General features: G+C 45.4%; 1 protein-coding gene across 1 annotated transcript; it reads left to right on the forward strand.

Annotated features, from left to right (window-relative positions):
* Window positions 1–919: 919 nt before the first annotated feature.
* On the forward strand, window positions 920–38,396 carry LOC136387124 (sex comb on midleg-like protein 1). Its single transcript, XM_066358185.1, has 5 exons — window positions 920–1,008; window positions 25,619–25,723; window positions 26,075–26,663; window positions 28,659–28,810; window positions 38,224–38,396. Exons 1-5 carry the CDS (start codon window positions 958–960, stop codon window positions 38,356–38,358), a joined length of 1,032 nt encoding a protein of 343 aa, XP_066214282.1. The 5' UTR covers window positions 920–957; the 3' UTR covers window positions 38,359–38,396.
* Window positions 38,397–72,089: the final 33,693 nt, after the last annotated feature.

Here is a 72,089-nt window from a genome sequence, read left to right on the forward strand (position 1 = left end):
GTTCTAAGCTGCACTGGGCTGGGTTGCCAGCTTGCAGAGGGCTCCTGCCATGGCCTAGACCTCCAGACATAGGAGGCCCTTAGCTCTCTCCATGAGGAAGGTTGTTACAGGTTCTGAAATGTCTGCAGACCCAAATGGGGCCCAAGCAGCTCCTGCTTCCCTGCCTGGCCTGTTGCTCCCTTCTAGATGCAGGCATTGTGTGTACTTGCCATAGCCGTCCCCACTCTTTTGCCAGGGTATCCCCCGCACTGTACCTCTGCGTACCTGGTGACTGGCTGGGCATTGCCCTTACCAGTAGCTAGCTGTGGAGGCCATCAGTGACTGTGAGTGCTGGAGAAGGGAAAGCCAGCATTTCCAAGCCAAGGGAGAACTCCCAGCTTCCTGGCAACCAAGGCTTAGCCACGCTGACTGGCCCAGAATACTGTATAGCCTCTTTTTAGGACGCTTGGCTGTGTGAGTCACTCAGCCGGCACCTGCCAGCCCCTGTTCTCAGCTGAGGCCCTGTGTGCACCGCAGCCAGACCTGGGGCACCTAGAGACTTGAGTGCCTAGCTTCTGGATGGACTAGGGGTGGGGGAACCCAGGAGAAAGCCAGCCATCAGCTTGGTGTTGCAGGAAAGGGAGCAGACTGTGTGCTATTTAGCTATGAACAGTGCTGAGCCGGCTCTACCCTCCAAGGCGATTTTCCATCCTGTGCAAATGGGGTGTTTCTGAGTCTCTACCCCCTGTTCCCACCAACATCCCCCCCACAGCCTGCAGCTGGGTATCCTTGTTGGCTGAGATGAGCGATGCCACCATCACTCGGGCCCCGTGGGCATGGCTTCCACCTTCAGCCTCCCGCCTGTCCTCCCTGTCTCACCACAGGCTTTTCTCACTTGGCCTTCACGTTCGGCATTGAGAGCCAAATCAGCCAGTTGAACATCAACCGGATGCTGGTGCCACCCACAATGCTCACTCCATGCTGCAGAAGGGGCTGCAGTATGTGGAGGCCGAGATCAGCATTATTGAGGTACCTGCACCCCTCCCTCAGGCAGAGCAGAGACTCAGCCTCTCACTCTCCCCCATATCCCAGGGACCTGCAGGGCCAGGCAGACGGGTTCAGTCTGCCCGCCAGGCTCTGGGGTCTTCTATGGGGTCAGTAATTTACCAAATGAGGGGTGGGGGTCCTCTGGATTCACAGGGGGCACACTCTGTTTTGCACAGAAAGTGTTTTGCTCATACATAGCTGGCCAGCTGCAGACCGATCATCACAGCATCTCATGTGTCCCCAACTCTGAAAACCTACCCTGCTTGTTAGCTTCAGTGCAGGTGGTCACTGTGCACGTGCACACTGACAGGAGATGGCTCCTCTCTGCTTTCTGCACTGGCCAGTGACACAGGAACCCTGAGAAACCCTGTATGTGTCCCAAGGGAAGCTGTCTTTTGCATCAGGGGAGGAGAGGTGATAACTGTTGTGCTCGAGAACATTCCTAGTGACAGTCTGATTTTTATGCTCGGTGTAGAAAAAGTAAGAAAATAGGACCAGAGTTACAAATTAGAAATGGTGTCAATTTGCCTGTGTCCCCTCTCTCTCTTTTTAGGTTGGGGTTAGTGCATTGTTGGGCCAGTTTTACACCAGTTTGGATTTATAACAGGTCCTGTCACTATGCCCTGTCCACCCCTCCACCCATGCCCTCAGCTTTGCTCTTTGGATTCTCCCAGAAAGGTGCCCAGGACGTCCAGTGACCTTCATGCCCTGTGCGGCACATTCTTCGAGTCCTTGTTACATATTCCATGTTTTCTCTCTCTGTGACTCTGCACATGGCTGTACCCTGGGCTTTCCCTGTATCTGATCATGACTCTCCGACATGGCTGATGCCCTGTGTGCTCAGGGCTCCACATGTCTGAGTGTCCTGCCCTTGAGTGACCCCTTCCACAGGTCTCACCTGCCTGGAGCCCATCTCCTCTCTCTCAGACTTTCCTCTCATCCTGTCTCCTGCCTCCCATTTCCCTCCACTTTCTCTTCAGCTTTAGAGTCACAGGAGCAATGGGTCCTGTGTTCTGTCACGTGGGTTCCTGTGACATATTCCAAAAACCCGCATCTTTGGAAGGCACTTGAAATCCTGCTGATTTATTCCCTGGCCAATGCCACCTCCTCTTTTTTTTACCTTGGATTCCAGGATTTTTCCACAAAACAAACAGGCAATAAAAGGACACGAGACACCTCCTCCCAGACCTCCACCAGCACTCAGTGCTTGTGAGGCTGCAACTCGGTTTCCCCGGCCCCTGGTTTCTGTCCCTTGTGTCTTGCACACCCTTCGTACCTTTCCTGTCTGTGCAGAGGACAATGAGAGACCCTGTCATTTAGCGAGTGAGACATGTGCTTTTAGAGTTTAAACTAGGATGTGTTTTGATGACTGTGGACAGTCCCTGCTCTTTGCAAAGGAGTCACCTATGTAGGATGTGAATATGTGGTGAAGGAAGGTGACGTGAAGGCCGGCATGCTCACCAGCTTGTCAGCGTTGGTTGGATCCGGGAATGGAGGTGGCTTACAGATGCCCTACTCCTTTTTTACACACTTTTTGTTGTAAGATTGCCTCTTTATTCCACATAATTGTGACCACCTGCCAGTCCGGGTGATGGTTCATTTAGTTCCTCTTTAGCTGGGACTTGTATCTTTTCCTCATTCCTAATTTCTCAAGTAACGCAGCCAGGATGCATTTTATCCAGTGAGACAGAGAGGTGTCCTAGCAGTCAGCTCTCCATGGTGCAGGTCTCTCTCTCTCTCTCTCTCTCTCTCTCTCTCTCTCTCTTATCTATCTATCTTTCTATCTCTTTCTCCCCCTCTCTTGTGCAGGCTGGATGTTCCTGAAGATATGTCCTTCCACATGGAGGGGTAGTAGATCCACTCAGGTACTTCCCAAACTTGTGCTGGCATCTGACCAGTTTTCTCAGCCTTGTTGCTCTTCACATTGGGGGCCAGAACATTCTGTGTGAGGGGTGGTGTCTTGTGCATACTGTACAGTGTCAGCAGTGTCCCTGGTCTATACCCACCAGGTAGATGTCAGTAGCATTTCCTCTCCTAGTCGTGATAACCAGAATGGTCTCCAGGCATTGCCAAAGTCCCCTGGCACGGCACAGTCTGCCTCACCCACCAATGGGAGTAATTGAGTTGGGAACAGCACCTTTTTCAATGGCCCCAGATGGGCAGAGCATCACCCCCTGGTGGGCATGCCACATGGATCCTGGTGGACGCATGTGGGAGTCTGACTGCCTCCCTGCTTCTCACTTAAGAAAAATACAAAAAAAAAAGTGTTCAATCCACCAAATAAATGAGTTAAAGATTTTAGTTTGGTCTGGAGCTAAACCAGAACGCAGAGAACCAGGTTTCAGAGATACGGCCCCCACACTTTCCTTCAGAAAATTTTTACGGTCAACACAGCTCATAACCAGTTCTTCTTTAAACGAGAGCATTATTGACATTGACTGGGGGGTATACAGGTTCCCAGAATGTGGAAAGTTTCAGTTCATTGAGATGTTAGGTCCAGGAGTGTCCTGAGCTGTCTCTGGTCACTTCTCTGTCTCCCCAACGTCACAGGTTCAGAAGATCTCAAGATTGGCTTTGTCTTGCAAGGAGAAAGGCCATTTTCTCTTTATTTTTAAACCAGTCTGGGGGGGGGCCTCACCCCAGAGTAACACGTGTACTGTCTGCTGTACTGTATAGCCTGTCTGCTGTCCCCAGCTGGGGCAGTGACTGTCAGGGGATTTTGCAGAAATGGCCATTTCTCCCTCAACTCTTCATTTGCAGAGTGCCAGGAAGACACTTAGATGAGCTCCATTATGAGTTTTTCAGCTTGAAATGGGGGGGTGGGGGTGGGAGATCTACAGACCTGACAACAAAGAGTACCAGGTATCGCATTGACAGACACATGTTGGTTACATGTTGAAACGATAATATTTTGCCCATACTGCAGTGAAACCGTTTCTTTGTTCTTTTCTGTTTTTAGAGGGCTTACTAGAACACAAAATTTTCTGTGTGGCTCACATGGTATTTTCCTTGCACAGTGCTAGTTTGAAAGAAATAGGTGTTCAATGCCTTTCCTTATTTATATTTAACTTTGATTGATTTGAGAGAGAAGCATTGATTTGTTGTTCCACTTATTTATTAATTTCTTGTTGATTTCTGTATGTGCCCTGACTGGAGATTGAACCCATGACCTTGGTGTATGGGGACAACACTCTAACCTACTGAGCTACTCGGCCAGAACCTGACTACCTTTTCTTGCACGATAAATGTGTCTACAGAAAGCTTGGCGAGGAGAGTAGTTACTGATGATTTCTTTTTGATTTGCGGAGTGCAGACAACCATAATTTGGGATGCCCACACAGGGGAGGCCAAGCAGCAGTTTCTGTTCCATTCTAGTGAGTCTGGTTCTAGTTTTGTAATTTGGAAACAGTAATTCAGAGTCTGTTATGAAGTGTCCTGTCGAGTTATTGTGAATGCTCGGAGGACCATGTGCGTGGACTCTTGTTCAGCTGATGAAAACCCATTCACTGTGAGCAGTGCTCTAGGGTTTGCAAGGTCCAGTATCCCCAACACCTGAATGTTAAAAACATAGCAGGGAAGCAGTCACAGGGCTGGTGTGGCCTTGTCTTTTGTCCTGCCATCCCATGGCAGCTCTGTTGGGGGTCCCTGAGACCCTGTCCAGGTTCAGCTGGTCACTGAAGCCAGCCAGGGTGAGGAAAGTCACACAAAGCAAAATCTAGCATGTCCAGGGGTCTCTACTGCAACACTGCCCAGGACAGGCCAATGTGGAGGGTCAGCCGGCAGGGAAGCTCATTGGACAGCTGGTGTCCAGACTGTGATGGAGGTGGTCCTGTTGGCCCTCTCTGCCTGGCTTGTACCCCAATTTCAGAATCCTAGCCAGAACGGAGACTAAACTATGTTGTTTGTACAGCTTTGGTTCGGAAGCCATCCTTACCAGTTAAGGAATGGTGGGAACCTTCTAGCAATGCAAATTCCCAGATGCAGCCCGACAGAGCCGGATCAGTGCACAGATGCATAACAGCTGACCACATCCCTTTGTGTACTGAGGACACAGCTGCCCCTTTAGAACAGATGGGTGCCTCTACAGAGCTTTTTCTCAGTATGGCATATTATTGGAAGTGTATCATCCATCTGCAAGGTAAGCAAGGTGAGAGGTCGGGGTGCACCTGCAGGACTGGTGGCTGGCCAGGGTTGTGCTCTGAATCCTGATCTCGCTTTGAGACCCAGAAGCTCTGAACAGGAGCCGTTGTCCTCACACATGAGGTACATTGGGAGGAAATGGCCTTAATGTAGCTGCACAGAATTGACCAGGAGTATATGTGTGGAGGAGGGGACATGAGCCAACTTATTCAAAAGCCTTTTGTGGTGCGAGCCAACCAGTCAGTTAACAGGAAGGGACATGATCTGATAGGAGCATCCTTATGTCCAAACTGCACCTGGCTAGTCCTCTGTCCACTCAGCCAGCCCTGACAACTGTGTGGGTCCCAGTGCGTACAGCTCTGAGAATGCCCTTCCTAGGGACTCTCATGTGCCACCATTATCATCAATTTCTCCACCTTCAGCACCCCAGCTTTTTCCAGTTTCTGCCATCTCAACAGTGACAGAATGCCCCCTACAGAGACAACCTTATGGGGAAATTGCTTAAAACCAGGCATGCTGGTCCGTGCATCTGTCTGCTCAGTCCCTGTCCCTCTTGCTCCCCAGATGGACTTGACTAGCCTAGCCCGTGATCCTCATCTGTGTCCCCAGGACACAGGACATAGCTCAGGGCCCTATGAGTAGCTGTGATGAGGTATTTGCACCCTCTCACTCTGGGCTCACCCCAGTCACAACCACCGAGCCAGCTGGGAGGTGATGCACCATGTAGTAGGGGTTCCTTTAGCTGATAAGTCAGATGGGTGAGTGTTCTTACTTACAAGCTTCCACCCCTGACTCTAGCTGGCATCAGCATGGACACAGGGACCAGGCAGCTATGTAGAATCTACAAAGAACTGGACAGAAAGGCCATGCAGACAGAAATGACGAGAGTCAGGCTACAGGGTCGGTGCCCTGCAGATTAGACAAGCACAGTCTGCACTGGATACTGCTCACACCTTAATAGGAGACTCTGGAGTGCCCCCTAAAGCACACCCATCTGCCTTCCATCAGACGTGTCTGTGGCTGAGCTCTCTCCACAGGTGCTGTCTCTGCAGCCCATTCCCTTGGGCACTAGCTTGTAACCTAAAGATTTGGGACAGCACATCTTGGCTCTGGGGGGCCCTGTGTTGTTCTGGAGTTTCAAAGGAGGCTGGGAAGGTAAGCATTTTGTGTCTATGCCTTTAGAATGGGGGGTTTGTGCTGTGCCCTCTCCAGAAAAGAAAGCCTCGCATAAAAGGGGCTTTCAGTGCTGGGATCAGACAGACTGTCTACACAGGCAGTTACAACGCAGATGCCACCCAGCAAACTGGCACTTCACACACCAAGTCCCTTTGTGACCAGCTTCCTGTTTAGTAATGTGCAGGCCTGTGCCCTGAATTCATCGGCAGCCATGCAACCCCAAAAGTGCAAACATGGAAGCCACCTGCATAGCTCAGCTAGAGCAAAAGGTCCAACCTCGATTGGAATGTTGACCTTTTCACAGTGTCCACAAAAAATAGCATCCCACTTTTCTGCAGACACCTGGCTGGCCTTCAATTCCAATGCATATTACAGAATTTCTGCCAACAAATATAAATATAAACCTGTATATACAATTTTCAACTGATGGAAAGGAGACCTCTGAGACTGCCACTGCTCAATACAAGCAGGGGACTAAATTCCTCATAAAAGTTGTCCTTTGATGCATAAGGAACATTGTAACGCCACATGGGGACCAAAGGCAGAATTCTTTTTAAGCTCTTTTTTGACATTCTCAGGTGATGCTATAGGAACATTGCAACGCCGCGGGGAGACCAAAGGCTGAATTCCTGATCAAACTGGCCCTTGGATCCCTGTGGCGGTGCAGAAAGATGATTAAAGTGTAGCCCCTCCATGTGCCCTGCTCACCGGCTGCTTCTTCAACTTTGCTGCCTTCTGGCATCAAAAGTCACTTTACTGGGGAGCGTTTCCTGTAAAAGCTGTCATACCTCACAACTGTCTGCAGTGTCCTCACAAGATAGTATTCTGTTTTGATGCAGGCACCTGGCTGGCATGCAACTCCAGTGAACATTACTGTAGTATTTCTGCCTACACACTTGACCACACGCGTGCGCACGCGGGCACACACACACACACAGACACACACACCGATACTTTTATTTTACCAACTGCAGGTAATGTGGAGACCTAGACAGTGATGTGAACGTAAATCTGCTGCAGGGATTCCTGAGTCTGTCACAGCTTAAAACAACATGGTGACAAAGGCTGAATTTCATTTAAGCTGCTCCCTATGATCTCCTGTGTTGCAGTAAGAACACTGCAGTGCCACATCAGGACCAAAGGCTGATTTCTTAAAAATGGGAGCTGATTTTTTGTGACATCTCATGCTGACTGAACAACATTGCAGAACAGTAGCTCCACCTGCCCTGCTAGCCTGCTGCTTGTCCATTATGCAGTCTTCTGGCATCATTAGTAACTTTCCTGGGGAGCATTTGCTGTAAAAGCTGTCACATGGCAGCACTGTATGCAGAGTCCACAGTAAATAGTATCCCGATCACTACAAACACCTGACTGGCCTGCAACTCCACTGTATATTACAGTATTTCTGCCATATATATATATATTCCAAATAATGAAAAGTTGAAAAGCTAGGTAATGATGTGAGCATAAATCAATTCCACGGATTTGGAGACTGTCCCTGCTCAACACAACATGGGGGCTAAACTCTGAATTACTATGAAAGCTGCTATTTGGTGCCCTCTTGTGGTGTAATGGGAACATTGCAGCGTCCCATCGGGACCAAAGACTCAATTCTTACTAATGGTAGCTGCTAGCTGCGCCATCTCGTGGTGAATGAGCAACATTGCACCATAGCTCCTCCCTGTGCCCTGCTCACCTGCTGCTTCTCCACTTAGCTGTCTTCTGGCATCAATAAGGTTACTTGAGAGGAAAAATTTGCAGAAACTGCTGTTCAGACAGAATCCGAGCAAGAGTGGGGGATTGGCTACAACAACATTATAACCTTTACAAAGGATCTGGACCTGGCATTATGTTGCAGCATCTACAGAAAGTTTCCAAATATTTGGTCTAGAACAGCAACTTTCAACATTTTGAGACTCACAGCACACAAACTATTAATATTCTGCAGGACACAGATCTGACCAAAATAAAAATACATACAATTTTGATTTATTCTCACCAGATGGCTATTGTGTTGGTTCATGTCATCCTTTCTTATTTGACTGTCTAAGGAAAAAGAGTTCAGTGCCCCTTACTAAATACATTGGTATTGCATATTTCAAAAATTCCTGTGGCATACTGTTTGAAAATCACTGATCTACAAGGAATATTTATTTGCATTTTTAAGAGCATGCTCATGGACCATTTCTCTAACCACCAAAAGGACCCTCAGGGAAATGTTGTACCATGATGATGACAGTGAGCCTGTGGGACGCTCTCTCCCAACAGCGTGGAGATGGGAAGGCAAGAATATGATTCTAAAGAGTGAGAAATGTAGTGAGAGAATATGGGGTCAGGGCCATGCCACACCCCTCTCACAGCTCTCCCTGGTTTTTTGGAATAGATTCAATCTCATTCAAGCTGCAGGACCCAGTTTCAATATGGATTTTGATTGTCCCAGCAATGGAACTGGGAGTGGAAGAGAGAAACGGTTCTGATGGTGCCAATGTCCTGGCAGGTGTCTTGAATGATTCAGAAAGGTTGTATATAGGAACAAAACCACTGTGCATTTTTGTGGTTTCATGGCCACCTGCCTTCAACTCCAGGAGGTCCCAAAAGACAAGGAAACAACCCCCTTTTCAAGCTAAGACACATCCAAGTTGTATTTTCACAAATGATGCTACATGGTTCACAGAGGGTGGAGGGAGCGGGTTATCAAAAGAATAAATGCAAATGTTCTTTCTGCTCAGAGACATCCCGAAGGGCTGTGTAATCATTCCTAGAACACACTTTCCAAGAACCGGTGAGAGTCCTTTGAAAAATGTGTCAGAATAATTTCTTCATTTGTAAACACCCTATGGGCTACATGGTATAGGATGCATGAGATGAATACAGAGATGAAAGTCACAAGGCATGGTGCTCTTCAAATACACTTGGGGGGCAAGTGACTATCCTCTGTGGAAATAGCCAGCACACCTACTCCCTCCACTAAGTGGGCTGGCTGATAACTGCAGCCTCCTCTTATGTCCCTCAGCCAGCCTGGCCTCTTTCTCTTTTACGCCTCAAGTTCACCCCACCACAGGCCACTGTACCTCTCTTTTCCTCCTGATTATTCTAGTGGCTCAATGCTACACTTCCTCCACGTCTGACTTCAAACATTATCTCATCCCCAAAGAGGCATCCGGGACACCTACCTAAAACATCCTGTGCCCTCCTGACTGTTTTCCTTCATAGGCTTCATAGTACGTGGAATATAACCTAAGCACTTGTGGTTTTTCTCAGTCTCTCAGCAGAATGGAGAGTCTCAGTGTGTGTAGTGCCTCACGGGACACCGGACACACAGAACCAACTGAAGGACAGGTGCTAAGTAGGTAAGTACAGCCCAGTGCGTGGCTTCACATCACTGGACACAGACTGAACTCATGACCGAGGGCCACAGAGACTGGTGAGTAGGAAGAAAGGCAGGAATGGCCCTGGCCGGTTAGCTCAGTGAGAGCATCCTCAGGAAACTCCAAGGTGGTGGGTTCAATCCTAGGCTGAGGCACAGAGGGTATAGGAAAAGGTAATTGTGGAAAAAACAAAGCATTGTGGGAAAGATAAAGATTACAGCTGCTCCGGGAAATTGTGGATATATATTGTATTGTGGGAATGAGAGAAGTGTGATGGAGACAGGTGTGACTCCTGTCTCCATCACACTTCATGGGTGTGAATGGAGAACTGTGACTCACTGGAAGCATATGGGTGGTTGAAAGAGGGAATTCTGATCAGAACAGAGAATTGTGATATAAGGAGCAAATTGGGGAGACAGAAGACACTGTTGTACAGAGAGAGGCAGGCCGCCCACTCCCATCCAATATGTTCTTTATAGGACATGATGCTCAAGATAGTTTCCACGACAGCTTCAGTTCCCCACATGCCCGTGCTTCCTACCTACACATCCCTGTGTGCCGTAAGCCAAATTGTGTACAGCCGAGACCCATATTTATGGCCAGCCCTTCCCCTTGACTACTGCAGGGAAGGACTGCCATCTTCAACGCCTCTCCCACCCTTTGTGGCTCTGCCCACCACTCTGCCTGTATTGGCCCCTCTTCCCCAAAGCACAGTGTTAAAGCTGCCCTTCTGCGCCCTCCTGTGGTGCAATAGGAACACTGCAGCACTGCTGCTCCTTGTGCTCTGCTCACCTGCTGCTGCTCCATACTAATGTTTTCTGACATCATCAGTAACTTTTCCAAAGAAGATTTGCTGTAAAAACTGTCACATGATACAGCTGTCAGCAGTGTCTTCAGAAAATAACATCCTGCTGGCCTGGCTGGCTGGCTCAGTTAGTTAGAACTCCATCCCAAGGCACAGAGGTTCTTTCCCTGCTCAGGGCATGTACAGGAACAGATTGGTCTTCTACTATCACTTTCTCTCTCTCCCTTCCTGTCTTTATAAAATAAAAGTTTTAAATATTTAAAATAAAATACTATCCTGCTTTTCCACAGACACTGGGCTGACCTGCATCAGCAGGAATTATTACAGTATTTTTGCCTACAAATAAACACACATATAATTTTTATCTTGCCAACTGATGGGAAGGTGGAGACCTAGGCAGTGATGTGAGCATGAGTCAACTGCAACTTTCCTGAGACTGTCGCTGCTGAACACAGCGTGGGGACTAAATTCCTAATAAAGCTCCTCTTCTGCGCAATTGGCAGAGCCGTCTGCAGTGTCCACAGTTAATAGTATCCCGCTTCGCTACAGACACCTGGCTGGCCTGCAACTCCAGTGCATATTACATTATTTCTCCCTAAAATATATATATATATATATTTTTTTTTCCACTCTCCCAAATAATGGGAAGGTGGAAAACTAGGCAGTGATGTGAGCTTGAATCAACTCCACAGATTCCTTAGACTGTCCCTGCTGAACACAACAGGGTTAAACGCTGAATTAATTCCTATCAAAGCTGTTCTTTAGCGCCATCTTGTGGTGTAATGGGAACATTGCAGCGCTCCAGCTGGACCAAAGACTCAATTCTTCCAAATGGTTGCTGCTAGCTGCGCCATCTCGTGGTGAATGAGCAACATTGCACCATTGCTGCTCCCTTTGTCCTGCCCACCTGCCGCTTCTCCTCCACTTGGCTGCCTTCTGGTATCAATAAGTTTACCCGGGAGCAACAATTTGTGAAAAGTGCAGTTCATGCAGAATCCAAGCAAGACTGGGAGATCGGCTACAACAACGTTATTACCTTTACGAAGGATTTGGAACTGGCATTATCTACAGGAGTTGCTAAACATTTGGTCTGGAACAGCGAACTTTAACCTTTTGAGACTCATAGCACAAAAACTATTAATATTCAGCAGGACACTGATCTGACAAAAAAAAAAGTATAGGTGAATTTTGATTTATTCTCACCAGATGGCTATTGTTGTGTTGGCTGGTGTCATGCTTTTTTAGTTGACTTTCTAAGGAAAAAGAGTTGCCCCCACTTGCACCCTGCTCCCCACAAGTTAATGCAGAAGGCTTTTCCTCAAAGAACTTTGCCACCTCAGCATCAGCAAAGGTTGTACGTTCCTGGGGCCCCCCTGCAGCTAACAGCAGCTGCTACAGTGTCCGCTGCAGGCTGTACAATGCGCCCATGCAGGCCATCTCTGAGGGCGAGACGGAAAATTCTGATGGGAGCCTTCATGATGACTGATTCTCCCAGAGCTCAACTGAGATGGCCTGTGCCAGGCTGGATGTCAAGAGCCAAAACCTTTAGTCACATGAGGATGGGGAACAGAAGACTAGGGAAAAACACATTGCAGGGTACCATCACTTACTATCAATGAATTCCTAAATATTTGCTGGGGAAACAGAAGGTGAATTGGTCTTTCTTGATTATTTTCCATGTTTTGAAGTAGCTACAATGTCTTTCATACTTTTCTTTAGCTTATTTTGATTCATCCACTGTCATTTCTTTTAATAGTATAGAACTCAAAATGTCTGCTTTTCATGAAACCTAGAAAAAGTTTTCCCAGAGCTGCCTGTTTGGAAAACAAAACCCTTACTGTCATAATTCTTTAGAAGATGAAATTACTCTGGAGGTTTGGTATTTTTTTACATTAAAGTGAACTAAAGCGAAATTTAGAAGAACTACACACTTGTAAATATAAATACCATATTTTTGATAAAAATGTGTAAATAGATTATCAATGATGAGTAGATATAAGCCAATTATCTACCACACGCCAACTGTTTATAGAACACAACAGGAAAAGTGTATAACTGTATTCTGTGAATACCATTTTCATATCAAATACCATATTTAAATGTCCACCAATATGATTTCTGAGTGATAAACCTCATATGTGAATTGTAAACTGGTGAAGTAAAGGAAATCTTGAGTTATATACTGAAATATGATCAATTTAAAATAATAAATTTAGACCTAATCATTTTTTTAGCAAATTGCAGCACCAAAAAAGCTAATAGTAATATTCACATGGCTATGATTTGCCATGTGGTAATTTGGACAGAATGAAAAGCATGCATTAGATTTTTCTAATCGGTACGAGAAATCATCATTCTCAACGCAAAGCCCTGAACAACAGTATTTGATAGTGTCCTTTAAACTTTAAGTTTTCAATGGATTGCTTTAAAGAGAATGAATAGAGAAAACTAGTTAACTTTAGGTTATTTTTTGTATTAGGCTACTGGGACATAAACAGTCAAAATCTGATGACTATAATCTTTAAACTCCTTAAACAGTCTGGCAGTTAGCTCCAGGTTCTTTAATTGACAAAAATGAAACACAAGGATGCCACAGAGCTGTTGATTTATCCGTAAATACCTGCAATGACTTTTCAGTGAAGCTTCTCTCTGTGCTGATGAGACTCGTGCTCCCTAACGATGAACAGAAATGACACTGTCAATAATGTAGTTGGGAAGCAGGTGTGTGTATGGGCATTATTTATATTCGCTGTTAAGCTGGGAATGGGAACAGCTCTGGTTCACAAGGCTACATACAATTGAGTTTTTGTCTGATTTTACTACATCTGCTTGATGGCAAATGGGAGGGGGGGAGGGTGGAAAGGAAATGTGAGGGCAAGTGCTCTGATCAAATGAAGGCAGGGAAACAAGCTGAATTACTTGAAATTACTTGAATTTTCTTGTCTTAAAGCTGAAAAAAATGTAGTTACAAGTTGAAATCTGCAAGTAATTTTTACACCTCTGATTTTAACATGAACTGATCCTAATGTCTGAAATATGTCAGAAATATAAGCAGTTATGTACTTAGACTATGTTTTGAATGGGAGAAGGTAGGAAGTGGCAAGAACTAAGGAGGAATATGGCCTATAAGAGAAGAGACTGCAATCAGAATGCTAGTACATACCAGAGTCACCAACCAATTGATATGCAGCCGGCTTTAGCTTATGCACGTGGTGTTTGGGAAAGCAGGATGTGTGAAAGGGGGTGTGGTTTTGATTTAATTCATGCAAGATGAAGGAGAACAACACCTTAATTGTTCATTGATTGCCTTCTCATATGTGCCTTGACCGTGGGCCTTCAGCAGACTGAGTAACCCCTTGCTCAAGCCAGTGACCTTGGGCTGAAGCTGGTGAGCTTTTGCTCAAACCAGATGAGGCCTCACTCAAGCTGGTGACCTCAGGGTCCCTAACCTGGGTCTTCCACATCCCAGTCCAATGCTCCATCCACTGCACCACTGCCTGGTCAGGCTGATTCTAAATCTTGAATAGAAAACATGAATTGGCTTTAATAAATGTCACCTTTTTATTATTGACAATTTAAGTAATGGTACCATGCATATTTTAAAATACATATTGACTTGAATTGTGAGGCAATAAGATATCTTCTGTATGTAATGATCACAGAACTAACCATTATAATATAGTTTTACTTATTTTGTTTACTCTAAAAGTCTATAGCAGAGTTTCTCTATTTTATAGATTAAAAAAAACAACAAATAAAGATGGATTTTAATTCACTGTGGAAAACAGTATTGAGTAACAAACTGAATTTAAAAACCAAGGAATTCCTTAGTAATCTGGAATATTCTACATGGTTTTCTGGAATATTCTACATAGTTTCTGGAATATTCTACATGGTTTTATTACACAGCTTGTAAGACCAAGATTTAGAGGACTGTCTTCAACATCACTGCCATCTTAAAGCAGGGTTCACACATTAGGTATTGCAAAAAACATCGAACTTTTCTTCTGTTGTTTGCACTGATGCTAAGTGTTTGTTCTTTTGTGTTTATACAACATGTCTATGTTGTGTGCGGGGAATTTTTTTTCTCTTGGATATTTTAAAAAATGTTTTGGCTAAGTAGAGGATGTGGACTAGTTATAGCAAACAAAACTCACTGTTTGCTTTTGCCAAAGGTCAGTGAGTGAGAACATTTGGTAGCTGACTTAGATAATGAGATCAGGGCAAAGATTTAAAACTATGAGGAATGTTACGGTGTAACTATTCTGGTACTAGAACCAGTTCATGCTGGCCCAAAAGACAATGGTTTATAGACTTGCACCCATTTTGCATTTTTGTACTATATGTAAATATGAGCTTTTTAAATTGGTGCAAAAATGGTTTCTTTTGTAAGATGTTTTCAACATTTACATTCAATTCAACCCTTTGCATATTTTAGAGCTGTGCAACACTTTAAATCTTGTATTTATTTTTAGTAAAAATGGTGACAGTTTCATTGTGAACCCCTCTTAAAAAATGTACCAGAAAAGTTTGATTACCTAGGAAGTGTGTACAGAAACTGCAAATAAATGTAACTGCAATTAACTGGTTTCTCTCTTCATTGTTATACAATTGTATTGTTGGGGTTTCACAGACACAAGCGTTTTGAACTGGACATAAAGAGGAACTGCTATGGCAAAAGTATGAGCAAAACAATAACAATAATAATACTGTCTCTGTAATGGGCTCTAATCCAGCTTTGTATTTGAGAGGAAAAAAACACATTTCCAATGTTGGATATGCTTTCCTGTAGCTCCTCTCTGGGCCAGGAAAATATTTCTGGCTTTACTTTGAAATATTCAGCTTTGCTTCTGATAAGTACTCAGACTGTGCCTCCTTCCCAAGATGGGCAGCCTCCAAACACACACACACACACACACACACACACACTATGCCGTTAAATAATGTCAGGTACCCTTTATTACATAGCAAATTCATGTGCCCGATACTGTTCTATGCGCCTTGTGTACTCTAACTCATGTACTCCCAACGTTGTGCCCATTTTGCAGATGGGGAAACTAAGGAACAGAGTGTTACTTCACTTGCCCAAAGCCATAGAGCATTGGTGCTGGGGTTCCAACTCAGAACATCTGGCCCAGGGTCTGTGTTTGTACCCAACTCAGATCGCTAAACGACATCGCTAAGATCCCGCCCCTCCCCATTCAAATTCCAGTACCGAAGAGCTCATCCAGGACCCATGTGTGCTGCACGTCTGTAGCGCGTCATTAGAGGCAAGGGGAATGACATTAAAAAGAAAGCTTCAAAGAACCAACTAGTGACAGCAGGGAGGTCTAAGTGCCCCCATCCCCGAGCCGCCTCCACGAACCCTCCCAGACGCGGGAAATGGCCAGCGCTCATGCGGTATAGCGCGGGGTTCCAAACGCACCAGCCTCCTGGCACCAAACCCTGGGAGGTCGGCATTGCGGTTGCGCAATGGGAAGGAAAGACCCTTTCCCGGCTATACCCCTAGCAACATCCCGCGCCCCAAGGACTGCGCATGCGCCCTCGGGGTTGCTTAGTAACTTGCCGCTTGCGTAGGGAACCTGTGCGTGCGTGGGGCGGCCGGCCGGCGCGTCTCGTGATCCCGCTGGACATCTCGTGAGACTTTGAGCGGTCGGGACTGTCCTCGCCATTGCCGCTGCGGGAGCCGTCGTCGCCAGCGGTTCCCCGTCCTCCAGAGGCCGGTGTAGTGGGGCTTGTTAGCAGAAGAGGTTTGTCAGGCGGCGTTTTTCCCGCCCGTGGAACTTTCCTGTCGGGTGTGGGCGAGAACCCACTGAGCGCTTTTAACGGCTGCGGGGCGGGGTGGGGGGGTCTGAGGTGAGGGAGAGAAAGCACGCGCTTTCCTGGGGGAACACGGTCCCCTTCCCTGTGGGCAGCGCTCCGCAGGGCGGGCCTGACGGGCCGGCCGGGACGCCCAGGCGGTGTGTGATTCGGAGTCAGACTCCCGGTGCCGGCCCTGCGGGCCCCACGCTTCGGGCGGCGGGCGGGCGCTGTGAGCCCCGTGCCCCGGGCTCCTGAGCGGCTGCTGCCCGCTCCCCTCCTCCTCCCTCTCCTGGCTCTGATCAGCAGTGACACAACGTTCTATAGAAACACGGGAAATAATTGTGAAAAGGAATTGATAAAATAGCGAATTGTTTCGTTATAACGTCTTCCGAGGTTGAGATGACGCAGATACGTAAGTGGGAAAGAAAATGACGATGTTGACCCCGTTTGGTTAAGTCCGTCTGTTCTGTTGGGGTCGCTCCCTGTCCTCCCTCCCGGGCTCTCCGGGAATTGCGACTGTTCCGGGTGTTAAACTGGCCTCATGTTTATACACCGTGACTTCTGCAAGCATTCGCACCATGTTTTCTACAGCAAGGGCGACGGCTCAGTTCAGGGCGGAGGGACGGCATACAGTTTAGGCAGCGCTGTCCCCCGTCTGGCCGATTTTGAGGTCTCTGAAATATCCCACAGGTGGTGGAGGTGCTGCTTTGGAGACCTCACGGGGGTTTTGGTGTGTCTGTTTATTCAGTGAGGGAGGAAGGCACAGACAGACTCCCGCATGCGCCTGGGATCTGGGATCCGTCCTGCAAGCCAACTGGGGACGATGCCCATGGGGGGGAGCGGTGGAGGGGGTAGAGGGGAAAAGGAGGTGGGGGGTGTTGCTCTGCTGCTCAGCAACCAAGCTATTTTAGCACCTGAGGCAGAGGCCAGGGAGCCATCCTCAGTGCCCAGGGACAGTGGGATCCAGTAGCGCCATGGCTGCAGGACGGAGAGACAGAGAGAGAAGCGAGAGGGAGGAGTGGAGAAGCAGAAGGAAGCTTCTCCTGTGTGCCCTGACCGGGGATCGAACCCAGGACTTCAACATATCAGGCAGAAGCTGTACCACTGAGCCACCGGCCAGGGCCCCATAGGGGCTTTACAAACTGATTGTTCAGTGTACTGACACACAGTTTTGTTTTAAAAAAATTTTGGAATCGCCTCATTGTAACCTGCCCTCTTTTGCTGTGTATTTCTTGCAGTTGGTTTTTGGGTGAGAGGCGTGTTCATCCTTCACCATTGTGGTAAGTGGAAGGCAAGTGAACACATTTACCTTGGGAGCAGAATCTGCAAGTGACTTTTGGAAAATGTCTAAAAATTGCCTTATAAACACCAGGTGGCTCTTTGTTCTTACGTTATCAAGAATTTTCTATCATAAAATATAAATAGTGTTCATTTTCAGTAAATTCATTTTGCAGGATTTTGAATATACCGAATTATATTAACAAATTTTCAAAATCTAGTCATGGTTGGGCTAAGTAAATGTTGCACAAACTTTATCTTTTGGAAGAAGCAAAAGGGAAATAAAGTTTATGCTGTGCCTGTTATGGACCAGACATGATGCTGAGTGCATACTATGTCATGTGGTCTTCACATCCCTGTGAAGTAGATAGTATCTGAACTTGACAGGTTCACAGATTGAGGGACAGAGAGATTAAATCCCTGCCTAAAGCAAAATAGCAAAATTTGCAATTTGGTCTTCGATTTCAGTATTTCTTAAAGCCCAGTATTTGTACGATGGCTTGGTACTTCAGATTTGTTTACAAGAGATGGTTGTTGTATCTGTGTGTCCAGGTACATAGTGAGTGTGATTTACATGCTATGATCTTGAGGACATTTTGTGCCTGTGCTCCATGATGAATCGTTCTGTTGGGAGAACGTTGTGAATATCCAAATAATAAAGTAATACTAGCTAACCACGGGTGCCCTTGCTCTGCCAGTCATTGTTCTAAGCACTTTACATATACTAATTTAAATTTAATCCTTATAATTACATCAAGTTGGTAGTGTTACATCTGATTTATAGAATTTAAAAAAAAAAAGCACAGAGAAATAAACTAAGTTGTCTGAAATTAGGCAGCTAGTAAGTGGAGGCGCTTGGACCCAAACCCAGGTATTCTGACCCCAAGCCTAAGGTCTTAAATGTTTCTGAAGTTGTCCCTGTGTAACTAGCCAGTGTGTGAAAGTTACCATAAAAGCAGTCAGATGTGAGTGTTCTGGTTCTAGGGAAAGCAGGGGCACTTCCAGGCAGGGTGACATCGCACCTTTGCTTTGTGAAGGTGTGGAACTGGAATGAAGTCGGGGAATTGAATAGGTTCTCCCAGGTGGAGTAATGACAGCCTGTCTCGGGACAGAGGATTTGAAAGGAGGGAGAGGTTCAGAATGCGAGATCAGTTGATTTGCGTGAATGGGCCACAGAGGTAGAAATTGAGTTGGTAGACTAAATGTTTGCTACTTCTGTGTCTAGCTACAGCCAAGATCTGCAGCATTATAACTATCCACTAGAGAATTAATTGTCTGATTGTAAGTATATAACAGTGGTTCGCAAACTTTGTCTATAAAGGGCCAGATAGTCAGTATTTTATGCTTAGATTTGGGGCAGAAGTGGTAAGATGTGACCTCTGAGAGTTGTGGAGGCTTCTGAGTATGCTTTATAAGGACCTTAATACGAGTTTGGATTTTATATTGTCACTGTTATAAAGAAATTCTTTGTGATTTGAATAATAAATAATATGTAAGGCACACGAACTCTGCAGCCAGACTACACCACACTTACTAGCAATGAGACTTGGAAAATTAGCTAAACTTTCTTTGCCTCAGATTTCTCTTAAGGAAAACAGCAGTAATGATACAGCATTTCCTGTAGGGTTGTCGGGAATAACACATCTAGTAGGGCTTAGAACATTGCCTGGCAGAGTAAGCAGGCAATGTTACCTTGTGGTGTATTCCAGATTTTCTATAGTGAATCCATATTTAATGAAAATTACATATATAAATCTATAAAGCAAAAGTGTTCAAAATACAGTAAGAATATGAAATACTATTAGAGTTGGGAAACTTGCACTTGCTATTCTCATTCTGGGAGAGTTCAAGTAGAGGTGCATGATTCAAGTACAGCTGATTTTGTAAGAGCTGAACTTTAGAAGTGACTTGAACATCCATGAGTAGGGACTGGTTAAACAGATCACGAGTATCTGCATGGTAGGAAACAAAGCAGTAGTTAAAATGACAGCGGTATTGTCATTTTTACATACAAACCAGTATGTAAAAATACTGGTTTTGGAAGCCTTCTTCCACTGTGAATTGATCCCCTGCAGGGGTTCCTGTACAAAAGCAGTGAGGATCCTGTTCTCTCCTTTTCAGCATTTACTCTGTAGCCTTTAAATTGTGAAGCATTCACTTCACTCTTGGGAGTGTGTTTGATCCTGATTTTTATTCTTCTGTGTGGGGAATACAGCCCTTCAGATTTTAAAGGTTTATTCTAAATCATGAACGGAAAATTTCTAAAATTCACCCTGTACTCCAGTTCAGTTTGAGTTGGCATTGTGAGAACGTGCATCCTAAGTTTATTAATGCAGCTGTTAGAGTAACTTGTATGCGTTCTTTTCAGGAGTAGGTTTACCAGTCCTAGGTGACCAAGCACTGTCACAAGTAAGCCTTCCAGTGAGTTTCAAACACTTAGGCCCACCTCAGAGAAGTGGAGTTGCTCCTGTTGCACCAAGATGTCTAGCTGCTCCAATGAAGACAACATGGTTTGTATTTCAGATTATTTTAAAAATCTGTTCTTGTTTTTTTCTCGAGCCATATTTCTTTTCTAAATTGAATTTCATTTCACAGTGAAATGCAGAGATCGTAAGCGTACAGTTCATGAGTTTGACAGTGATCTCTAAAGCTGTGTGAACATTCACATACAAGTTCCTTTGTGACCAGATCCTGACACTCCTTTTTGGTACATGCTCAGGAGATGAATTGCTAGGTCACAGGGTTGATGTGATTATAACTTTATGAGAATCTGCCAGTTTTTCAAAGTGGTTGTGGTCTTTTACATTCTGTCCCATTCTGTGTTTCTTGACCTCTGAAGTGGCATAAAAACACACATTTTTAAGCTATATGTAATTTGCCTTAACAGAAAACACATTACTTACGTAAAGATGTGGATATTCCTGCCACCTAAGTGGTATAGGCGATTTTCTTTAACTTCTTCTGTCTTAATGTTTTTCATCCTTGGAGCTAATGTTAACCACCTACAAAGAGATATTTTTCTGACATAATTATTTGAAAGTACTTGGAAAGGCATAAGGGTAACTTCATATATTTTTATAAATTAATCATCAATAGCAGTTCCAAATTATTTTGATAAATCTTTTGATACAGACACGCATAGCTTCAAAGTATATTTATTTTAAAATTCCTCTTATCATTTATAATTCTTAAAGAATTATTAAATAAAATTAATAGTTATTTACTATCTATGTATATAAAACATTTCAAAAACATTTTAAGGTGATTTAGAGATTAATTTATCAAGAAAAAAAAATTAAGGGATTGAGAAATACAGATTGGTAGTTACAAAGTTGTCATGGGAATGCAAAATACAGCATAGGGAATCTAGTCAAGAGTATTGTAATAAGTATGTTTGCTGCCAGGTGGGTTCTGGAAGTATCAAGGGGCCACTTTGTAAAAGTATATCCTTGTCTAACCACTGTGGTGTGCACCTGAAACTAATATCAAACATTATTGAATGTAAACTGGAATTAAAAAATTAAATTAAAAAAAAGTGCTCCTGGGTGGAAAAAGAAAAGCCTTGGCTAAAAAAAGAAATTATGTTGTCTGACCAGGGAGTAACACAGTGGGTAGACCTGGGAGCCCAGGTTCGAAACCCCGAGGTCACTGGCTTAAGTGTGGGCTCATTTGGCTTCTTCGCTTGAGTGTGAGATCATAGGCATGACCCCATGGTCGCTGATTTGAGCCCCAAGATCGCTGGCTTGAATCCCAAGGTCACTGGCTCAGCTGGAGGCCTGCGGTCAAGGCACAAATGAGAAGCAATTATTGAACAACTAAAAAACTGCCATAACTGCAAGCTGATACTTTTTATCTCTCTCCCTGCCTGCCTGAGTCTCCTTCAAAAAAAATTGTGTAGAAATACCTAGAATTGAAGAAGTTTTGTGATTATTGTTTTGCTAGCAATAATTTACTTATGTGCTAATAATTAAAACAAAGCTTTGTTAATCAGGAAAATAGAAGTTTAATAAAAATAAAAAAGAAATAGGTTCTTAAGTGTATCATATTTTGTCCACAGAGTGGCACTGTTGGGTGATTTAAAAATCAAAAGCCTTGTAACATGGTTCTTTGTGATGAGAAATATTTGCTGTTACAGCAGTTCTGGTGCCAGATTACCAGACTTGTCTTTCTACCCTGAGGCACACAAAAGGTTAAGCTTGATGGAAATGACTTCTTAACTGTAGTTGGGTTAATGAGAAAACTGTTTTGCAAGTAGGTCTTTTCTTGTAACTATAGTAGTTATCTACAATGGACAAATCCTTTAATACCACAGATAGGCTTTTGGAGTTTCTTGAAAGTGAAATTGAAGTCCTCAGTTTTTCTTTTGGTTCCATCATTTACATTTCCTTTTCATTTATTAATACGATCTTCCTTAGATAAAAACTCGAATATATATTTGTGATGATGATAATGGCGTTCTTTATGCACATGAAGCAAAAACAGCATTTACCCTTGTAAGTAATGTAAATTGACATTTGCCAAATATAGTAACATTTAACCATTTTAAAGAGAAAGTTTTAAGTTCTTTATATACTGTAGAGTGTCCCTAAACCATACTCAAGAAAAGATTGCTCTCCTGAATTTGTTCACCTCCTTTCAGTAAACAGTGAGCCATTTAACAATTTTACTTCCTCTTTTCCTTATATGGTAGGAAATGGAGAGCAATACTCATTTTCAGTGCAAAGCTCTTTAACTGTAGATCTTTCTGATATAAGTTATTTTCTTACTCCTCTTAAGTAGCATTAATTGTGGCTATTACCATATTAATGTAAAAGTTTTTTGTGTGTGTGTGTTTTTTTACACGGACAGAGAGAGGGACAGACAGGACACATAGACAGGAAGGGAGAGAGAGGAGAAGCATCAACTCTTCGTTGTGGCACCCCAGCTGCTAATTGATTCCTTTCCCACATGTGCCGACCAGGGGGTGGGGGTGGGGTTGGGGGTGGGGGTGGGGGGGCTACAGCAGACCGAGTTACCTCTTGCTCAAGCCAGCAAACCTGGGCTCAAGCTGGTGAGCCTTGCTCAAACCAGACGAGCCCACACTCAAGCCGGGGACCTCAGGGTTTCAAACCTGGTCCTCCGTGTCCCAGTCTGACTCTCCATCCACTGTGCCACCACCTGGTCAGGCGTAAAGGGTTTTGTTTTTGTTTTTTCATTTCATCTCTACTTTAGATTAAGACTTCTAAAACTGAAATTTGGTGAAAAAATATTTAAATATAAAGTGTTTTATTCTTGTGTTCATTTTGGCTATTACAGAAGTAAACCATTAATACTTAACATTTAAAATCTTAACAGCAAAGTATTCATTCTGACACATTGTATGAAGAGCTACAAAAAGCAGTTCGGGATGTTGTGAGACGTTGCCAGGTACAAAAGTTCTTATCTGTCAAATAAAGTGTTCTAAAATATTTATATTAAGCTGAAATGCTCTATCATATAAAGTATACAATTAATTGAAATTTTGTTGTTTTCAGTTACTTACGATTATCATCTTATTGTGATCATTTTTAACAGTTTCTAGTTTAAATATATAGCATCTCCAGATGAAATTTTCAAACTAGTAATATGTAGATTTTATACCTTTTTTAAAGCCCATAATTGATCAGATGTTATGTGTCTTTCATGTAGATCATTCAGTAGCGAGTTAATATTCCCTACAAAAGTTTCAAAGGAAATTGGCTGATTTGGGTGAAATTTAGTGTTTGACTAAATGTGTTTTAAGATACCTCAATTGAAACAAGGTGACAGCCCACCAGTGTTTAAAAGAGTATATCTGACAGAAGTTTGAGTGGATTTTGTCAAAAGTAGCCTGTTGGTAGAGATTAATAGAAGTATGTAATTTTCAAGGATTTTGTGAGGTGCATTCCTAGAGGTAAACGAACATTTATAAATGTTTCTTAGCTATCAAGTGTCATGAATAAAATGAGCTGACATACTTTGAAAAGTAAAGACTGCCTATCATTGTTCTTCCTGAGAACAGAACTGGAATGCTGATCAAGTCTCCTGGGGAAGATGCATAGAGGGTGGGTGGGCCACAGGGGGCGGGAGTGGGCTCTGAGGTTGAGCAGGGCTGTGCTGGCCTGTTTTACAGAAGCATCCACGATGAGGACCTCGGTGGTCACTGCTCTGCCAGGGCCTCTGAGCAATTGTGCAGGACGTGGTGGGATGTAGCTTCTAGGCTCAGAAGTGCTCAGGTCCCAAAGTCACAGCCCTGGCATGGGCCATAAGGGACCCCTCTGTTTCTCCCAGTGCGTTAGCGCTCTCCTTTCTTCAACTCCTTCCCTTTCTGGTCTAGACCACAAGGTGCAGCACTTCCATCTTTTCTTTCTGACCCTTGCCCAGCATGCTGTTTGGTAAAACCCCCGCTCTGCCCAGAATGGGAAGCCGAGGGGAGGACATCGCTGGACCTGTCCACTGCCTGGTAATCCTTCAGCAGCTCTCTGGTCAGCTCCCTTTGCCAGCCCCCATGTGCTCCAGGCACCCCCATCCTTACCTCTTGTTTAATGGAATGGGGGGTGTGGAGCAGAATCCCCCCAAGTCCTGATTCCTCTCCCCATAGCCAACAGACGTGCCTGGGATCCCTTCCTCTGTGAGGCTGACACCTGCTGGTGTCTGCATTGGACCCTCTTTCCCTGTGCTCGGACACCTCCTGTCATGGGCCATCTCTCCTGTCCCTTCAGCCTCCGTGCTGTCACTCTCAGCATACTGTCCCAGTTTCAAGATACGATTTTTAGCCTCCCATCCCCTTTTGCTGTCATCCCTCCTCCTTCCCTTGATAACCCAGCTCTTGGCTACCAGTTATGCTCACTATGGAAGCATCTGACTTCCTGTTTTCTCTCTGGGTAGTTTAGAATACACTGTTCTTTCTGCCCTATGCCCTTCCATGCATCTTTTCCTAGTGGCACCACTTCATGTTTTAATTCTCAATATAGACATTTGCTTTTCTGAAGAGACCTGCCAGCCTGGGTTAGACCTTGTCTTCTGTGCACGCTAGCCTCCTGTTCTTCCCTGTATCACAGCAGGCATTGTAGTAATGTTAGTAGGCGGTTTGAGCACTATTGGACCATTTATCGTGTGGTAATGTTATTAGGTTAGTATGAGCATCATGCTGTAGCACCTTGCTTTGCCCTCAAGAGAACTCAGAGATCTTGATCCCGACTCTCTCCGCAAGGAGATTAAACCACTGCTCCAGGCTGTTAATTATTGAATACTTTCTCCGTTGAAATCATCTCTCTACTTGTCTGTCTCCAGCTAAAGTGGGAGTTCCTTAGGACAGGAGCTGGTTGGTTGGTTTTTCCTTCAGTCCCTGCTTCCCGCTTCTAGCAAAGTAGTTCTGATAGGTGGTAGGCCCTCAGTAAATGTGTTTTGGAATGAGATTGTGAGGAAATGGATCTGACCTGTGATTTAAGTGTAATTTTGCCTGACTGAAATTTCTGACTTTCAAGAATCCTCAGACTCTATTCACTTCCCTGATTGGCACGAAGGGGATGTGTACTGGGTTATTGTTGATTGCATGAATTTAAAATGCTTTGAAGCCAAGAGTCACATCTGACCTAGCTCTCACTGTTCTTTCTGGAGTGGAATGCCTGTTAGTTCATGTCATCATCACATGAAAAGAGTTTCTTTGGCTTTTCAACCGATTTGAACATTTAATTCTTGAAATAGTACCTTCCCTGATTTAAAACGACTCGCGTCACATTTGTAAATGTGATGTGTTAAAGGAATTGTGGTACGTTTATGTTTCAGAATTAATACTTCTTAAAGCTCCTATAGGACATGCAGTAGTGACGTGGAAGTTTGGGGCTCCTTATGGCAGCCCACTGGGCTCCATGTCACCAGCAAGAAGGCATCAAGTAGAAAATGACATTTCTGACAGCTGGAGAACTTTCTTTGTTACTAGCAGTCAAAATTTGGCTTAATGGTATGTTCTTATATGTTACTTTTATTTTGATCTACAACTTGCTAATAGATTGTCTTTTTACAGGTCATCCAGGATATTGTCCAAAACCTGGATAACAAATTTACTGGCATTAATAGAAAGGTTTCAAAACTTTACCGTTTTCGTACTAAATTAATATGGCAAAAGCGCGTAAGTGTCCTAAAAGTTTTTCACAGTTAATAAAACTCTGGCTTCTGGAAGAAGCCTGTTTATTAGAAGTGAGCAAGAGCTAATAAGTCTGTGAGATTGCTGGGCTGATCCATACTTGAAGTAGCAACAGGCTAAGAAAAATGCTGAAGTTAGGATTGAGAAATGTATTGACAATGGGCATTTTTATGTTTGTAACCATAACATATAAAATGCAATTAAAAGGTAGCTTTAAAAGGAATAAAAGTCATATAATCAAATAGAATATTAGTCTTTAATAATAGAAAGCAATAATGCATGGATAATAAGTATTAATGTATTTACTACTTTATTTCCTTTTTTGCTCATTCACAGTTTTATTATGCTGGCTTTGTGTCATTTCAGAGGCCACTAGGCTATGCATACAAACATTATTGTTACCAGCTGTCCAGAAAGACCAAATGGCAGAAAAGGAAGAAGGAGGATCCACCTCTTCCCACTTCACTCTCTGGCAGTGAAAGTTATAGCCCAACTTCACCAGTAAGAAGGCCAACCCCTGACCCCCAGGAAAGCCCTGCAGGAACATACTATCAGTCACAGGATTCCCAGATCTGGGATCACGAGTCACTCGAGGAGCAGGACACACGCCTTAGCCAGAATCCGATACTTCGTCCATTCTGCACAGTACCATATCCTTCATGCCTGCCACGTTACACATGCAGTGGTCCAGATGCAGGTCCAGTGCAGGGCACCCCTTCCATGCACTGCTGGGCCAGCCTAGTGGACCACAGCACCGCCAGTGGCTTGTCAGCTGTCCAGGCTTCCACATCAGCCCCTGCAGCTGTGCTCGACCAGGGAACATTCCGTCCAGCACACAACCCTGAGGAGATAGCTTACCCGCCTTTGCTGCAGAGTGAGCGTCTCGACCATGCTGCCTCAACTCTCGACAACACAGCTGACTGCGGTGAGTATCAGACAATATGTGTGACAAGTAGTGCTATTTCACTACATGTCTCAGTATCCTCGGTGCAAGCTAGTGGAAGCTGTTTGTTTCCTGCTTTGAGGGCTGTTTTGAGGGGTACTCCTAGTGAGGACTTACATTCATTAAGTGTGTGTTGTGTGCCAAACATGAGGTTTTTTCATCTTTTGTTTTTCTTTACCCTTTTCCTTGGTTAATACTCAAAATGTCCGTGAAATGACCAGAGCCCAGATGTTAGGAACGGAAAGGATCACCTTTGTCTAATTCACACACAAGAATGATCAAAATTATGTTGATGGTCTTTGGTAAGAGAAACTGATCTTCCTAGGAAATTAAAAAAGCCACTTCTAAGTATTAAAAAGTAAAGAAAAAGAATTTTTAAAATGCTCTAAAGCAGGGGTCCCCAGACTTTTTACACAGGGGACCAGTTCACTGTCCCTCAGACCATTGGAGGGCCACCACATACAGTGCTCCTCTCACCTGACCACCAGTGAAAGAGGTGCCCCTTCCGGAAGTGCAGTGGGGGCCGGATAAATGGCCTCAGGGGGCTGCAGTTTGGGGACGCTTGCTCTAAAGTCTATTAAAAATAAATCATATTTACCTGAAACCTGTGCACTCTTATTGATGAATGTCACCCCAGTAAATTTAATATTCTAAATAAAAATTTTAAGGAATATTTTAAAAGCCACTTTTGTTACCACACACTATCAAGTTGAATGTTCTGGTGGAGAAATGAATACTTGTCTAGACACAGAAATTTCAGCACTTAGTGAACATCACAGCCAAAACTTGGAGTTATGAGCACTTGAGTTGTTTCCTGTCTCAGTTATTTATTTTTTCAACATTAAACCTTGAGTCAAAAATAGCTATTACTATTACTGTGTAACTGAACTCGAAAGAAGTCTTGAATATAAAGTTATAGTTACTTCTGACCTAGTAAGTAGAACATACTCTTGTTTTTTTCAAAATTCAGATAAGCATTTAAGTCTCAAGACACAAAAATTTAAAGAGTAAAGTGATGCTTAAAATATCCATAGTGAGGCCCTGGCCGGTTGGCTCAGTGGTGGAGCGTCGGCCTGGCGTGCAGGAGTCCTGGGTTCGATTCCCGGCCAGGGCACACAGGAGAAGCGCCCATCTGCTTCTCCACCCCTCCCCCTCTCCTTCCTCTCTGTCTCTCTCTTCCCCTCCCGCAACGAAGGCTCCATTGGAGCAAAGTTTTCCCGGGTGCTGAGGATGACTCTGTGGCCTCTGCCTCAGGCGCTACAATGGCTCTGATTGCAGCAAGGCAACACCCCAAGCTGGGCAGAGCATTGCCCCCTGGTGGGCATGCCGGTGGATCCCGGTCGGGCGCATCCTGGTCGGGCACATGTGGGGGTCTGTCTGACCGCCTCCCGGTTTCCAACTTCAGAGAAATTAAAAAAAAATATCCATAGTGAATACATGGGACAGATTCAGTAAAGAACTACTTTGGTTCTCAAAGATAATGGGGTTTTTTAAATATATTGATTAAAGTGAATAAATTTAAGCAATTATAAAAGTACATTTGGGGAATTCCCATTGTATATAGCTAATAAAATAAACCTCTAGCCCATGTGGAGGGAGATTGAGAAAAATTCATTGAACCACTTAGAGTAATAGCTTAGTACAGATTAAGGTAATTAATCCAGGTAACAGCTCTTTTGCAGTATATACCTGTGGCCAAAGAGACCTCCGTTTGCTCGGTCTGTGTTATGATCTTCGAAGCTTTATGGTAACTTCTGAAGCTGCTTTTGTTGTCTGGGGAGGTCAGATGGGACACTCATGGGTAGCCATCATCACGTCATCTTTATTGAAGCTGTCACTGGATATTACACTTGGAGTCCTGGGTCCTTGCAGGGGTACTGAGCAGATGGTTCCAGGAATGAGACCATTACTCCCTAACACCTCTTCCTTCGGGATGATGATCAGGTCAAGTTTGATTTGTCTTTTCCCCCATTGAAGGTGCAAGTTCAGCATCTGAAACGCACTCAGATATGCCAGGAAAAGTGCTCTCTGCTGACCCTTCAACTTGGTCCATAGAGGAAGTGATCCTGTTTCTGAAACAAAGAGATCCTCAGACACTCACACCTGTCGAGGATGTCTTCAGGCAATGTGTAATGCATCTTTTGATCTAATTTTCCTGTCATGATGTTTTTGACCTCTGTGCAGGCTCTTCAGTTGGATACTGGTCATTGTGGATGGTGGGGAGCCCTACGACCTGATTTTTTCCTATGTGGAAAGGTTACTTTGCTCAAAGTTGGATCCTTAAGTGGTAAAGGCGGGATCTGTGCTCTGTGTGGGTACCCGGGTACCTGAAACACTACAAGTCCTCAGGATGTCAAGAGCAGATGAGTCGGCATGGTCACTCACTGGCAGGTGTTTTCTCCTCCTCTGTAGTGACAGCCACGACTCCCCTCAAGGGTGTCGTCCTGTTATGACGCCTGAAGAATCCAGCAACTGATTCCATTGGATCAGATCTGTTAACCCTGTGTGGTTCCTGACAGTTTGGGATGCTGATAGCCTCATGCCATTTATAAAGAAACATCATGGACTAAGTTTTTATAAGTTGTAATGTCTAGTTTTACTTATAGTAACAATATAAAAGGTGCCTAAGAAATGCAGGAGAGACAAGATGGCGCTGGAGTAGGCGGACGTACCAGCATCTACCTCCCAGAACCAAAGTGGATTACAAACTAATTTTATGAACTATCAGCTGGAAAAACCAAATTGGACTAAACTAAAAGGACTCTTCAACCAAGGAATGCTGAAGAAGCCACACAGAGACTGGTAGGAAAAGCGGAAATGCGGAGAGGGTTGCCCAGCTCCTCGGAGCGAACGGCAGCAGGGAGAGACTCGCGTGGCGGGAAGTGAGTTTAGCAGAGGGGAAAGGGTCCTGAGCCCCAGGAACAAAGCCCCAGCCTGCAGCCCCAGACCCCAGAAGAGGCGTAAGGACAGTATTTAGCCGGAAACAAGTCAGGATACTGTTTGTGAGAGAGTCTGATTTCTCAGACCCAGGATCCTTCTAAAAGGGACCACGCAGAACATCTCTCTCACAACCACTCACCCGGGGCTCCTGGAGACGGAGGGAGAGGGGAGAGAACCACAGTAACAGGAAGAGAGTATAATCTAGGAGGCACAGGGAGAAACATTTTGGGAGATAGCCACCCTAACCCCTGGGACGAGTCACTCCCCAAAGCTGAAGTGAATATTTCCCCCCGGAAACAGCAATACCAGCAAAGGGAAGCAGGAGAGCAGCCAAACAAGCTCCCCCGCAGCATTCAGAGCAGAGTCGCATAGAAGGAGGGAGCTTTCGGGTCTATAGTAGTGAGTCTTAGGGTCCGAGCTGCAACGCCCCCACCCACGCGGCTGAGGGCGAGCCGGAGGGCGGGCGGCAGCGGGAGACAAAAGCGCGGTTCTGCTGGCAGGGTTGGAAGCTGGCTCGCCACCACTGGGCTCAGGTGTGAGCTCAATCTTGCCCGGCTAGGGAGAAGGGGGCGTGCAAAAGCGGCCAAGCTCAGCTGCCGGCAGCCTGTAATCCAGCCTCCGGGAGAAGGGCGGGAAACCTGGAAAGGGTAGAAACCAGCCCCGGAGCAAGGGCAGAGGAGCACATCTCTGCCCAGCCTGTGCAACTCAGGCTTGCTGACTTGGTAGCCGGCTCCTCCCGTGGGGGTGGAGCCAAAAGCCCAGAAGAGGCGGAGTTCCGCTACGGAGCTGAGCTTGGGCACGCAGCCCTGCCTGGTGGTAGAGCCAAGGTTAGCAGCTGTTCCTTGAGTGGGATCCTCCTGCAAGGGCAGGGCGAAAGCTCGGAAACAGGCGGAGACCCGCAGCTGAGCAAAGGTGCTCGCCAGTGCCCTCAGGACCGAGCATAACGTCACACACGGGGGCGAGGCAAAGGCCAAGGCCACCAACCCTTGTGCACCCGAGTACGTGATCACAGCCACTCCCGTGAAGAGAAAATGCGGAGGCAGAGAAATACAACACAAATAAACCAAGAGAAATCCCCAGAAAAGGACCTAAGTGAATCAGATATAACCAAATTACCAAATGCAGAGTTTAAAATAACGATTGTTAGGATGCTCAAAGATATTAGAACCACCATAGATGGCCATTACGAAAACCTAAATAAAGAGATAACAATATATAAAAAGGACATTGAAATAATAAAAAAGAATCAGACAGAAATGACAAATACAATATCTGAAATAAAGAATATAATGGAAGGAATTAAAAGCAGGATGGATGAAGCAGAGAATCGAATCAGTGAGTTAGAGGACACAATAAATTAAGGCACAGAAGCAGAGCAGAAAAAAGAAAAGAGACTCAAAAAGTCTGAGGAAACTCTAAGAGAGCTCTGTGACAACATGAAGAGAAATAACATCCGCATCATAGGGGTTCCTGAAGAAGAAGAGAAAGAACAAGGGATAGAGACTTTGTTCAAACATATTATAGCGAAAAACTTCCCCCAATTAAGGCAGGAAAATGTCTCACATGTTCAGGAAGCACAGAGAACTTCATTAAGGAGAAACCCAAAGAAACCAACACCAAGACACATCATAATTAAATTACCAAAGCTAAATGATAAAGAGAAAATATTAAAAGCTGCGAGAGAAAAAAAGACTATCACCTACAAAGGAGCCCCCATAAGGATGACTTCTGACTTCTCAACAGAAACACTTGAGGCCAGAAGGGCATGGCAAGAAATATTCAAAGTAATGCAGAACAAGAACCTACAACCAAGACTACTTTATCCAGCAAGGCTATCATTTAAAATTGAAGGAGAAATAAAAAGCTTTACAGACAAAAAAAAACTGAAGGATTTCACTGCAACCAAACCAAGGCTGCAAGAAATGCTAAGGGACCTGTTGTAAACAGGTAAAAGGAAAAAAAGAATATAGCAAAAGAGAAAAACAGTTTTAAAGAAAAAAATGGCAATAAACAATTACATATCAGTAATAACCTTAAATGTTAATGGATTAAATGATCCGATCAAGAGACATAGGGTAGCTGCGTGGATAAGAAAACAGGACCCATACATATGCTGTCTACAAGAGACACACCTTAAATCAAAAGATGCACACAGACTGAAGATAAAAGGATGGAAAAAAATATTTCACGCAAATGGAAATGAAAAAAAAAGCTGGGGTAGCAATACTTATATCAGACAAAATGGACTTTAGAACAAAGACTCTAGTTAGAGATAAAGAATGTCACTACATAATGATAAAGGGAGCAATCCAAAAGGAAGATATAACCATTATAAATATCTACGCACCTAATATAGGAGCACCTAAATATATAAAGCAGACTTTGATAGACTTAAAGGGTGAGATCAACAGCAATACTATAATAGTAGGAGATTTCAATACCCCATTAACATCATTAGATCCTCAAGAAAGAAAATTAACAAAGAAACAGCAGACTTAAAGGACATATTAGATCAACTCGATTTAATAGATATCTTCAGAACCTTTCATCCTAAAGCAGCAGAATATACATTCTTTTCAAGCGCTCATGGTACATTCTCTAGGATAGACCACATGTTAGGGCACAAAAGCGGGCTCAACAAATTTAAGAAGATTGAAGTCATATCGAGCACTTTCTCTGATCACAATGGCATTAAACTAGAAATCAACCACAATAGAAAAATGGAAAAACATTCAAATACTTGGAAACTAAATAGCACGTTATTAAACAATGAATGGGTTAACATTGAGATCAAAGAAGAAATTAAAAAATTCCTAGAAACAAACGATAATGAGCATACATCAACTCAAAATTTATGGGACACAGCAAAAGCAGTCCTGAGAGGGAAGTTTATAGCAATACAGGCATACCTCAAGAAGCTAGAAAAAGCTCAAATAAACAACTTAACCCTGCATCTAAAAGAACTAGAAAAAGAACAGCAAGTAAAGCCCAGAGCTAGTAGAAGGAAGGAAATAATAAAGATCAGAGCAGAAATAAATGACATAGAGGCTAAAGAAACAATACAGAGGATCAATGAAACCAGGAGCTGGTTCTTTGAAAAGGTAAACAAGATCGATGAACCTTTAACAAGACTCACCAAGAAAAAAGAGAGAGGACTCAAATAAATAAAATTAGAAACGAGAGTGGAGAAATAACAACTGACACAACAGAAATACAAAATATTGTAAGAAAATACTATGAAGAACTGTACGCCAAAAACCTAAACAACCTAGATGAAATGGACAAATTCCTTGAATCATATAATCTTCTAAAAATCAATCTGGAAGAATCAGAAAACCTAAACAGACCAATTACAACAAATGAGATTGAAACAGCTATCAAAAAACTCCCAAAAAAGAAAAGTCCTGGACCTGATGGCTTCACAAGTGAATTCTACCAAATATTCAAAAAAGAACTAACTCCTATCCTTCTCAAGGTATTCCAAAAAATTCAAGAGGAAGGAAGACTTCCAAACTCCTTTTATGAGGCGAGCATAATTCTGATTCCAAAACCAGGCAAAGACAACACAAAAAAAGAAAATTATAGGCCAATATCCCTGATGAACTTAGATGCAAAAATCCTCAACAAAATATTAGCAAACCGGATCCAGCAATATATGGAAAAAATCATACACAATGATCAAGTGGGATTTATTCTTGGGAGGCAAGGCTGGTACAATATTCGCAAATCAATCAATGTGATTCATCACATAAACAAAAGAAAGGAGAAAAACTACATGATAATTTCAATAGATGCAGAAAAGGCATTTGATAAAGTCCAGCACCCATTCATGATCAAAACTTTCAGCAAAGTGGGAATACAGGGAACATACCTCAACATGATAAAGGCCATCTATGACAAACCCACAGCCAACATCATACTCAATGGGCAAAAATTAAAAGCAATACCCTTAAGATCAGGAACAAGGCAGGGGTGCCCCCTTTCACCACTCTTATTCAACATAGTTCTGGAAGTCCTCGCCACAGCAATCAGACAAGAAAAAGAAATAAAAGGCATCCAAATTGGAAAAGAAGAAGTAATACTATCATTATTTGCAGATGACATGATATTGTATATAGAAAACCCTAAAGTCTCAGTCAAAAAACTACCCACAGCTCTATGGACAACTGATATTTGACAAAGGAGGTAAGACAATACAATGGAGTAAAGATAGCTTCTTCAACAAATGGTATTGGGAAAACTGGACAGCTACCTGCAAAAAAATGAAACTAGACCACCAACTTACACCACTCACAAAAATAAACTCAAAATGGATAAAAGACTTGAATGTAAGCCGTGAAACCATAAGCATCTTAGAAGAAAACTTAGGCAGTAAGCTCTCTGACATCTCTCTCAGCAATATATTTGCTGATTTGTCTCCACAGGCAAGTGAAATAAAAGACAGGATAAACAAATGGGACTTTATCAAACTAAAAAGCTTCTGCACAGCTAAAGATAATAAGAACAGAATAAAAAGACAAACTACACAATGGGAGAATATATTTGACAATAGCATCTGACAAGGGGTTAATAACCAAAATTTATAAAGAACTTGTAAAACTTAATACCAGGAAGACAAAGAATCCAATCCAAAAATGGGCAAAAGAAATGAATAGACACTTCTCCAAAGAGGACACACAGATGGCCAATAGGCATATGAAAAAATGTTCAACATCACTAATGATTAGAGAAATGCAAATTAAAACCACAATGAGATATCACCTCACACCAGTCAGAATGGCGCTCATCAATAAAACAACACAGAGTAAGTGCTGGCGAGGATGTGGAGGAAAGGGAACCCTCCTGCACTGCTGGTGGGAATGCAGACTGGTGCAGCCACTGTGGAAAACAGTATGGAGATTCCTCAAGAAATTAAAAATCGAACTGCCTTTTGACCCAGCTGTACCACTGTTAGGAATATACCCCAAGAACACCATAGCACTGTTTCAAAAGAAGAAATGCACCCCCATGTTTATGGCAGCATTGTTCACAATAGCAGAGATTTGGAAACAGCCCAAGTGTCCATCAGAGGACGAGTGGATTAAAAAGCTTTGGTATATATATACTATGGAATACTACTCAGCCATAAGAAATGATGACATAGGATCTTTTACAACAACATGGATGGGCCTTGATAACATTATACTGAGTGAAAGAAGTAAATCAGAAAAAACTAAGAACTATATGTTTCCATACATAGGTGGGACATAAAGATGAGACTCAGAGACATGAACAACAGTGTTGGGGTTACAGGGTGGGGGGAGGAGAGGGAGGAGGTTGGGGAAGGGGAGGGTCACAAAGATCATGATTTTCAGCATTTGCCATATTCCCCCCTTAATCTATAGACAGCAGATATTTACGTATGGTGTTCCCACTACAAAGACTGCTGTCTTAGGGACAAATGCTGATAAACTACTTCAGCAGTTCCTCCTTCTTCAAAGACTTATATGTAAACATAGAGCTCCATGTTTCATAGGACATACTCAAGCTCACTCCATGCTCCTTGGAGCTTTAGCAAAACAAGGGAATGCCCCCTCCCTTTTTTTTTTTATTATTATTATTTTTATTTTTTATTTTTAGTATTTTTATTTATTTATTTATTTTTTGTATATTTCTGAGGATGGGGAGGCAGTCAGACAGACTCCTGCATGCGCCTGACTGGGATCCACCTGGCATGCCTACCGGGGGGGAATGCTCTGCCCATCTGGGATGTTGCTCTGTTACAACCCGAGCCATTCAAGCAACTGGGGCGGAGGCCGTGGGGCCATCCTTAGTGCTCAGGGTGGATTTGCTCCGGTGGAGCCTTGGCTGCAGGCGGGAGGAGAGAAACGAAGAGGAAGGGGAGAGGGAGGAGTGGAGAGGTAGATGGGCACTCCTCCTTTGTGCTCTGGCCAGGAATCGAACCCGGGAATCCTGCACACCAGGCCAATGACTCCGACGGGTCTACCATATCATGCTTTTTACTTAAAAAAAAAAAAATTTACATTTCTTTTGAATGCTGATGAACAGGAGACACCAAATCTTTTTCGCCTGCAAACTACTACCTTCTTTATTAGATCTAGCTAATAACACTGTTCTGTCTTTTTTCCAAACAGCTCCAGATATATGGAAAAAGATTTATATAGGCAGATGGGGATCCTCAAACCCCTCAGCGAGATCTTCTGAGAATGGCTTTTAAGATACCTAGAGGCAGAAAAAGCCCAATAGAGATCAGGGGAACTACCAGCTTTTAGGATACACCCTTAAAGGCTCCAACACCCCAAAGGGGTCTCATAGGATGCCATCTGGGTCCTGCTTCAGTAGTGGAAAGGAAGGTCATTGAGCTAAAGCCTGCCAGGCTTACACGCTCTGCTGTGACGAAACAGGAACACTGGAAGGTGGGCTTCCCCCCCCTCGCTCCTCTAAGGGAGGGTTCAGTCTCTTCCAGTCCTTCTCCAGCCACCTGTGACCTAACCTTGCCCAGAAAGCTGGGGTTTTCCACTGAAGGCTGAAGGTGCCCAGGGCCGTCGGCCCCATCTACGACACTGTGGACGAGCCTAGGGTATTTCTTCCAAGAAGCAGGTAAACTGATCTCATTCGCACAAGGGCCACTTAACTATGTTTTGCCTGAATAGTCAGGTTTTTTATTCTTCCCTCAAAGATCTCTGTTGTGGGTGTTGATAGTCCTATTTTCTGCTGCTTTGCTTAATATATAGTGTTTCCTTTATCCCTCCTACCTCAATGCCTCACTCATATTTCAGGCTGGGACCTACTCCTAATTTAGAGCTCTCTTTCCTCCTTTTGCCAACTTGTATTATGAATTTACCTTTGCCACCCAGCTTAGTGTATCCCAAGGTTCTCTTTACCAGGCCACAGTCACAGAGCTCCAGGAAAAAGCAACCTGGTCTCAACTCTCCAGGCAGAGGAGAACAGAAGCTTCATATCCACGCATGCTGCAAATGGCTTTTTCCAGTCTACCTGAATCATTACCAGCTAGAAGCAGTGGTCATTGGGACTTGGACATGAGCTGCAAAGTATAGAATGGTGACAACAATTCCAGTGCCATGCGGACTTTTTCCTGTGGGGAACTTTCCTGGACTCCTGCTCCCTGTGACAGCTCCTAACAGACTGCACTGTGGTGGGTTGCATTTTTCAGGATTTGGCATGGTGATGGGGCCAACTTGGACTTGGGGAACATGTTAAGGACACTACTCTTTTAGGGATTCTTGCTGTATTGGCCAAGAGTTTGCTTAAAGTCTTTTAATCACTGTAAAAAAAATAGAGGACTGGATGGAGAAGATGGGGCACATATACACCATGGTATATTATTCAGCTAGGAGAAATGGTGACATCGGATCACTTATAGAGGAATGGTGGAGTCTTGGTAGCATTGTGCGGGGTGAAATAAGCGAATCAGAAAAAAACAGGAACTGCAGGATTCCATACATTGGTGGGACATAAAAGCGAGACTAAGAGGCATGGACAGGAGTGTGGTGGCTATGGGGGGTGGGGGGGAGGGAAGGAGGGAGAGGGGGAGGGGGAGGGGTACAGAGAGAACTGGATGGAGGGTGGCGGAGGACGATCTCTCTTCGGGTGATGGGTATGCAACAGAACTAAATGACAAGATAACCTGGAAATGTTTTCTTTGAATGTAAGTACCCTGATTTATTGATGTCACCCCATTAAAATAAAATTTATTTAAAAAAAAAAAAAAAAAACCTTAAAAAAATTTAGAATTGACACTTTCCAAAATTGTTAATAATGGTTAATTTTGTAAGCAACTTAATGGACTGAAGAAAAAAAAAATCTTAATTTTCTACTTTATATAATTCTAAAGGTGGTAATAAAAAAAAAAAAAGGAAATGCAGTACTGTATAGGATTTCAGATCTTTTCAGACTGATAATATGATTCAGTCAAGTTTTCTTTTTAAACTAGATCTCATGAAAACTAATATATGCTTCAGCAGGATTAGTTGGTTAATACAATAAAAAATTTAAGGAGGATGCTGTGTCATGTAATATTTTTAAAGTTTTTTCTTATGGGTAAAATTAGTGGGCACATATCCGATATACCCTTTTTAATATGGTAAGGAAATGACTAATTGGTTTTAGCATCATTTTAGCTTCAGGTGGTTAACTGATTAGCTTTCAACATAAAGACAATACTGTATAGCTCATTACAGTTTGCATCGATGCTGACCTATTCATGTTCCCAGCCTTTCTATGAAAGTTAATGACCTGAAATTCATTCCTACCATTCATAGTTTTTACTCTTTTTGTCATAGCTATGCAGTATTTTATTCAACATACAATATTTAAAATACAGAAGTTAGACATGTGGGCTTTTTTAGGATGTTAGGTTAAATATCCCTTTCCTTAAAATTAGTAAATTTACAAATGATCAATTGATGCTTCATCTGTACAAATTATGTCTGACAGTTTTCATAAAGCAGATGCATGCTCAGAAAATACATATCTGGAATGACCTGCCTTCTAATTGATGGTACCTGTTGTTATATATAAGGACTAACCATTCTGACACAATATGAAAGCATTATTGATTGTCATTTCTTTCTCTCTGAAGGACAGTGATGAGAAAGCTACGATAATGTACCAGCTTGATAATATGATAGAGGATATGGGGCTCAAGCTGGGACCAGCTTTGAAGTTGTGCGACAGCATTGAAAAGCTTAAAGAAGAAAAATGCATTGATTTGTAAAATGTTTCTATAGATTTAGATTGTACTTAATTTTGGGGAGACCAATACTGCCCTGAGAAATTTTTGTGTTGTGAAAATACCTGTTATTTTAAAGCTTTTTAAATATTTTGCCTAAGCTTGGGTATTTGACTAGCCATTTACAGTTTACATCTCTGGAAATGCTTATGTTCCAGTTTTTTAAAGAAGCACATTCTTATGGATACTGTTTCATTATATTTACATTTTATTCTATATCTGATGTATGCACACATGTAAATCTTCAGAATTTAAAATGGTACTGTGCACTTCTTCAGAGATAAAGATTAACCTAGATATAGCAAAATGTTTCTATTCTGTAAATGTGCACATCATTTGCCATCACTGGTACCTCTCAGCTCAATCCTCAGTGTGTTTGTGCAGAGAATTTCTCTGTCCTGAGCAATGTTCCTAGCTAATTTGCATTCTAAGGCATTTAGTCTACTAATCATTGGAAGGTACATTAGTTCGATTTGTCACTTTGGACTTTATTTTAAGAATTAGAACTTTCAAATCATACATGTTCATTGTTATTATTTCATTATTTATTGCCTTGTTGTATCATGTAACATTTATTGTAATGTGTATAAGCTATGAGAATTGGTGGTAATTGTATTAGCTATTTGTTGTGAATGCCAGTAAATGTTCACCAGGGGCCAGAATGAACATTCTCTGTTTAGAAAACCAAGTGACCTTTATATTTATAAACAAATGTGACAGTTTACTGGGCATATGTGATCTGAAGAGGAGTTTGCACTTTTTTTGTGTAATAAAAAAGCTTCTACTTTACTCTCTCAAGCTCAGATTGTTTGATAGAACATTCTGTATCTAGTTGAACAGCCCTGAGGTGTTTAAGCAAATGCTATATTCTACAGTTCTCAGATTTTAAAATATAATAAAGTTAAAAGACACTCTAGTAAGGTTGTAGTTTTATATGTCCCAACACTTGAGTTATAACCTTGACTTTATTCTACAGGTCAATGGATTCTTGGGAAGAAAGGCTGGCCTCTTGTAGGGGCCTGAACAGGAACCCAGGGAACTGTCGGGAGTTAAATCAGGGAGCTCTATCTGTGCTCGAATCCTCAGTTACCTGAAATGTCACCGATGACATGAGTGCGCTAGACAATGCCAGTGCCCCCAGAGGCCGTCCCACCTGAGTCCAGGCACCTGCTGGCAATTCTGGCTGCTGCTTTACCAGCAGGGCTCGGAAGCCATACTGCCTGTCTGCCTCCACCTGTCCCAGCCTGCATGGTGGGAAGGCCTTCGAGGCTCAGGGTTGTGGTTGAGTTGCTTAAGGGTCTGACCCTCGGCCCACCCACCCCAAGCACTGCTGCTCGGTGCTGCTGCTGTTGGAGTGTCTTAGAGGACGTGCTCTGTACCTGGGAACCGGAAAATGTCCTGCTCTTGCTTCTGAGCAGCCTGTGTTTTAGGTGACTGAAGGGGACAGGGCCGTAACAGGTCAGGGGTCATGCTCAGGTGACTGTAATGGGGTGTCTATTTGCCATCTGAGACGTGGGTGATTCAGAACCACTTGCTCTTCACTGTCTGGTTTCTGAATTATTCGTTATTTTATCCTCCTGTGAACTTGCCAGAATTTAAAGACAATATTTCCCCTAGTTTTGCCTCAGTCCAACCTCGATCACTGTCTCCAGCAGATCTGCAACTGGAGCACTGAAGTCTCATGGGCACATCAGGCTTTTGCTTTTGTTGGTGTGATATCTGATGGTTGGAGTGTCTTCTTAGAGAATGTGTTTCAGAGAATTTCCCAAATGTTTAAAATCAACCCCCTCTGTGAGCATGAAAGTACTGTGCACTTATGTAGTGTTAATAGAAATAAAAAATAAAGCATCACTACCAGAAACAATGGAATAGGGGGAAAGTGCTGCTTTCTCAAGCTGCAGAAGAGAGTGTACTCCCAGGTAGCCGAGGAATTGTGCCTTTCCTTGACATTTCAGGGGTGGTTTCTACAGTGTGAGGCTTGCCTTTGTCTGTAGGTCCTCTGGGGCTGACCAGGAATGAGTGGGATCTGGGGGTGAGAAGCAGGCCAACCATGGCCCTCTGTCGGAATGCTCCCTCCAGACGTCCCCCTCTTGTCCGGCAGCTTGATGGAGTTGAGCCTTGAACTCACCTCTGGCCAGCACGCACTGACTCACTCGAGCTTGCCCACCCCGCTACAGAAGGGCCGTGCTCCACCCCTCAAGCTGTCTAGAAATCACAGAGGGGACTCAACAACACTCACAGAAAGGAGAGCCCGTGGGGCTTGTGGTGAGGCATGCTTGTCAGTATTCTGTGCCTTGTCTTCAGCTGGAGAACGAGAGCACTTAATCAGTTAAGCTGATTCGTTTGGGGCAGTAACTGCTCAGAGTCGGGGGGGCAGGGAAGGCTTATGGCCTCAGCAGACCCCGCTCCACCATTGACCTCCCCACTCCACATGCCTGGGCTGCTCAAGTGCCCTGATGTCTGGGGAGGGGGCTCCTAGTCCACAAGGCACAGCAGTCAATCCAATGGGAGCAGGCTGCACATGCCACACATTAGATTTCTGTAAGATGAGAGAAGTTAAACTCTGACACTTAGTGTATGGACTGACTAAAGTGTTTCGAAGTTCTGGGTGGTGGTGGACACGTGAACATGCCAGCCCTTCTAAGTTCTCCCCGTGCTTAAAGGCACAAAGCTTGGAAGCAATGTTTTCCACACTCCCTTCCAAGTGGGCTGGGCTCGATTCTACCCAAAGTGGGAAGGAGGACGGGAAGGAGCAGCAATGTTTCACCACGGGCTTCTCAGGACAGACCTCTGGGCATCAGAGGCAGATGTGAATTTGCCTGGCTGGCTGTCTTCTTGAGAGACACCCACTTGAGTCATGCAGAGAGCTAAATCCAGGGAGGGGGCTGTCCTTTGACCCTTCCCGACTTGGATCTCTAGAGCGTCAGCCTGGTGTGTAGGAGTCCCGGGTTCGATTCCTGGCCAGGCCACACAGGAGAAGAGCCCATCTGCTTCTCCACCCCCTCCTCCTTCCTCTCTGTCTCTCTCTTCCCCTCCCGCAGCCGAGGCTCCACTGGAGCAAAGTTTGCCCGGGCGCTGAGGATGGCTCTGTGGCCTCTGCCTCAGGCGCTAGAATGGCTCTGATTGTGGCAGAGCGATGCCCCAGATGGGCAGAGCATCGCCCCCTGGTGGGCATGCCAGGTGGATCTTGGTCAGGCGCATGCAGGAGTCTGACTGCCTCCCCATTTCCAGCTTCGGAAAAATACAAAAAAAAAAAAATGTAAAAAAGGTTTAAAGAGAGAAAGGGAACCAGAAGAAAGCAGAGCCTTACGTTTTTCAAAGTGCACTCTAGCGGGCTCCATGACCGACACTACAGAGGATAGAGGAAAGTCAAGTCCTAGGGGTTGTGTGGGGTCAGTGCCCCATCCCTGGCATCCAGTGCCCTTGGTCACTTCAAACCACACCGAAGACCCCAGGGAGGCTGCGCTCACAATCACGGTTGCATTTGGTCACTAACATGTAAGCATTGCTCACAAGGTTTGAGAGGTTCAGACAGGGCAGATGGTCAGTACATGGGCCACATGGGGCCACAGTGGTGACCTGCCTTTCCAGGGATGTGATCCTGGCATGAACGATGGAGGCTGTCATGTCCCCAGGGTGGACACTGATCTGAGCAGTGTAAATGCATTCTCACATTGGTCCCCCTTGTGGCCACAGCAAGCTCATCCCCAACAACACGCTGGTCAGGGAAGCCAGAAACATGGATGGTCTGCCTTCATCAGTCGGTCCCCACCATGCAGAGGATCAGGTCCGTGGGTCCAAGGCCTCCCAACCCTCCACTCTGACCTCCCAACTTCTGAGAGGTTCAGCTGTATCAAGAGGTCACACATCCGGGAGACCCTGATAACCAATCTTTATGTGATGATTGCCCAGAGAAGCTGTAACCCTAAGTCCCAGTCGCCCCTGACCTGTCCTGACCACGGGTCGGCCCTCATGACGTGTTCATCCCTATGTGGGTGAAGACAGGAGGGTGTACATCTGCACCTTCACAAAGACGTCACGAACCTAACAGTTTCTAGAGGCAGAAGATTATCACCATACCCAGGGTCCCAGATGCCTTCAGAGATGTGATAGCTGACCGCATAGAACTTTGACCTTAATGAGCGAGTGCCTGCTAATGAAAGCCAACACACAAACACAGCAGTTCTTGGCCTTCTCTAGCTGGGACGTGAGGAGTGCACATAGACCAGGAGGGATGGCTGGACAAGAATGGGGGCACTGCTGTCCCAGGACAGTCCAGTCAGGTGTGCCTGCCTGCTCTGATGGGGAGATTTTTGGCTGCGTGCATGGACACCACCCTCTGAACAGCATCCTGTCTCATAGCCTGAACGCAGGCATCTGGACCCTGCCCACTGCTAGCACCCTGGCCACAGGCCGTCCCTCTCTGAGCCCACAGGAGAATGATGGTCCTTTTCCCAATAACTCAAAACAGATCGGTGTTTTGGACCATTAATGGCAAAAAAGCCATTATAGATTTGAGGCTTAGCAAAAGGCTAAGTTCTCCCCCCTCCACCTCCATATTGGCTATGATGCTGAGTATTTGCACCCATTCCACTTGCTTCCTTGGGTTGCTGGAAGCAATATACATGCCCTTCCTCTGACTCTTTCTTTGTTTCAGATGTTGGTAGATTTCACTAATGTATCCTGTTTTTGCCTTGGGAGAGTTCCTGTCTTAGCCTTTGATGTGCAACTTTGTAACAGTGCCCTTGATTTGCATATGTCTATATAATAAAGTGAACTGGGGCTATGAGGCTCTCAGATACTGCCAGGCATTTTGAAGAGTCCTCCCGGTCCCATCGTTTCTGTTTTGACAAACTGTGTTTCCTAATTCTGCACCGTTATTAGGAGCCGCGCTGGTCCGCGGCAAGTAGCGCCCGAACAGAAGACTTGAGTATGAGTATGAGGAAACTAAAACTGAAGGAAGGTGATGGAACTCCCCAAAGTGAAGTGTGCACAGTGAGTAAAGAATGTTTTTGGGGAAAGTGTATTTGGGAGTAAAAGAATATGGGACAGATAGGGTAAAAAATAAGGGACCTTTATGTAGAAATATTTCTGTATGAAGACAAATCATTGTCTGAAGAGTATCAGGGTGAGCTGGAAACAGAGGGATGTGAATACGAGGATAACTTGGAGTCTGAGGATGACAGGGGGGATAAAAAAATCCATGGCTATGGCTGCCTTAGCCGTGGGGCCTTTGCTGCCCTCAACTCCTTCCTACATTCAACCCTCTGCTCCTCTGTTCCCTTATTGGGCTGATTCCAGAGTCTATAGCTCAAAATCTGGGAAATTTCCACTCCAACAATCTATAGACCAGGCTCAAAAATATAGGGGAAACAATAGATGATGGCTTTACCTGTTTTCCTGTTGTAGAAAGACAGGATGATACAGGGAGACTAGTGCGAGAACATGAACCTGAACCTTTTAGAACTCTGAAAGAGCTTCAACTTGCTTGTGTTCAGTATGGGCCCTACTGCCCCTTTTACACTTGGTTATTAGATACTATTAGTGCAAAAGCTCTTCCCCCAAATGACTGGAAGGCAATTGCTTCGTGCTTGTCTTTGGGGGGGGGGGTGTGATTATTTGTTGTGGAAGTCAGACTTTCGATGAAAAGGCTTAAGAGCAGGATGAGAAAAATCAGCAAGAGGAGGTTGCTATTATTGTAGATATGTTAACTGGAGAAGGATAATATGCCCATATGGCAACTCAGTTAGAGTATCGACCAGCATTTAAGATATAATTAATCAGATAGCCACACAGCATGGAAATGCTGCCTATTCCAGGGACCAAACCGGAAGAATTTGGTAAAATTAGGCAGGGTGCAGACTGAGCGATTTCATGAATTTGTCTCATGGCTAATTCAAGAAGTTGAAAGAATAGTAGGGGATAAAAATGTGGGAAAGGTTTTAATAAAACAACTAGCCTATGAAAATGCTAACTCCACTTGTCAGGCTGCACTTCGGCCTCACCGCAAGAAGGGAGATATAGAGGACTATATTAGAATATGCGCCGATGTTGGGCCTTCATTCATGCAAGGTCTTGCTTTTACCACAGGCAATAAGGCAAGATTTCCAGGAAAAAAACTTTGATAAAGGACAGAACAAGCGAAGGAAGGAAGGTCAGGGAAGTACTTCTATCCGTGGAAACTGTTTCAATGCAGGGGTTTCGGGGCATTTTGCTAGAAACTGTGCTGCTTTCCCCGGATATTGGTTTTGGCCTCTCCCTCAAGGACAGCCAGCCCTTAAGGCTCCAGACCTCTGCCCACTTTGTAGACAAGGGAAACATTGGAAGAATAAGGGGAGGCCTAAATGTACTACCAGAGGGCAGGGAAACGGACAATGGGGGCCCTCCCCGGCCCATCAAACAATAGGGGCGATGTCAGTGTTTCCTCAGCAAATTCAGATTCCAGCAGGTCCAAACATTGCCCAACTATCCCAGGCAACAACATGCAGTGCAGAACTGTACCTCAGTTCCACCTCCCAATTCGTATTGACTCCAGAGATGGACCTCAAGTCATACCCACTGGAATTTTTGGGCCACTTCCCAGTAACACAGGAATCTTGTTAGGCAGAAGTAGTTTAACTATGATGGAATTCTTTGTTCTTCCTGGAGTAATAGACTGACTATACAGGGGAAATTAAAGTAACGGCTCACACTTTGAGAAATATAGTTACTATCTCCCCTGATATAAAAATTGCTCAATTAATCTTTTTACCTCTTTTAAGACAAGGCCAAACCCTGCTAGAGGGACCCAAGAGAATCAAAGATTTTGGCTCCACTGATACTTGCTTATTGGATTCAAAAAATAGGTCAGGGATTGCCCTGAAATGGAACTAACAATACAAGGGCGTAAATTTAAAGGACTTTTAGATACTGGGGCTGATGTATCTGTTATTGCTAAGCTACATTGGCCTCCTTCCTGGCCTCACTCATTGCAGCAGCCACAGAATACATGGTATAGGGGCAGAGTAAATTCCCTCAACAAAGTTCTAGTTTTTTTACAATGGGAAGATAAAGAAGGGTTATTCTGGATTTTTTCAGCTTTATGTGCTCCCTGGATTGCCAGTTAATTTGTGTGGGTAGAGATGTTTTGAAAAATATGGAAGCATTGCTTGTCAGTCCTAATAGTTTTAGTTAGCACTCAAATGCTTGATCAGGGATTTTTGCCCACTAAGGGTCTAGGGGAAAGAACAGCGAGGATATTTCACCCCCAAGAAGAGCAGCACCCAATACCAGAAGGCATGGGATTAGGATATCAAAATTTAGGGAATAGGGGCCTTGGTAGCTCCTGCTACCCCAACAATGCATTGTGCAGACCCAATTACTTGGAAATTAGAAATAATCCTGTATGGTGGACCAATAGCCCCTTTCTCAGGAGAAACTTAGGGCAGCTGCTCAATTGGAACAGGAACAGCTACACTTGGACACATTAAACATCTAATATCCATGGAATATGCCTAAATTTGTCATTAAAAAGAAATCAGGAAACTGGAGCTATGACAAGGATTTATGAGAGCAATAAATAGAAAACTATGGAAATTATGGGTCCCTCTCCAGCTAGGACTTCCTTCACCTACTGCCATTCATGTGAATAATCACCTTGTAGATTATTGACCTGAATGATTGCTTTTTTACTATTACTTACTAGAGCCTCATGATTGCAAGTGTTTTGTATTCAGTGTTCCTTCACTTAATTTCCAGGCTCCCTTGGAGCAATCGCATGGAGGAGAGCTTTTGCCTCAAGATATGGCTTAATAGCCCTACCTTGTCGCCAAAGATATGTTGCTGAATGCCATCTCTCTAGTACGAAGGAGCCGACCCTAAGATGTACATAATTCATTATATGGATGAATATCTTATTGCTCATCAGATAAAGGACACTGTGTTGACCATTTTGCAACAACTAGAATATTCTCTGAAAGAATCAGGACTTTATATAGCTCCTGAAAAGGTACAGCAATCTTTACCTTTTCCTTATTTAGGACAAATTATTGAAGGACAACAAATTTTCCCACAGAAAATAGAAATCAGGACAGATAATTGCAAACTTATAAATGATTTCCAGAAACTGTTAGGAGACAATTAATTAGCTTAGACCTTCCTTGAAATTAACTATTGGAGAACTGAAGCCACTTTTTGACTATTCTTTAGAGGCTCAGCTGAACCAGCTTCTCCTCGAGCTCTTACACCTGTGGGACATACAAGCTTTTAAAGCTGTAGAAAAGGTCTTGCAGCAAGCACACACTAAAATGCAATAAATCCTGAAGAATCAATTACCTTACTAATAGTCCCTCGAGTTATACTCCAATGGGACTATTGTGGCAAGCTTCAGGTCCTTTTGAATGGATTCATTTAGCTGTTTCTCCTAAGAAAGGTTTATCTCCATATTTTGATCTTGTTGCCTCCTTGATTATCAAGGGGCATAGGCGACTCTTGCAGCTTATAGGTTTTTGAGCCACAGACTGTTATTGTTCCTTTTTCAAAGGATCAACAACAATGGCTCTGGGAAACTTCCACAAAATGGCAAATTGCTTTTGCAAATTTTACAGGCTAAATTGATTCTCACTACCCAGCTGATAAAATAGTTCAATTTTCATTAATTACTACCTTTATATTTCCTAAGACAATTGTTAACGAGCCCATTCCTGAAGCACCTACAATCTTTACTGACGGATCCAGCTCAGGAATAGCAGGCTTAATAACCAATGGACAGCTTTATACTGAAACCAGTCACCTTAAAATCAGCCCAAAGAGTAGAATTACATGCCATTATTATGGCTTTCAGCATTTGCCATACTCCTCCTTTAACCTGTATACAGACACGCAATATTTACTTATGGTTGTTTCCAATATAGAGACTGCTGTCTTAGGGACAACTGCTGATTGTTAGATTCAGGGAATCTACTGGGGCTGCCAAAGAGTGTAACTATTGCAGGAAACAGTAAGAGCTGATATGGCTCCTGTGAGGCTGGGAACAAAGAAGGTCAGAGACCCTTATCAGAAGTTTAGGTTTGAAATTCGCCACTAAGCTAAAACCGGCCCCTGTTTGCTAAGCCGGCCCCTGTTGCTATGCTGCGTGTGACCTCCCTAGCCAATAGCTAAACTGCCACATCTGCTTCTGTCTATGCTTGCTCACTTAGGATATATAAGGGCCCTGGCTGTAAGCTCCAGGTGCGGCTCCATTTGCAGCTCCTTGTGGGCAAGGTGTCCTCCGGACATCTCGGGAGTTCACCCCTGTGCAGGTTAAACTGGCCAATAAAGTAATATCTTAACTCTTGAAATCTCCAACACTTTGTCTCCTACCCGGTGGATTGCTACATTTTGGGGCTCGCCTCCGGGATTCTCCCTTGGAGCGTGAGTTTTGGGTTGAGACTGGAAGGAGGACAGCTCGAGCTGAGTAGTATTACTCACGGAGGATCCTCATTTGGTTTGGTTTGGGCCTCCGTGAGCATATGAACACCTGGAGGTAGTAGGGTGGGGTACGGGGTCCGCTGCGGTACGCCTACCCAGGGCGATTCAGACGGGATCACTTCGTTTTCTAAAGGCAATTCGTTAACATCTAGGAGTTAACTTTAGGAGTTGACCGGTCACATTAGAATCCATTTGCGCTGCGCATTACCTTTTGTCTGAGCTCAAATGACTGAGCTGAGTGTGGAGAGAGACACAAGTGTGTTCCAGTTGTGTAACAGTGAGTGGCTTGCCTGAAATCTAGCCTTTCTCATTTAGTCCTGTAGTCATCTAGGATGGGACAACAGGAGTCTGTGGCAGGGATTCCCGATAGAGATGGCCATGTTGAGAATTTTTCTCGATTTCCAGAAGAGGGCTCAGGGGTACGGAGGTCCGCAGCTGAGTCCAGGTTTCCTCCCGACCTTGAGCCAGCAGGAATAGCCTGCATTTAATGTAGGATGGCCCACAGAGGGCACTTTTGACCTTCCAATTTTGTTTGCTGTCAGAGCCATGGTCTATAGGGCTCCCCACCCAGACCAATACCTGAATATAGATATGTGGGTAGATACAGCCATTTTGTCTCCTTCTCCGGGAGGTGCAGCTATTTTGCCTCTCTGGGAGGCGCCGCTGGCACCAGATGCTGGCCCACGAGCACCTCCTTGCCTCATCTATGTTCCTTTTCCACTAGTGATTTATACTATTGGAAACATGAGAATCCCCCATTTTCCGAGAAACCTCAGGGACTAATATCTCTCCTTGAGACCATTTTTAGGACCCATCAGCCCACATGGGATGATTTTCAGCAGATTTTACAAACCTTCTTCACTTCTGAAGAAAGGGACAGAATAATGAGAGAAGCTGCTAAGGCGATATTAGGAGAAGAAAGGGAAACTTAGGAGGGACGAAGGGAAATAGAAGACGTTCTCCCATCTCAACTTCCTACCTAGGACCCTAATACCGCTGGGGGAAGGGACGTACTCCTCCAGTATCACCGGGCTCTGTTGAGGGGGCTCAAGGCAGCAGCTAGAAAGTCAACCAACTTTAGCAAAGTAAGTGAAGTCATCAGGGAAGAGAGGAATCCCCAGCAGCCTTTCTAGAGAGACTCATAGGGGCTTATAGAGTATATACACCTCTAGATCCTGAGGCAGAAGAGAACAGGAGACTAAGTAAATATAGCCTTTGTGACTCAGGCCCGCTTCAGATATTAGGAAAAAAACTTCAGCAAGATTGAGGGGTTCAGAGGAAGAGAATAGAAGCAAGCTAGATTAGAGATAGCCCAGAAGGTGTATGTCATAGGGGTGATCCGGATGGTTGGCAGGGCGAAGGAAGTTTGCCAAAATTCTGATTGCCTGCCCGAGAAACCTTCTCCCAAAGGGAAAGGGGGGGATAGCAAAAGGGCCAGGGATGGCGAATAGCAAAAGATCAATGTGCCTATTGTAAAGAGAAAAAGCACTAGAAAAGAGAGTGTCCAAGGTTAAAGACCAATAGCCAAGGGCCAAGACAGGGCCCAGAGGTCTTGCTCCAAACCTTAGACTGACGGGGCCAGGGCTCCATTCCCGCCAGCTCCCAGGAGCCCATGGTCACCTTAACAGTCAAAGGAAAACTAATAGACTACCTAGCCGACACGGGAGCCACCTACTCAGTCCTAAAGAAACCACAGGGCCAGATGTGGAAGACAACTACTAAGATAATAGGGGCAACGGGCAAAGCAGAAGCCTACCCATGGGCCACCGCAAGAATTACTGACTTAGGTCGAGGCACCATCACCCACTCTTTCCTAGTCATTCCAGACTGCCCTTAACCCACTGCTTGGAAGGGACTTATTGCAGAAACTTCAGGCCACCATAACCTTCCAACGGGAGGAAAGCCCTATGGGGAACAAAGAGGCAGAGGTCAGCATAGAAATAACTGTGCTACTGTCTGAAGAACACTTACTTGCTACCGTCTTAGAAGGTAAGAAGGCTGAGGAAAGGGTTCCAGACGCCCTGTGTGCCCGGGTACCTGAGGTTTGGGCAGAAACCAACCCCCCAGGTTTGGCTGCTCACCAACCGTCTGTCCTGGTGCAACTGCTTAGTACTGCTAGACCGGTTAAAATCAAGCAGTACCCGGGTCCCAGCCCGAGCTTAAACAGGGAGATCCACCCGGCACTTGCAACACCTGCTGGAGGCGAGGCAGGCATCCTCCGAAGGTGCCAATCAACCATGAACACCCCGTCGCTTCCTTTCCAGAAAACCGAGGAGCCAAGACTATCGTCGTCCCAGGACTTTGCTGGGAGGTGAATGCACAGTTATGAGACTATTCATGCCACCGGTAGCTCCAATCCGTATACCTTACTGAGCTCAATTGCCCCAACCCATACCTATTATTCTGTCCGAATCTGAAGGATGCCTTCTTTTGTATTCCCCTGGCACCTCAGAGCCCAAGGGATTTTTTGCCTATTGAATAGAATGACCCAGATAATAGACTAGGTAGGGGCAGTTCACTTGGACCAGACTACCACACAAGGGTTTAAGAATTCCCACCACCATTTTTTAATGAAGCCCTCAAGCAAAGATCTGCAGGCTTTCTGCTTCTCCCATCCGTCAATTGTACTGCTCCAGTATGTGGGATGACATCCTCTAGCCTGCCAAGGATAAGGAGAGTGTGAGGAAGCTACCTTGGACCTGCTACAAGATCTCGGGCGAATGAGTATCGACTCCGCCAAGAAGGCCGAGATTGTGACGCAAACTGTAAGCTATTGTGGGTTTATAACTTACAGGGAGGGCAAAGACATTTATCCAGCCAGTGAATTTCAGATGGTCTTGCAGATCCCGAGGCTACTAACAAGAGACAGGTACGAGAAATTCCTGGGTACAGTAGATACTGTCGATTGTAGATATTAGGCTTTGCAGAACTAGCTGAACCCCATCGCACGAAACTGACCAGGGGTAAGAAGAGCAGTTCACATGGACAATATAAGAAGAAGCAAGCGTCCCAAGGGCTGAAAAGAGGCCCTGGCGGCTGCCCCGCTTTGGCCCTACCAGATCTGGCCAAAGCCTTTCAGCTATTTATAGCAGAAAAGGGAGGGGTAGCCTTAGGGGTACTGAGCCAGGAACTTGAGCCGTAGAAGAGGCCTGTCGCCTATCTGTGCAAGAGACTTGATCCTGTAGCCTCGGGATGGCCAGCATGTCTGAGGGCACTTGCTGCCACCTCCATACTAGTCAAGGAGGCTAATAAATTAAGTTTAGGGCAGGACATCAAAGTCATTGAGGAGCACTACGTAGAGCAAGTGCTGCGAGCACCTCCTGACAGGTGGCCTATCTAATGTGCGGCTAATGCAGTATCAGGCTCAGCTGCTGAACCCTCCATCTGTTCAGTTCCTCAAAACTGCTGCCCTGAACCCAGTGACTCCACTTTGGTCCACAGTTGCAAACAAATCCTTGACACAGTAACTGGCTCCCGCCTGGAATTAAGGATCAAGCATATGGGAAGGCAAACCTGACCCTCTTTACAGACGGGAGCAGTTTTATTAAGGATGGACAGCGACATGCAGGGGCAGCAGTAACCACGGAAAATAAGGAGGGAAAAGTTGCCAACATCTATAACTGACAGCCGGTATGCATTCGCCACTGCCCATGTCCACGGAGCCATATACAAGGAGAGAGGCTTACAGACAGCAGGGGGGAAAGACATTAAAAATTGCAATGAAATTCTTGCCCTCCTAAACGCCATTTGGCTACCTACCAAAGTTGCAATCATCCACTGCAAAGGACACCAGAGAGGGGCAGCTACTAGGCCACAAGAAAGCCTTCTGCCATTGCTCCCTAAGCCAACGCTACCTCCAGATCCTAGATATTCCCCAGAAGAAGAGCAGGAAGGGATGCAGTTGAAAGGGAAGAAAAATCAGCAGGGAGAGATAGAGCTTCCAGACTCCTGGCTCTATTTACCCCAGGGAATAGTAAGAGAAATAGTAGGAAGTATTATGTAGGGCCCAACATCAGAGATATTGTCCCACTTCCATTGTCCTCGAGGTGCAGCATCTGTACCAGAGTAAATGTCACAGAATAAGAAGCTACCCACCCCTTTATGAGGTATCAGGGGAAAGCTCCAGGAGAACTGTAAGAAATAGATTTCACAGATATAACCCCTAGGAAGTCAGGTTATAAGTATCTACTAGTATTATTAGACACCTCAGGATAGGTGGAAGCATTCCCCACATGAGGAGAGGCTGCTTCCACAGTCTATAAGTCTTATTAAGGGAAATCATACCTAGATATAGCATTCCCCTAGCCCTAGGATCAGACAATAGACCTGCATTCATATCCAGGATATCTCAAGAATTAGCCACGAAGTTAGGTATTAATTAGAAAATTACATTGCATTTATAGGCCCCAAAGTTCAGCACAGGTAGAAAGAATAACAGGATTCTGAAGGAAACTATAATTAAGCTGAGAGGGGAGACCGAGACAAAACTAGGTTGAGCTCCTCCCTTTCGCCCTTTTTAGAACCAGATGTACCCCCTATCTCAATAATAGACCCCTTATGAAATCTTACTTGGGCAACCTATGCCCCTTGTACCTCGATTGACCAGAGGGGAACTAGGAGATTTCTAATCATAATTTCCTCAAGTCCTTGCAGGCCCTGCTCCAGAGTAGAAAGAAAGGTCATTGAACTGAAAGCCTGCCAGCTTCCCCGGCCCCATCAAGAGATACATCTGTGCTGTAGAAAGTAGGACATAAGAAGGTTTTACAGGTTACTCAGCAAACTGTTCAAAGACTGTCCAAGAGGAACTTCTAGAAGTACACCACCCAAGGACTGACTCCCACGTAGACGGGTCCACACACCATGATCCTGAGCACCCCCACTACTGCCAAGGTAGAAGGCATACCCGCCTGGGTCCACCGCAGCCGGCTGAAGCTTGCAGTCCCAGCAGAGACACCTTTGTGGACAGCAAAGACTGACCCCGCCAACCCTTGTAAGCTGACCCTGAGAAGGACAGCATGCCCTGCTTCAGCCACAAACCAGAAGTTAACTGGTCCACGCATAGCTAATGCCTAGAGGAACTAACTAAGGACTCTTAATCAGGCTTTAGGAAAAGAGAAACTAGGATAAAAAGAAAGTCAACTTAATTGTTACTAAAGGTTAAAGATTTTTAAATCAAAAGTTTTAACTAGAAAGGAATTGTATAGTTTTGATAATAGAAAGTATAAAGTATAGAGGTACTTTTGAAAAGAAAAGGGAAAAGCAAGTTGTTATGAAGGCCAGTTATTTCTAGATAAGAAGTACATAAAAGTTAAAGGTTTATGTAAGTTGCAGAAGGTTTGTGTAAGTTATAAGAAGTTAGTACAAAGAAGAAAAATACAAGGCAGGACACGTTCCTTGTGTATCAGCCCTGCAGATATTGCAGGGAAAGCAGTTTATATCTTAAAACAGTGTGTGCTTATGTACTTTTACAAAGATATTGTACAAATGTGCTGAAAACATTGTAACCTTGTAGTTTCGCCTATAAATACCCCTCTCCCCATGAGGCTCATCGCTGACCATTGTGAGAGGCGTAGTAGGCTAATCACTAGCCAGTGTATAAGACCCAATTAGCTTATAGCTACAGCTAAAGTAGAAAATCTCATGAGCCCAGCCTTATACCATTCTCCCCAATGATGAAGAATCAAGGGTTTTGATTTATGCCCAAAAGAGATGAGGGGAATGTTAGAGTTCAGGGAGTACTGGAGCTGCCAAAGAGTGTAACTATTGCAGGAACAGTAAGTGCTGATATGGCTCCTGTAGGGCTGGAACAAAGAAGGTCAGAGACCCTTATCAAGAAGTTTAGGTTTGAAATTCGCCACTAAGCTAAAACCGGCCCCTGTTGCTATGCCGGCCCCTGTTGCTATGCTGCATGTGACCTCCCTAGCCAATAGCTAAACTGCCACATCTGCTTCTGTCTATGCTTGCTCACTTAGGATATATAAGGGCCTGGCTGTAAGCTCCAGGCGCGGCTCCCATTTGCAGCTCCTTGTGGGCACGGTGTCTCCGGACATCTCGGGAGTTCGCCCCTGCACAGGTTAAACTGGCCAATAAAGTAACATCTTAACTCCTGAAAGTCTCCGACATTTGTTCTCGTACCCGGTGGATGCTACACTGATGAAGAACTATTTCAGCAGTTTCTCCTTCTTCAAAGACTTGTACATCAACATAAAGCTCCATGTTTTATAGGACATATTCGAGCTCACTCCATGCTCCCTGGAGCTTTAGTATAAGGGAATGCCCTTGTTGATCAAGCTACCCAAAAGAAAATTATTGGAGCAACCATGACAGATCAAGCAATTCAGTCTCATACTATCCATCACCAGAATGCTGCAGCCCTGCGTAAACAGTTTCAACTTTCTCGGGAAGCAGCACAGCAGATTGTTAAATCTTGTCCAAGGTGTCCTATACTACAATCTGTCCCTTTGTTTGGAATTAACCCTCGAGGACTCCTACTGGGACAACTTTGGCAAATGGATGTTACTCATATACCTTCATTTGACAAACAGTCCTTTGTCCACGTTACAGTAGATACTTATTCTGGATTTATAATAGCCTCTGTCAGAACAGGAGAGGCTGCTAAGCATGTTATAGCTCATTGTCTGTATGCATTTTCTATTATTGGACTTCCTAAACTGATTAAAACTGACAATGCTCCTGCATATGTAGGAAAAGCATTTACTACATTTTGTCAGACTTTTGGACTTGACCTAAGGACGGAATTCCTTACAATCCCCAGGGTCAAGGCATTGTAGAGCGTGCACATCAAACACTTAAAAACTAATTGGAAAAAATAAAAAAAGGGGAATTATACCCTCAAACTCCTGCAAATCTTCTTTGTCATGCTTGAGCATGATTAGTCATCTGCTTCCACCTGCCTGTTCCAGCCCCAAAATAACTTGGAAGAAAAAGCCATTATTTACATTTGGGGGAAAAAGTCAATAAGGGACATTCAGACCATGGCCTGTGCTCTTGTAATTGGACCCCCTCCCTCATCCTCATCCCCAGGTCCCCCCCCTCTTCTCCCCCTGGCTACTTTGGTTACTTGTTCCTGTATTCTTTCTCAACAAGCTTGTGGTACAAAGATGTAGCATGATGAAAGGTTATTATCAGATTACTCATCTTTGCCTCCTGGGTATGTTCTAATTCTGTTCTAATTCCATCCCTCTGGGGAGAGAGAGAAGCACAAAATGTATCTCTCCTCCGTGGTCTCGCCTGGCAGGTTCTTGTCCTCCCTGCTGGCTGACCCATGTGCTCTTGTCCTCCCTGCCGGCTGACCCGTGTTTCTGGGAAAGAGAGTTTCATATAGCTTTTCAGAGGCTGCAAATACAATCTGGCAACATTGATCCCTTTTTTATTAGCTAAGTTGTCATTATTTGCTGCCTATTGTAAGAAAAAAACCAAAAACAGTTCTTTGCCCCAAGAAGCGGAAACAATGGGCTTCCTTTCTCTCTCGATGGCGGGCAGGACAGGGGAAATGCCGGCGGGATCTGAACTTCTGCACGTGACCATGTCTGCTCACCGGGTCTTAGCACACAGGTGGTTTCCCTTGTGGGCTCTGACCTGCAGCCAGATTCCGAGTGGGAGAGCCTTTTGTGTTTTGGCAGTTTAGTGGGGAAATCATTTTGGGTTACTCCTTAACAATTAAACAAATTTTAATTTTTTTTTTTAAGAAAAAGAAAGCTTTATATATGTTGGTCATTTTAATGAGATTTTCCCCTGCTTTTTTTCTTTTAAGATAAAATTGACATTTCATAGAATTGGTCACCTCACATTGTACAGCTCAGTGGCATTCAGCATGCTCATGGCGTTGCACAGCCTGCAGCCCTATCTGGGCCCCAAACATGTCACCGTCCCCCAGGGAAAGCTCGAGCCCATTAAGCAGTCACTCCTCATTCCCTTCCTGCTCAGATCCAGCCCCAGGCAGCCACGAAGCCACTGCCAGTCTCTCGTGACTTACCTCTTCTGGGCATTTCCGTGGCATGGTACGGGCGGGACCTTTTGTCACTCAGCATACTTCTGAGGTTCATGTAAGGACCAAGAGAAGATCAGAAAATAAGCAGGGCACTAATGGAACAGGGAACTTAAGGGTTACAGGCAGGTCCTTCTCCTGTTCTTTTAGGAATAACATGCCCAAGGTCATTAAAAAAGCAGAGACAGATAGGGACCCTGTGAGGCTGAGAGAAAAAAAAGAAAAAGAAAAGACAAACATTTGCATTCTATTGGTTAAAAGACCCTTATCAGAAGTTTATGTTTGGAATTCGCCAATGAGCTAGACCCCAGCCCCTGTTGCTATGCTATGTGCAGCCCCCTTAGAAAATAGGTTACCGCCACATCTGCTTCTGTATTATGCTTGCTTGCTTAGCTTATAAAAAGATTTAGCTGTGAGCGCTAGGTGCGATTCCCATCTGCAGCTCCTTGTGAGTACGGTGTCTCTGGACACCTCGGGAATTTGCCCCTGTGCAGGTAAAACTGGCCAATAAAGTTACATCTATACTCCTGAAAGTCTCCGACGTTTGTTCTTGTACCCGGTGGATGTTACATCTCTGGGGGCTCGCCCAGGATTTCCCTTGGTGGAGTTTTTGGTCGGAGACCGGAGGGACAGCTCGAGCTGAGTAAGTACTCTTTGAGGATCCTCATTTGGTTTTGTTTTTGAGCTCTGGAGCATATAAACCTGAGGTAGCAGGTGGGACGCCGCTGGTAACCTACCCAGGGCTTTCAAAATGGGACGCCATTTTCTGAAAGGAATTGTTAACTCTAGGAGTTAACATTAGAAGTGACCGGTCACATTAGGAATTTCTGCGCCGTGCTGCGCTGCGTTTTGTCTGTGTGCGAATGCCTGAATTGAGTGTGAGACAATCTTTTACTCTAGCCTTTTTGTTTATTGTGGTATTTTGATAATTGTTTTGTTAATTCTTGAAGGTTTAGAAGCAGACAAAGCGGGATACAGAAGAATGGGACAACAAGAGTCTGTACCCGGTTCTCCACTTGAGTGCCTGCTAAACAACTTTTCTGATTTTCAGAAAAGAGCCCAGGGGTACGGAGGGCCACCTCCAGACCGAGAGACCCTCTGGACCTTGAGTCAGTAAGAATGGCCCGCCTTCAACGTAGGGTGGCCCACTGAGGGGACTTTTGATCTTCCTATTGTGTTTGTTGTCCGATCTATTATTTACCAGGTGCCCCATCCAGACCAATATTTGTATATAGATGTGTGGGTTGATATTGCCACAGAGAAGCCAGGGTATATCAGAAAGTACATAAAGAATGGCAAGAGAAGGCCCTGGCTGGTTGGCTCAGTGGTAGAGCGTCGGCCTGGTGTGCAGGAGTCCCAGGTTCGATTCCCAGCCAGGCACACAGAAGAAGTGCCCATCTGCTTCTCCACCCCTCCCCCTCTCCTTCCTCTCTGTCTCACTCTTCCCCTCCCACAGCCAAGGCTCCACTGGAGCAGAGATGGCCCGGGTGCTGGGGATGGCTCTTCAGCCTCTGCCCCAGGTGCTAGAGTGGCTCTGGTCACAACAGAGTGACTCCCTGGAGGGGCAGAGCATCGCCCCCTGGTGGGCGAAGCGTCGCCCCCTGGTGGGCGTGCCGGGTGGATCCCGGCCGGGCGCATGCGGGAGTCTGTCTGACTGTCTCTCCCCGTTTCCGGCTTCAGAAAAATACAGAAAAAAAAAAAAAAGAATGGCAAGAGAGAGAAAGAAGGGCAGTATGTGTTACTGCAAGTAACCAGAGGGCAGGGAAAGGCAGTAGGAAGGAAAAGGAGAAGACCAATTCCCTGGTACGGTCCACTGTACCGTCATCTAGAATTTACCCTGTCTTGCTTGAACCGCTGGAGGATCCCTTAGACCCAGTAAATTTCCCTCCTCCCTATCGGTGGCAGGGAGAATCTGATTCCATGCAGCAGAGTGTGAGTGGATTTTTGAGTCCACCACAAACCCGAGGAGGGGCGATGGGCAATATATTTGCCTTCTTCTGCAGGAGATGCCACCATCTTGCCTTTGTCTCCTTCTGCAGGAGGCGCCGCCATTTTGTCTCCTTCTCCTGCAGGAGGTGCCAAGGGGAGCGTGGCCATTTTACCACTCCAGGAAGCGCCGCCAGCACCAGATGCTGGTACATGAGCGCCCCCTCGTTTTATTTATGTGCCTTTTTCCACCAGTGATTTATACAATTGGAAGCGGGAAAATCCTCCTTTTTCTGAGAAACTGCAGGGACTAATATCTTTGCTTGAGACAGTTTTTAGGACCCACCAGCCAATGTGGGATGACTGTCAACAGGTCTTAGAAACTCTTTTTACTACAAAAGAAAGAAATAGAATAATGAGAGAAGCAGCAGAGGCTGTTTTAGAGGATGGGGGAACAGATATGGAAGTAGAGAATGTCCTTCCTAAACAACCCCCAAAATGGGACCCAAATAGCTCAGGGGAAAGGGAAGCACTCTTAGCAGACTGTCCAAACCAAGGATTGCTAGATCCATAGAAAACATAGAGAGTTTAGCGTACTATCACCAGCACCCACCTGTAGGCAGGTGGCATGGTCAGTGTTGGGCAGATAAAATGTATTATGCTCACTTCGTTAAAGAGGCCGTTGCCCAGGTGATATTAATGTGTGTTGAGAATTGTTGTAGCCTGAGGCTTGGTTTTGGGATTAAGCCTGCCCCACCCTTTTTGGTGTGAGGTGGTACAATCCTATCATGCCTCAGAGAAGTGACTTTGTATTAGAGGCTTCCCTATTATGTATATTGGATTAAGGGTTTGGATTTCTACACTATAAAATGGGAACAGAGCGGGAGTTTGTCGCTCTTGGTTCCTGAGATCATCATTAGAAGAGAGAGCAGAGGAGAGCAGAGAAAGGCCACGTGGAGGAAGCCAGGAGAAGCAGCCAAGATGGTGGAGTGCTGAGTGAGATGCCAGTTTGTGTAGAGTTTGTATTTGGGATAAGGAAGGAGATGGGGAACTGAGGAGAATAAGGCTGGTGAGCTAGAAACCTTTGATTCTAGGAAACTCGGATAAGTCAGTGGCTTTGTGAGCACTGAATGTGACTGGGTTTTGGAGCCCAGTGTGTATTTTTACTTGCCCGCCGGGTGCAAGCTAGGATTAAAGACTATGGCCCACCAGTTTGTGGCTCCGTTGTTTCTTTACCGACTGTCCGAATCCAATGCGAACCTGCATGGGCCAGGCTGCTGTGATAGTGGCCCTGGCCCTGCCTACTGGCTTTACAGTCAGTATGCAGCCAGCATAGTAGCAGAGGTAGAGAAAGAAAAGGCAGCCAGGCTGCAGCTGGCTGCAGGAGAAGCAGCAGGCTCCCTTCACAGTTTCAGGCACTTGCCCCTCCCCCTTAAGCACCGGCTCAAGGGCTGAGCCACTGCTTAGTCAGGCAAAAGATAACAGTGCAGTAAGCTAGAGGTTATCATCACCTTGCTACAGCCCCCTGCCCTCCTCTGCTTTGGCTTAGAAAATCCCCGCCTCCTATCTGGAGCCAGACCTGAGGAGAAAATTTAGGGAATACAGCCCCTTCTAAACCCACTGTTTTAGCCATAATAGAATTGTATAGTCTGTCAAGTACAAAGACTTCCTTTTTGTACCAAGGATTTGTTGTTGTAAAAAACAAAACAAAACAAAACATTTTCTATGTTAGAAATGTATATGTTATTTCAACAGTCTTTTGTTAATTCTCCTTTTCATTTGCTATTTCATAGCCTGTGATGGTAAAATTTTAGTTGAAATATTAGGGGATATATAATAATTCAGTAATTGTTAATTGTTGGGCAGGTAAAATATATTATGCTCACTTTGTCAAAGATGGCGCTGCCCACGTAGAGGCCGTTGCCCAGGTGATATTAATGTGTGTTAGGGGTGGGCTGTGGGCAGGCAGAATCGTTGTAGCCTGGGGCTTGGTTTTGGGATTAAGATTAAGTCTTTACCACCCTTTTTGATGTAGGGTAGTACAATCCAGTCATGCCTCAGAGAAGTAACTTTGTATTACAGACTTCCCTATTTTGTATATTAGATTAAAGGTTTGGATTTCTACACTATAAAATAGGGGCAGAACAGGAGCTTGTGCTCTTAGTTCCTGAAATTATCATTAGAGGAGAGAGCAGAGAGGAGAGCAGAAAGAGGCCATGTGGCCAGGAGAAGCAGCCAAGATGGCGGAGTGTTGAGTGAGAAGCCAGTTAGTGCAGAGTTTGTGCAGGGAGAAGGAAGGAGATAGGGAACAGAGGTAAATAAGGCTGGTGAGCTAGAAACTTTTGATTCTAGGAAACTTGGATTAAGTTAGTAGCTTTGTGAGCACTGAATGTGAGTAGGTTTTGGATCCCAGTGTGTGATTTTTTTTGCTTGCCCGCCGGGTGCAAGCTAAGATTAAAGACTATGGCCCACCAGTTTTTGGCTCCATTGTTTCTTTGCCGACTGTCCGAATCCAATGCAAACCTGCATAGGCCAGGTGGCTGTGATAGTGGCAGCCCAAGATACTAGCTTTGCATTAATTGTTCAATGTTAGGTCACAAAATCCAGAATAACAAATATTACTATTGATTGGCTTAATAGAAGAATTCTTAACATAATAGGTAGAAAGGAGAACTCTAGAGATTTCCAATTTTGTTCTCTTAGTCAAGCCCCTCAGTGAGATCTTCTGAGCATGGCTTTTAAGGTCTATAATGACCAAGGAAGTAACAGAAAAGGCAAATAAGGCCCAAAAGAAGTCAGGAAATACCAACTTTTGGCTCCAGCACCCAAAGGGGTTTATCAAGGTCCTGCTCCAGAGTGGAAAGAAAGGTCATTGAACTGAAGCCTGCCAAGCTTCCTGGCCCCACTGGTTGACACACCTGTGCTGTGGAAAGAGGGACATGAGAAGGTAAGCTGCCCCCTTGCTCCATGGAGGGAGGGTTCAGTCTCTTCTAGCCCTGCTCCAGCTACCTGTGACCTGACCTTGCCCAGCATGCTGGGAATTGCCACTGAAGGCCCAAGGACATCATTCACGAGCCTAAGGTATTTCTTCCAAGTAGCAGATAAGCTAATCTCATTTCTTGTAAATACACGGGCCATCTACTATGCCTTGCTTGAATATTTAAGTTTTATTTATCCCTCAAAGATCTCTACTGTGGGTATAGACAGTCTGATTTTATTGCTTTATTTAATGTTTAGTATCTCCTTTATTTCTCCTATCTCAATGATGGAGAAATATAATCCTATTATAGGCTGGGACCTGTTGTTAATTCCAGCTAGAAGCAGTGGTCACTAGGACTTAAATTCTAACTGCAAAGTGTAGAAATGTAACACCCTTTCCTTAAGTACTTACAGGTTTTATAGGTTACTCAGCAAACTGTTCAAAGACTGTCCAAGAGGCACTTCTAGCAGTACACCACCCAAGGACTGACTCCCATGTAGACGGGTCCAGACACCATGTTCCTGACCACTCCCACTACTGCCAAGGTAGAAGGCATACCCGCCTGGGTCCACCGCAGCCGGCTGAAGCTTGCAGTCCCAGCAGAGACACCTTTGTGGACAGTGAAGACTGACCCCGCCAACCCTTGTAAGCTGACCCTGAGAAGAACCACATGCCCTGCTTCAGCCACAAACCAGAAGTTAACTGGTCCACGCATGGCTAATGCCTAGAGGAACCCACTAAGGACCTCCTTTTAAATAGACTTTGGGGAGGGAGGGAAACTAAGGTAAAGGAAAGCCAAGTAAGTCATCTTAAGGTTTGATGCATGTACTGCTATGAGTCACACAGAAAGGGGGTGTAAGTCCCTTGGCTGAGAGAGAAGCTACAAGGTAAATGAAAATTATATATGTGCTCATAGCTACCACTATAGAATAACCTATGAATATTGGTCATGTGTCCAATAGGCTACTTAGGAAAAGGACACCTCCAAAAAGCAATCTTTGAAAGAGGATTACTTATTACTGATTTAGTCCTCACTGAAGGTTAAGGTTTTTAAAAATCAAGAGTTTTGACTAGAACGGAATTGTATAGTTTTGATAATAGAAGGTATAAGGTATAGAAATACTTTTGAAAGAAAAGGAAAAAGCAAGTTGTTATGAAGGCCAGTTATTTCTGGATAAGAAAGTGCATAAAAGTTGAAGGTTTATGTAAGTTACAGAAGGTTTGTGAAAATTGTAAGAAGTTAGTACAGAGAAGAAAAATACAAGGCAGGACACGTTCCATGTGTATCAGCCCTGCAGATATTGCAGGAAAGTAGTTTATTATCTTAAAACAGTGTGTGCTTGTGTACTTTTGCAAAGATATTGTACAAATGTGCTGAAAACATTGTGACCTTGTAGGTTTCGCCTATAAATACCCCTCTCCCCCTGAGCTCATCGCTGACCGTTGTGAGAGGCGTAGTAGGCTAATCGCTGGCCAGTGTATAAGACCCAATTAGCTTATAGCTACAGCTAAAGCAGAAAATTCTCATGAGCCCCAGCCTTATACCATTCTTCCCACTGATGAAGAATCAAGGGTTTTATTTATGCCCTAACAGGAGTAGGGAATATAAGGACCAAGAGAAGATCAGAAAATAAGCAGGGCACTAATGGAACAGGGAACTTAAGGGTTACAGGCAGGTCCTGCTCCTGTTCTGTTAGGAATAACATGCCCAAGGTCGTTCAAGAAGCAGAGACAGATAGGGACCCTGTGAGGCTGAGAGAAAAAAAAAGAAAAAGACAAATGTTTGCATTCTATTGGTTAAAACACCCTTATCAGAAGTTTATGTTTGGAATTCGCCAATGAGCTAGACCCCAGCCCCTGTTGCCATGCTATGTGCAGCCCCCTTAGCAAATAGGTTACCGCCACATCTGCTTCTGTATTATGCTTGCTTGCTTAGGGCGATTCCTATCTGCAGCTCCTTGTGAGCACAGTGTCTCCGGACACCTCGGGGATTTGCCCCTGCGCAGGTAAAACTGGCCAATAAAGTTACATCTATACTCCTGAAAGTCTCCGACATTTGTTCTTGTACCCGGTGGATGTTACATTTCACCTGCGTGGCAGCACACATCAGTAATTCATTAAATTTATTTCTAAGTGGAAACAATTGTAAGTAAAACAGTAACAGTCATCATTTTAGTCCTGGCTCAGTTGGTTAGAGCGTTGTCCTAATACACCAAGGTTATAGGTTGGACCCCGGTCAGTGCACATACAAGAATCAACCAGTGAGTGCATGAATAAGTGAAACAACAAACCAATGTTTCTCTCTCTCTCTCTCTCTCAAATCAATAAAAACTATTTGAAAATAATCATTTTAAGCACACTTTGGAGGGTTCAGTTACTCATTGAGCACCTACTATGTGCAAGGCACAGGTGTTATGCAGAGGCTGATGTCGGCCTAGCCTGAGAATCACCGGACAGATGCCCACCCAGGCGGCATGGCACTGTGTGTGACACGAGCCCTCTCCAGCCCAATCCTGTAACATCAGACTTCGTCTTTGGGGAAACGGACGCTGTCTCTTTCCTCCCACCTTGTTCCCGTGCAATGTTCATTTTTGTCCCCAAAACCTCAGCCGCCGCTTTGGAACTGTCGTTTTAACCCATGACTCGTCGGTAAAGCAAACCCAGAGCCTTACGCTGGCTGTGAAGCAGGGGTTCAGTCGGTCCATGGGAGACCCGCACGTCCGCCGGAGGGAAAGGACGCGGAGAAGGAAGGCGGCCACTGGAAGCGTGGGCAGGGGGCGTGGTTTCTCCAGGCGGAGGGGCGGCCCGGGAGGCTCGGAGCCATGAAGGGCCCCACGATGGCCATCTGAGCCCAAACGGGCCTTGCAGGAACAGCAACGGGCTGGCAAGGCAGGCGCTTGGAGAGGGAAGGGTGACAGTCTTTGGGGCAGAGAGGAGCCAGGACTCAGCTACCAGAACGCAAGACGAGGCAGAAGCTCGTTTTATTGGGCAATGCCCACGTGGTAGATGCCACCGTGGGTCCTTGTACAGGGAAGCAAAGGGGAAGCGGCCCCTCTCAGTCCCGCCTCCGGTCTCCCAGGGCGACAGGATGTGGCTTCTGACGTGAGACTCCAGAGAGTTTCCCATCATGCCTCTCTTCCCATCCCGCCAGAGCAGCACCCCTCGGCGGTCCCAGCAGCTCTTGTGTGTGGGGACTCTGCGCTTGGGGCTTCTTCTCTCTTCCGTACATGTCCTCTGTCTCCTCACCCCCGTGACAAGCTGCTCATCAGTCTTGAAGAGCCAGCTCTCCGGCTGGCAAACACGGCGGCCTCCTCTTTGGAATCCTCACCAAGTGTGCCATGCCCTGGGAATAACTGTGTGTTCCCTGCAGGCCCCGGTGCTCCTTGGGCACCGCCGACCCCAGCGGGTCCTCACGGACCTCCCTGGCGGCCAGAGCAAGCAAGGTCTGCAGTGAAATATCGGGAGGTGCCCGAGGCAGAGCGCGGCATGGCACCCCCTGCTGGGGAGCCCCGCTGAGAGCTCCGGTGACTCAGGGACGAGAGGAGTCGCTGAGCCCCATGTGCAAGCAGGCGAGGCTGGAGAAGTGCAGAAGATGGGGGGTCAGGATAGCAAGCGGGCATCGAGGCTGTCTGTTATGACGGACGGCCGAGTGGACTGTGGGTGCTGGCGACCGCGGGGCATCGCCCGTGGTCAGGGGGTCCAGGTAGGGGCGGCGGTGCAGCAGGAAGGGACAGGCGACAGGCGGGCTGCAAGGCGGACGGAGATGGGATGGGCGGACATGGACGGATGGCTGGTGAGGCTCCTCAGGGCTGGTGGAGAGGAGACATCAGTGCGGGTGGTTTAAAGGACACAGCATGTGCAGCTGGGGGGAACTCTGTTTATCTGACAAAACCTGGAAATTCAGAAACGGGGCAGTGCTTTCCTGCTGGACGGAAGGTGCCTCGGGCCAGGTCGCTCCTGGGAGTGGACGGGTCCCAGTCTCGAATCCTGAAGTCCAGGTCCTGGAAACAGTTGCAGCAAAGGACAAACCCAAGGACCACGGCCACTGCTGGTGTGAAGCGTGACAGCCGTCACAGCAGTTTGTCTCTGGGGCTCCCAGGGACTGAGTGTCCATCCCAACACTCCCCCTCCCCCCAACATTGCATGTTTCTGTGACCAGGCTGCACAGAGGATGAGCCCCAGCCCGGCCGTGCTGTACACATGCCCACCTCCCGCTCAGATACCTGCACATCAGCAGAGTGACAGACGCTCTTCACACACCTGCCGGGCTCCCCAGGAGGGTCCCCCATGTCTCACCCTCCACCTGCCAGGGGCTTGGCTCAAAGGCAGGAGCACCAAACCAGGGCCCTGCTCACCCTCTCCCAGGGCCCTGCTCACCCTCTCCTGTGTGAGGACCAGAAAGGAGCTGCTTACTGCTCTCATCCACGGGGAGGGTGGGCATGGGTGATTATTGGTAGGCACTGAATGTTAGATTCAGGGAGTACTGATATGCTGGGACTGCCAAGACTGTAACTATTGAAGGAACAGGGAGTGCTGATATGGCCCCTTTGAGGCTGAGAACAAAAAAGGTCAGAGACCCTTATCAGAAGTTTATGTTTGAAATTCTCCACTAAGCTAAAACCAGCCCCTGTTGCTATGCCGGCCCCTGTTGCTATACTGCGTGCCACCTCCCTAGCCAATAGCTAAACTGCCACATCTGCTTCTGTATGATGCTTGCTCACTTAGGATATATAAGGACCTGGCTATAAGCGCCAGGCGCGGCTTCCGTTTGCAGCTCCTTGTGAGCACAGTGTCTCCGGACATCTTGGGAGTTCGCCCCTGTGCAGGTTAAACTGGCCAATAAAGTAACATCTAAACTCCTGAAAGTCTCCGGCATTTGTTCTCGTAGCTGGTGGATGCAACATTTTGGGGGCTCGCCTGGGATTCTCCCTCGGCAGTTTTGGGTCGGAGACGGGAAAGGACAGCTCGAGCTGAGTAAGTATTCATGGAGGGTCCTCATTTGGTTTGGCTTTTGGGGCCCAGAGCACACAATCCTGAGGTAGGAGGTGGGATGCTGCCGGTTACCTACCCAGGGCTTTCAGAAGCGGGACACCGCTCTCTGAAATTTGGATATTTGGATTTGTTAACTTTAGAGTGACTGGTCACATTAGGAATCCGTTTTGCACTGCGCTGCATTTTGTCTGAGCTCAAATGACTGAGCTGAGTGTGAGAGAGACAAGTGTGTTCCTTGTGCTAATAGTGTGTGTTGCCTGTGTCCTACCCTTTCTCATTATTCCTGAGTCATCTAGGATGGGACAACAGGAGTCTGTGCAGGGATCCCCGCTTGAGTGCCTGTTGAAGAATTTTTCTGATTTCCAGAAGAGGGCTCAGGGGTATGGAGGTCCGCAGCTGAGTCCAGGTTTCCTCCGGACCTTGAGCCAGCTAGAATGGCCTGCATTTAATGTGGGATGGCCCACAGAGGGCACTTTTGACTTTCCAACTTTATTTGCTGTCAGAGCCACAGTCTATAGGGCTCCCCACCTAGACCAATACCTGTATATGGATGTGTGGGTAGATACAGCCACTTTACCTCCTCCTCCAGGAGGCATGGTCATTTTGCCTCTCTGGGAGGTGCCGCTGGCACCAGATGCTGACCCACGGGCACCTCCTCACCTCATCTATGTGCCTTTTCCACTAGTGATTTATACTATTGGAAACATGAGAATCCCCCATTTTTCGAGAAACCTCAGGGACTAATATCTCCCCTTGAGACCATTTTTAGGACACATCAGCCCACATGGGATGATTTTCAGCAGATTTTACAAACCCTCTTCACTTCTGAAGAAAGGGACAGAATAATGAGAGAGGCTGCTAAGGTGATATTAGGAGAAGAAAGGGAAACTTGGGAGGGAAGAAGGGAAATAGAAGTTGTTCTCCCATCTCAACCTCCTACCTGGGACCCTAATACCACTAGGGGAAGGGACGCTCTCCTCCAGTATCGCCGGGCTCTGTTGAGGGGGCTCAAGGCAGCAGCTAGAAAGCCAACCAACTTCAGTAAGGTTAGTGAAGTCATCCAGGGAATAGAGGAATCCCCAGCATTCTTTCTAGAGAGACTCATAGAGGCTTATAGAGTATATACCCCTCTAGATCCTGAGGCAGAAGAGAACTGGAGACTAGTCAATATAGCCTTTGTGACTCAGGCCGCTTCAGACATTAGGAAAAAGCTTCAGAAGATTGAGGGGTTCGAGGGAGAGAATAGAAGCAAGCTATTAGAGATAGCCCAGAAGGTGTATGTCAATAGGGGTGATCCGGAGGTTGGGAGGGTGAAGGAAGTTGCCAAAATTCTGATTGCTGCCCAGAAACCTCCTCCGAAAGGGAAAGAGGGATAGCAAAAGGGCCAGGGATGGCGAATAGCAAAAGACCAATCACCTATTGTAAGGAGAAAGGGCAAGAGAGGAAAAGAGAAAGGAAAAAGAGTGTCCAAGGTTGAAGGCTGACAGCCATGGGCCAAGACAGGGCCCAGAGGTCTTGCTCCAAACCTTAGACTGACGGGGCCAGGGCTCCATTCCCGCCAGCTCCCAGGAGCCCATGGTCACCTTAACAGTCGAAGGAAAACTAATAGACTTCCTAGCCGACACGGGAGCCACCTACTCAGTCCTAAAGAAACCACAGGGCCAGATGCAGAAGACAACTACTAAGATCATAGGGGCAACAGGCAAAGCAGAAGCCTACCCATGGGCTACCGCAAGAATTACTGACTTAGGTCAAGGCACCATCGCCCACTCTTTCCTAGTCATTCCAGACTGCCCTTACCCACTGCTTGGAAGGGAACCATTGTAGAAACTTCAGGCCACCATAACCTTCCGACAGGAGGAAAGCCCTATGGGGAACAAAGAGGCAGAGGTCAGCATGGAAGTAACTGTCCCACTGTCTGAAGAACACTTACTTACCACCGTCCTAGAAGGTAAGGAGGCCGAGGAAGGGGTTTCAGATGCCCTGCGTGCCTGAAATTTGGTACCTGAAATTTGGGTGGAAACCAAGAACCTAGGTTTGGCCGCACACCAACTGCCTGTCCTGGTGCAACTGCTTAGCACTGCTAGACCGGTTAGGATCAGGCAGTACCTGGTCCCAACCTGAGCTAGACAGAGAATCACCTGGCACTTGCAACGCCTGCTGGAGGCAGGCATACTTCGAAGGTGCCAATCAGCCTGGAACACCCCACTGCTTCCCGTCCAAATCTGGGGAGCCAAGACTATCATCCGGTCCAGGACTTGCGGGAGGTGAATGCATAGGTAGAGACTATTCATCCCACGGTGCCCAATCCATATACCTTACTGAGCTCACTGCCCCCAACCCATACCTATTATTCTGTCCTGGATTTGAAGGATGCCTTCTTTTGTATTCCCTTGGCACCTTTTCCTTTGAATAGAATGACCCAGATAATGGACTGGTTGGGCAGTTCACTTGGACCAGACTACCACAAGGGTTTAAGAATTCCCCCACCATTTTTAATGAAGCCCTCAGCAAAGATCTACAGGCTTTCCGCTCCTCCCATCCATCGATCGTACTGCTCCAGTATGTGGATGACATCCTCATAGCTGCCAAGGACGAAGGAGTGTGTGAAGAAGCCACCTCCGACCTGCTTCAAGATCTGGGGTGAATAGGGTATCGAGTCTCCACCAAGAAGGCCCAGATTGTGACGCAAACTATAAGTTATTTGGGGAATAACTTACAGGGAGGGGAAAGGACATTGTTCAGCCAGCAAATTCAGATGGTCTTGCAGATCCCCGAGCCTACTAACAAGAGACAGGTATGAGAATTCCTGGGTGCAGTAGGATACTGCCGACTGTGGATATTACGCTTTGCAGAACTAGCTAAACCCCTGCATGAACTAACCAGGGGTAAGGAAGAGCAGTTCACATGGTCAGATTAGAAGAAGCAAGTGTTCCAAGGGCTGAAAGAGGCCCTGGTGGCTGCCCCAGCTTTGGCCCTGCCAGATCTGGCCAAACACTTTCAGCTATTTATAGCAGAAAACAGAGGGGTAGCTCTAGGGGTACTGAGCCAGGAACTTGGGCCTTGGAAGAGGCCTGTGGCCTATCTGTCCAAGAAAGCTTGAACCTGTAGCCTCGGATGGCCAACATGTGTGAGGGCACTTGCTGCCACCTCCATACTAGTCAATGGAGGCTAATAAATTAACTTTAAGGCAGGACATCAAAGTCATTAAGGGAACACTACGTAGAGCAAGTGCTGCGAGCACCTCCTGACAGGTGGGCTAGTCCATGCGCGGCTAATGCAGTGTCAGGCTCAGCTGCTGAACCCTCCATCTGTTCAGTTCCTCAATAAACGCTGCCTCTGAACCCAGCAACTCCACTTTCGTCCACAGTTGCAAACAAATCCTTGATACAGTGACTGGCTCCCGCCTGGACTTAAGGGATCAAACATATGGGAAGGCAGACCTGACCCTCTTTACAGATGGGAGCAATTTTATTAAGGATAGACAGCGACATGGAGGGGCAGCAGTGGCCACGGAAAATAAGGTCCTGTGGCAGAAAGCACTGCACGCAGGAACATCTGCACAAAGGGCAGAGCTAATAGGACTAACCCGAGCCTTACAGATAGCAGAGGGAAAAGTTGCCAACATCTATACTGACAGCCGGTATGCATTCACCACTACCCATGTCCACGGAGCCATATACAAGGAGAGACGCTTACTGACAGCAGGAGGGAAAGACATTAAAAATCGCAATGAAATTCTTGCCCTCCTAAACGCCATTTGGCTACTTACCAAAGTTGCCATTATCCACTGCAAAGGACACCAGAGAGGGGACTCGCCTATTGTAAAGAGTAACAATCTAGTAGACTCACCTGCAAGAGAGGCAGCCACTAGGCCACAAGAAAGCCTTCTGCCATTGCTGCCTAAGCCAATGCTACCTCCGGATTCTAGATATTCCCCAGAAGAAGAGCAGGAAGGGATGCAGTTTAAAGGGAAGAAAAAATTAGCAGGGATAGATAGAGCTTCCAGACTCCTGGCTTTATTTACTCCAGGGCATAGTAAGAGAAATAGTAGGAGATATTCATACTAGTACGCAGCTAGGACAAAACAAGCTAGAACAACTTATCAGGAAGTATTATGTAGGGCCCAACATCAGGGATATTGTCCACTGCATTGTCTCGAGGTGCAGCATCTGTGCCAGAGTAAATGCGCAGAATAAGAAGCTATCCCCCCTTTGTGAGGTGTTGGGGGAAAGCTCCGGGAGAACTGTGGGAAATAGATTTCACAGAGATGACCCCTGGGAAGTCAGGTTATAAGTATCTATTATTATTAGACACCTTCTCAGGATGGGTGGAAGCATTCCCCACGTGAGGAGAGGCTGCTTCCACAGTCTGCAAAGTCTTATTAAGGGAAATCATACCTAGATATGGCATTCCCCTAGCCCTAGGATCAGACAATGGACCTGCATTCATATCCAGGATATCTCAAGAATTAGCCACTAACTTAGGTATTAATTGGAAATTGCATTGCATTTATAGGCCCCAAAGTTCAGCACAGGTAGAAAGAATGAACAGGACTCTGAAGGAAACTATAATTAAGCTGAGAGGGGAGACCGGTGAAAACTGGGTTGAGCTCCTCCCTTTCACCCTTTTTAGAACCAGATGTACCCCCTATCTCAATAAATAAACCCCTTATGAAATCTTATTTGGGCAACCTGTGGCCCTTGTACCTCGATTGACCAGAGGGGAACTAGAGATTTCTAATCATAATTTCCTCAAGTTCTTGCAGGCCCTGCAACACATCAGAAGCGAGGTGCAGGCCCTCCAGAGATTAGCCCAATCGAATGCAAAACACAGGTCCTGAATACCGGAGCCACCGGAGCCTGGACAGTGGGTGTGGATTCTCAACCACAGACGAGGCAACCTTGAGCCGCGGTGGAACGGACCGTTCCAGGTAATCCTGAGTACACCCACAGCTATTAAAGTAGCTGAAAAGCCCTACTGGATCCACCTCTCCCACGTAAAGCCGGCCCAACCACCCGACGAAGGATCTTGGAGATGGCAAGTCAAGCGGACCCCTAGAGAGCCTCTAAAGCTCACCTTCTCCTCCACTTAGGACTGATGACTTTTTATTGTTTACCCAGCAAGGGACTAGAGTTGCAGGAATAGGTTTTAATCAGGACAGCAGATGGCACAGTTATAGCACAGAATAACACCTGGGATAATAACCCCATAACTCTCCAAGCTGACTTATCAAAGTTCTTTGAAGACAAATTCTGTGATTCACCAGAAGCTTGGAGACATTCTGATTCAGCCAGAAGCTCTCTCACTGATGATTTGCCTAGCTCATACACCTTAGGTAATAGGTGTAACCCCAATGTAAAAAACTAGGGCTTTATGGTATACTCCACACTATGCTTGCCCCGAACCCCCTTCTGGACGGCGTCGCATATATGGGTCTCACTCAGATTATTTTTGTAAAAATTAGGGTTGTGAGACCCTAGTCAGTAAATTTCAATAGAGTCCACCTAAACCAGGTAATATACCTCGAAAAGCAAATAGACTCCCTATCCGAGGTAGCCCTTCAGAATAGGAGAGGGCTAGACCTCCTCCTCCTTGAGCAAGGAGGACTGTGTGCTGCTTAAAGAAAAGAATATTGTTTTTACGCTAACCACTCTGGAGTAATTAAAGAGAATATCAAGATACTTGCAAACAGATTAAAGAATAGGAACCTAGAAGAAGACAGCTCTAGCTGGTATTGTTGCACTCGCTGGGTAAAACAAACACTGGAGACGTTTGGAGAGTTTCAGACAAAGTTTTATGGCCAAGAGAAAAAGAAAACAAAACAAAGCAAAACAAACCTGCACAGGGGTGAGCTCAGGTGGTAGTCACAAGAGCCACACCGAGCGCCTACAGTCTAGGGGTTTTTATAGCGTAGCAAGCAAGCAGTTCATACAGAAGCGAATTTGGCGTTTAGCAATTGGCTCCCCCAAATTAAATTTTAGTCACATGCCTTAGTAACCAGTCATACAGTTGAAAGCCCCAGCTGGAAATGTCCCTATCTATCCCCTAGGATGTGGTTACATTTACTACCTTAGGAGTTTTTACGACTTCCTTATCTCAAGGACTCCTCAGCTCCTAGCCATCCTGGGAGTCTAACGACTTCTCTATCTCAAGGACTCCTCAGCTCCTAGCCATCCTGGGAGTCTGGGCTCATCTGTTTACTGGACTAATTCCTTTGAAGTTATTTCTAAAGCCCATTAATGTATTTTATGGCTTTTATTCGAATGTCACATTTCCTCCTCTTCTTTGTCCTAGTTAAATCCTTAACTATAACGGAGATTCTTCGGCTGCACTAAGGCGTTGGTATGGCTGAGATAAAAT

This window comes from Saccopteryx leptura, unplaced genomic scaffold, assembly GCF_036850995.1.
Source record: "Saccopteryx leptura isolate mSacLep1 unplaced genomic scaffold, mSacLep1_pri_phased_curated manual_scaffold_86, whole genome shotgun sequence".
Lineage (NCBI taxonomy): Eukaryota > Metazoa > Chordata > Mammalia > Chiroptera > Emballonuridae > Saccopteryx > Saccopteryx leptura.

Excerpts from the sequence above, each read along its gene's own strand:
- LOC136387124 (XM_066358185.1), top strand. The coding sequence starts at position 958 with ATGCTGCAGAAGGGGCTGCAGTATGTGGAGGCCGAGATCAGCATTATT. Across the intron at positions 25,724-26,074 it reads AATTAATATGGCAAAAGCGC|TTTTATTATGCTGGCTTTGT; the intron begins GTAAGTGTCCTA and ends GCTCATTCACAG. Across the intron at positions 28,811-38,223 it reads AGGATGTCTTCAGGCAATGT|GACAGTGATGAGAAAGCTAC; the intron begins GTAATGCATCTT and ends TTCTCTCTGAAG.